Here is a 72,089-nt window from a genome sequence, read left to right as displayed (position 1 = left end):
AAACTGACAAAAAATATTTTTGCGGATTTTTCGGAGTCCGTTTACTTACCGTATCATGTACCTCCTCTTTTTCATGATTCTGGAGTGTTTTGGAAGGACTCTTTTATGTGTTCTTCCGGTGTCAAAGTTTGGATGATATTACTTTCAGCATTAATTGGCGTACCTGAGATGTAATGCTTTATTCGTTTACCATTAACAACCTTTGGGTTAGTGCCTTCGACATTATTTATTTTGATAGCTCCAGACCGATAAAACTCCTCGATAACATTGGGTCCTTCCCATTTTCAGAGGAGTTTTCCTGCAAAGAATCTAAAACGAGAGTTGTACAAAAGAACATATTCTCCAACTTTAAACTCACGCTTTTGAATTCTTTTATCGTGCCATCTTTTAACTTTTTCTTTAAATAACTTAGCATTTTCATAAGCTTGGGTTCTCCATTCATCTAATGAGCTAATATCAAATAACCTCTTTTCACTGGCAAGTTTGAAATCTTAGTTGAGTTCTTTGATTGCCCAATATGCTTTATGTTCTAACTCAAGAGGCAAATGGCATGCTTTTCCATAAACCATTTTATAAGGAGACATACCCATAGGATTTTTATATGCTGTTCTATAAGCCCAAAGTGCATCATCTAATTTCTTAGACCAATTCTTTCGGGACCTATTGATAGTATTTTACAAAATTAATTTTATTTCTCTATTGCTAAGTTCAACTTGACCACTAGACTGAGGATGATAGGGTGATGCAATTCTATGGTTAACATCATACTTAGCAAGCATTTTACGGAAAGCACCATGAATAAAGTGTGAACCACCATCAGTCATTAAATATCTAGGGACTAGAAACCTTGGGAAAATAACTTCCTTAAGCATTTTAATAGAGGTGTTGTCATCAGCACTACTGGTTGGAATAGCTTCTACCCATTTAGTAACATAATCAACATCAACCAAAATATGTGTATACCCATTGGAGGAAGGAAAAGGTCCCATATCAAACCCCCAAACATCAAATGGTTCAACAACAAGTGAATAATTCATAGGGATTTCTTGACGCTTATCGATATTACCTATTCTTTGGAATTCATCACAAAGATAAGACGAACTTACGGGCATCCTTGAAGAGAGTAGGCCAATAGAACCCAGATTGCAATACCTTGTGAGCAGTTCTGTCTCCAGCATGATGCCCTCCATAAGCTTCAGAGTGACATTTCCGTAGGATTTTTCCCTGTTCATGCTCAGGTACACAACGTCTAATAATACCATCTACTCCTTCTTTATAAAGATGTGGGTCATCCCAAAAGTAATGTCTTAAATCATAGAAGAATTTTTTATTTTGTTGGTATGTAAAGCTAGGTGGTAAATATTTAGCAACAATGTAATTAGCATAGTTAGCATGCCAAGGAGTGTTATGAGAAACATTTATTGCAGCTAACTGCTCATCCGGAAAACTATCATCAATAGGTAGTGGGTCATCAAGCACATTTTCAAGCCTTCAGCTACGGGGTTCTCAGCTCCTTTTCTATTAGTGATATGTAAATCAAATTCTTGTAGCAAGAGAACCCATCGAATAAGTCTAGCTTTAGCATCTTTCTTTTCCATAAGATATTTTATAGCAGCATGATCGGTGTGAACAATTAATTTTGAATCAAAAATGTAAGATCTAAATTTATCATAAGCAAACACCACTGCTAGGAATTCTTTTTCAGTAGTTGCATAATTTCATTGAGCATTGTCGAGAGTTTTACTAGCATAATGAATAACATTTAGTTTCTTATCAACTCTTTGTCCTAGAACAGCACCAACAGCATAATCACTAGCATCACACATAATTTCGAAAGGCTTGTTCCAATCAGGTGGTTGAACAATAGGTGCGGAAATTAAGGCTTTCTTGAGTGTTTCGAAGGCTTCTAAACAATCATCATCAAAAACAAAAGGAACATCCTTTTGCAAAAGATTTGTAAGAGGCCTAGAAATTTTAGAAAAGTCTTTGATAAATCTCCTATAGAAACTAGCATGACCTAGGAAACTACCAATACCTTTGATATCTTTAGGACATGGCATTTTCTCAATTGCATCAACCTTAGCTTTGTCCACTTCAATACCTCTTTAGAAATTTTATGGCCCAAAACAATACCTTCATTAACCATAAAGTGACACTTCTCCCATTTCAAGACAAGATTTGTTTGCTCGCATCTCTACAAAACTCGATTAAGATTGCTTAAACAATCATCAAAAGGCTTCCCATAAACAGAGAAGTCATCCATGAAAACCTCAACAATCTTTTCACAAAAGTAAGAGAATATAGCAGTCATACATCTTTGAAAGGTAGCAGGTGCATTGCATAAACCAAAAGGCATACGTCTATGAGCATAAGTTCCAAAGGGACAAGTGAAAGTGATCTTTTCTTGATCAGGTTGAGAAACATGTATTTGTGAAAAACTAGAGTATACATCAAGGAAGCAAAAATGTGTGTGCTTAGATAACCTTTCTAGCATTTGATCAATAAAAGGCAGAGGGTAATGATCTTTTCTAGTTTCTTGTTTAATTTTCTAAAATCAATTACCACTCTATAGCTTGTAACAATTCTTTGTGGAATAAGTTCATTCTTATCATTAGGAACAACAGTAATGCCTTCTTCCTTAGGAGCACAGTGAACAGGACTTACCCATCTACTATCAGCTATAGGATAGATTATACCTGCTTCCAGGAGTTTTAGTATTTCCGTTCTTACCACTTCTTTCATCTTCGGATTTAACCGGCGTTGGTGATCAACAACGGGTTTTGCATCAGGTTCCATATTAATAGACATAGAGTGGGACTAATGCCCTTTAAATCATCAAGAGTATATCCAATAGCAGCTCGGTGCTTCCTTAGAACTTTCAATAATCTTTCTTCTTCATGTTCTGAAAGGTTAGCACTAATAATAATAGGATATATTTTCTTTTCATCAAGATAAGCATATTTCAAAGTGCCTGGCAATTGTTTTAATTCAAACACAGGATCACCTTTAGGTGGAGGAGGACCTCCTAGAGTTCCAATAGGCAAATTGTGTTTAAGCAGAGACGTTGTTGAAAGAAAATCTTATCTATTTCATTTCTTTCATGCATATGTAAATCATTTTCATGGTCTAGAAAATATTGTTCTAAAGGACCAGTAGGAGGTACAAGGATAGAAGCAAGACCAATAATTTCATCCTTACTAGGCAATTCTTTCTCATGAAGATGTCTACTAAACTTGGAAAAATTAAATTCATGAGACTCATCACCAAAACTAACACCGACAGTATTTTTCTCACAATCTATTTTAGCATTAACGGTGTTCAAGAAGGGTCTACCAAAAATAATGGGAAAAATTCATCTTGTGGGGAACCAAGAACAAGAAAATCTATAGGCTATTTTATTTTCCCACATAAGACTTCAACATCTCTAACAATCCCAAGTGGTGTGATGGTGTCTCTATTAGCAAGTTTAATAGTGGCATCTATTTCTTCTATTTCAGTGGGTGCTATGTCATTCATAATTTCTTGATATAAAGTAAAAGGAATGGCACTCATGCTAGCACTTTTGTCACATAAACCATGATAACAGTGATCTCCTATTTTAACTGAGACAACGGGCATGCCAACAACAGGTTTATGATTATCCATTTTATCGGGTTTGGCAATTCTAGTAGCTTCATTACAGAAGTAAATAACATGCCCATCTATGTTTTCTTCCAAGAGATCTTTAATCATAGCAACACTAGGCTCTACTTTAATTTGTTCATCAGGTTTAGGTGATCTAATATAACTTTTGTTGACCACAATTGAAACTTAAGCATGTTCCTTGATCCTAACAGGGAAAGGTGGTTTCTCAATATAAGCAGTAGGAACAACTGGATCAACATTATAAAGAATAGTTTCCTCTTTAGCTAGTTCTGGTTCTTTAATTTCTTCTTTAATATGTGGGTGATATTTAAACCACTTCTCTTTAGGGAGATCAACATGAGTAGCAAATGATTCACAAAAGGAGGCTACTATCTCAGGGTTAAGTCCATATTTAGTGCTAAACTTTTGGAAAGCATCGGTATTCATAAAAGATTTAACACAATCATACTTAAGCTTAAAACCTGACTCTTTATCTTCTCAAGTTCCCATTCTTTAGAGTTGTGTTTAATTCTTTCCAAAATATCCCACCAGAACTCAATAGTCTTCTTATAAAAGAACTAGCACAAGAAGTATCAAGCATGGATCGATCGTTATGAGAAAGCCGAGCATAAAAATTCTGGATAATAATTTCTCTTGAGAGCTCATGACTGGGGCATGAATATAACATTGACTTAAGCCTCCCCCAAGCTAGAGCGATACTTTCTCCTTCACGAGGCAAAAAATTATATATGTAATTCTAATCACGATGAACTAGAAGCATGGGATAATTTTTTTGGTGGAACTCCAATTTCAATTGATTCCAATTCCAAGATCCAATATCATCGCATAGCCTATACCATACCAATGCTTTTCCCTTCAAAGATAAAGGGAAAACCTTCTTCTTAACATCATCTTCGGGTAAACCTGCAAGCTTAAACAATCCACAAATTTGTTCCACATATATTAAGTGCATATCAGGATGTTCGGTTCCATCTCCTGCATAAGGATTAGCTAGTGTTGTTCTATCATACCCGAAGGAATTTCATATTCAATATTTTTAGTAGGTGCGGTAGGTTGAGGGGTAGCTAACTGTGGTTCTGGTCGAGGTGAATATACCCCTAACAAACCCCTCAAAGGATTATTTTCCATCGTAACAAGTGATAGTAAATTTCAGCACGCTATATAAATGTTTCCTTACCAAATTCCAGTTACCAAAGGCGCTTCACTCCCTGGCAACGGCGCCAGAAAATAGCCTTGATGACCCACAAGTATATGGTATCAATTGTAGCTCTTGTCGATAAGTAAGAGTGTCTAACCCAACGAGGAGCAGAAGGAAATGACAAGTGGTTTTCAGCAAGGTAATGTGTGCAAGTGCTGAAATTGTAAGTAACAGAGTAGTTTGATAGCAAGATAATTTGTAACGAGCAAGTAATGATAGTAGTAACAAAAGTGCAGCAAGGTAGCCCAATCCTTTTGAGGCAAAGGACAGGCCAAAACGGTCTCTTATGATAAGCAAAGTGTTCTTGAGGGTACACGGGAATTTCATCTAGTCACTTTCATCATGTTGGTTCAATTCGTGTTCGCTACTTTGATAATTTGATAGGTGGGTGGACTAGTGTTTAGGTGTTGTTCTTACTTGAACAAATCTCCTACTTATGATTAACCCTCTCGCAAGCATCCGCAACTACGAGAAAAATATTAAGAATAAATTCTAACCATAGCATTAAACTTTTGGATCCAATTGGTCCCTTACGGAATAGCGCATAAACTAGGGTTTAAGCTTCTGTCACTCTTGCAACCCATCATCTAATAACTACTGCACAATGCATTCCCTTAGGCCCAAATATGGTGAAGTGTCATGTAGTCAACTCTCACATGACACCACTAACGGAATCACAACATACATACTATCAAAATATCGAACACATGTCAAGTTCACATGAGTACTTGCAACATGATTTCTCCCGTGACCTCAAGAACAAAAGTAACTACTCACAAATGATAATCATGCTCAATATCAGAGGGGTATTAAATAGCATATTGGATCTGAATATATAATCCTCCACCAAATAAACCATGTAGTAATCAACTACAAGATGTAATCAACACTACTAGTCACCCACAAGCACCAATCTATAGTTCTGGTACAAAGATTGAACACAAGAGATGAACTAGGGTTTGAGATGAGATGGTGTTGTTGAAGATGTTGATGGAGATTGCCCTCCCAAGATGGAGAGTTGTTGGTGATGATGATGACGATGATTTCCCTCTCTGGGAGGGAAGTTCCCCCGGCGGAATCGCTCCGCCGGAGGGCAAAAGTGCTCCTACCTAAGTTCCGCTTCGAGACGGTGGCGCTCCATCCCGAAAGTCTTCTCCTTATTTTTTTCTAGGTCAAAATGACTTATATACCAAAAGATGGGCACCAGAGGTGGGCCGAGGGGAGCACAACCCACTGATACGTCTCCAACGTATCTATAATTTTTGATTGCTCCATGCTATATTATCTACTGTTTTGGACTATATTGGACTTTATTTCCAATTTTATATTATTTTTGGGACTAACCTATTAACCGGAGGCCTAGCCCAGAATTGCTGTTTTTTGCCTATTTCAGTGTTTCGAAGAAACGGAATATCAAACGGAGTCCAAACAGAATAAACCTTTCTGGAACGTGATTTTCTTCCCGAATATGACCCAGGAGACTTGGACCCTACGCCAAGGAAGCTTCGAGGTGGGAACGAGGTAGGGGGGCGCGCCCTATACCCCCAGGTGCACCCCCCACCCTCGTGGGCCCACCGAAGCTACACCGACGTACTTCTTCCTCCTATATATACCTACGTACCCCAAATGAATGGGGACGGAGCCAAAAAAACCTAATTCCACCGCCGCAACTTTCCGTATCCACGAGATCCCATCTTGGGGCCTGTTCCGGAGCTCCACCAGAGAGGGCCGTCATCACGGAGGGCTTCTACATCATCATAGCCTCTCCGATGAAGTGTGAGTAGTTTAGCTTAGACCTTCGGGTCCATAGTTATTACCTAGATGGCTTCTTCTCTCTTTTTGGATCTCAATACAAAGTTCTCCCCCTCTCTCATGGAGATCTATTCGATGTAATCTTCTTCTTTTTGCGGTGTGTTTGTTGAGACCGATGAATTGTGGGTTTATGATCAAGTCTATCTATGAATAATATTTAAATCTTCTCTGAATTCTTTTATGTATGATTGGTTATCTTTGCAAGTCTCTTCGAATTATCCGTTTGGATTGGTAGTTCTTGCCATGGGAGAAGTGCTTAGCTTTGGGTTCGATCTTGCGGTGTCCTTTCCCAGTGACAGAAGGGGCAGCAAGGCACGTATTGCATCATTTCCATCGAGGATAACAAGATGGGGTTTATTTCATATTGCATGAATTTATCTCTCTACATCATGTCATCTTGCTTAAAGCGTTACTCTGTTTTTAACTTAATACTCTAGATGCATGCTAGATAGCGGTCGATGAGTGGAGTAATAGTAGTAGATGCAGAATTGTTTCGGTCTACTTGTCATGGACGTGATGCCTATATACATGATCATGCCTAGATATTCTCATACTATGCTCAATTCTGTCAATTGCTCAACAGTAATTTGTTCACCCACCGTAGAATACTTATGCTCTTGAGAGAAGCCACTGGTGAAACCTATGGCCCCCGGGTCTATTCTCATCATATCAATCTCCATCACTTTAATCTTGCTTTGCTTTTTACTTTGCCTTTTACTTTTCACTTTGCATCTCTATACCAAAAATACCAAAAATATTATATCTATCAGATCTCACTCTCGTAAGTGACCGTGAAGGGATTGACAACCCCTAATCGCGTTGGTTGCGAGTAGCTATCGTTTTGTGCAGGTACGATGGACTTGAGTGTGGACTCCTACTAGATTGATACCTTGGTTCTCAAAAACTGAGGGACATACTTACGCTACTCTGCTGCATCATCCTTTCCTCTTCGGGGAAATCCAACGCAAGCTCAAGAGGTAGCAAGAAGAATTTCTGGCGCCGTTGCCGGGGAGTCTACGCAAAAAGTCAACATACCAAGTACGCATCACAATCCCTATCTCTCGCATTACATTAGTTGCCATTTGCCTCTCGTTTTCCTCTCCCCCCCCAATTCACCCTTGTCGTTTTATTCGCCCTCTCTTTCTCCTTCTCCTTCTCCTCCTCCTTTCTCTGTTTGCCTCTTTTTGCCTGTTTGCTTTCTGTTTGCTTGTGTGTTAGTTTGTTTGATTGTCGTCATGGCTTGTCTCATATCTTCTCCATTGTCTCCTGAGAATGAAGTTCTAAATTTTAAACAAAGGGAGGGAGAAAATCTAAAAGATGCCATGTACAGAATTTGCAATGCTCAAAATAGATCTACCAGGAAGCAATCTACTTCAGTTCTTCTCCGCAATTTATATGTAGGTGCTAGTCCTTGGTATAGATATATCCTTGATACCATTACCGGAGGGAATTTCTTGGGTAGCCATACGTTTGATTCTTATAATGCTATGTTAGATTTATTTGGCTCACCACCTCTTTTGGTTAATGGAACTATGTTAACTTTGGAGCATGTTATGCAAAGACTTGAAATTATTGAAAATAAAGTTGCTACTGTTGAATTAATTGAAAATCTAGATAAAAAGATTCACAATCAAATTACCCAATATGGATCTAAGGTAGGAATGACTTTGAAAAATATTAAGGAAAAAGAATCCATAGTTAATGAGAAAATAAATCTAGATTCCACTAGAATCGATAAACTTGAGGGTATCATTACAAACTTGGGAACCGCTTTTTCTTCCGTAAAGAATACTCCAAGTCCTCCTACTAAAATTGCCAAGCTTATGTATGTTCCTAAAAATAAGGGTGAATCATCTAGTATGGAAACTACGGATCTTAAATCTATAAGTGTCCATCCCAATCTTTTTGCTATCATTAAGGAACCAATTGCTACAAATGAATTTTTGGATCTTGTGCCTAAGAGTTTGATAATCACTAGAAATAAAGAAATTCCTAAGGGAGATAGATGCCTCATTGAAGAATTGCCTACCAAAGATGGCAATACCTAGATCTATCCTCGCTTTTATGCCTAGCTAGGGGCGTTAAACGATAGCGCTTGTTGGGAGGCAACCCAATTTTATTTTTATTCATTGCTTTTTGCTCCTTTTTAGTAATAAATAAATTATTTATCCTCTGTTTTTGTTGTGTTTTTTGTGTTTAATTAGTGTATGTGCCAAGTAGAACCGTTGGGAAGACTTGGGGAAAGTCTTGTTGAACTTGCTGTAAAAAAACAGAAACTTTAGCGCTCACGAGAACTGCTGTCATTTTTATTTGGAGAGTGCTATTTAGTTAATTCTTTTTGAATATGATTAATAGATAAATTCCTCACGTCCAGAAATTTATTTTAGAATTTTTGGGGTTCCAGATCTTGCGCTAGCTACAGATTACTACAGACTGTTCTGTTTTTGACAGATTCTGTTTTTCGTGTGTTGTTTGCTTATTTTGATGAATCTATGGCTAGTAAAATAGTTTATAATCCATAGATAAGTTGGAATACAGTAGGTTTAACACCAACATAAGTAAAGAATGAGTTCATTACAGTACCTTGAAGTGTTCTTTTGTTTTCTTTCTCTAAAGGAGCTCACGAGATTTCTATTGAGTTTTGTGTTGTGAAGTTATCAAGTTTTGGGTGAATTCTTTTGATGGATTATGGAACAAGGAGTGGCAAGATCCTAATCTTGGGGATGCCCATGGCACCCCCAAGATAATCCAAGGACACCAAAAGTCAAAGCTTGGGGATGCCCTGGAAGGCATCCCCTCTTTCGTCCACTTCCATTGGTAATTTACTTGGAGCTATATTTTTATTCACCAACATGATATGTGTTTTGCTTGGAGCGTCTTGTATTATTTGTTTCTTTGGTTTTTAGTATGCCACAATCATCCTTGATGTACACACCTTTTGAGAGAGCCATACATGAATTATAATTTAATAGAATACTCTATGTGCTTCACTTATATCTTTTTGAGCTAAGTAGTTTTGCTCTATGTGCTTCACTTATATATTTTGAGTGCTATAATTTTGCTCTATGTGCTTCACTTAGATCTTTTAGAGCACGGTGGTGGATTTGTTTTAAAGAAACTATTGATCTATCATGCTTCACTTAAATTATTTTGAGAGTCTTAATAGCATGGTAATTTGCTTAATAATAACATGCTTGGTATTCAAGATTTGTGAAACTTTCTTTTGAGTGTGTTGAATACTAAGAAAAGGTTGAAGCATGATAATTGTTTTGAGATATGGAGGTGATAATATTAGAGTCAGGCTAGTTGAGTAGTTGTGAATTTAAATAATACTTGTGTTAAAGTTTGTGATTCCCGTAGCATGCACGTATAGTGAACCGTTATGTGATGAAGTCGGAGCATGATTTATTTATTGATTGTCTTCCTTATGAGTGGCGGTCGGGGACGAGCGATGGTCTTTTCCTACCAATCTATCCCCCTAGGAGCATGCGCGTAATACTTTGCTTTGATAACTTCTAGATTTTTGCAATAAGTATATGAGTTCTTTATGACTAATGTTGAGTCCATGGATTATATGCACTTTTTCCTATCCTTCCACCATATACCTTCCTCAAAACACCCACCATACCTACCTATCATGGCATTTCCATAGCCATTCCTAGATATATTGCCATGCAACTTTCCACCGTTCCGTTTATTATGGCACGCTCCATCATTGTCATATTGCTAGCATGATCATGTAGTTGACATCGTATTGTGGCAAAGCCACCGTTCATAATTCTTTCCTACGTGTCACTCTTGATTCATTGCATATCCCGGTACACCGCCGGAGGCATTCATATAGAGTCATATTTTGTTCTAAGTATCGAGTTGTAAGAAAAATAAAAGTGTGATGATCATCATTTTTAGAGCATTGTCCCAAGTGAGGAAAGAATGATGGAGACTATGATGCCCCCACAAGTCGGGATGAGACTCCGGACGAAAAAAAAAAGAAAAAAAGAGGCCATAAAAAAGGCCCAAATTAAAAAAATGAGAGAAAAAGAGAGAAGGGACAATGTTACTATCCTTTTACCACACTTGTGCTTCAAAGTAGCACCATGATCTTCATGATAGAGAGTCTCTCGTTATGTCACTTTCATATACTAGTGGGAATTTTTCATTATAGAACTTGGCTTGTATATTCCAATGATGAGCTTCCTCAAAATGCCCTAGGTCTTCGTGAGCAAGCGAGTTGGATGCACACCCACTTAGATTCTTTTGATGAGCTTTCATATACTTATAGCTCTAGTGCATCCGTTGCATGGAAATCCCTACTCACTCACATTGATATCTATTGATGGGCATCTCCATAGCCCGTTGATACGCCTAGTTGATGTGAGACTATCTTCCCCTCTTTTTGTCTTCTCCACAACCACCATTCTATCCCATATATAGTGTTATATCCATGGCTCACGCTCATGTATTGCGTGAAGATTGAAAAAGTTTTGAAAAAGTTAGAGTATGAAACAATTGCTTGGCTTGTCATCGGGGTTGTGCATGATTTAAATACTTTGTGTGGTGAAGATAGAGCATAGCCAGACTATATGATTCTGTAGGGATAACTTTCTTTGGCCATGTTATTTTGAGAAGACATAATTGCTTTGTTAGTATGCTTGAAGTATTATTATTTTTATGTCAATATGAACTTTTGTCTTGAATCTTTCGAATCTAAATATTCATATCACAATTAAGAAGATTTGCATTGAAATTATGCCAAGTAGCACTCCGCATCAAAAATTCTCTTTTTATCATTTACCTACTCAAGGACGAGCAGGAATTAAGCTTGGGGATGCCTGATACGTCTCCAACGTATCTATAATTTTTGATTGATCCATGCTATATTATCTACTGTTTTGGACTATATTGGGCTTTATTTTCCACTTTTATATTATTTTTGGGACTAACTATTAACCGGAGGCCCAGCCCAGAATTGCTGTTTTTTGCCTATTTCAGTGTTTCGAAGAAACGGAATATCAAACGGAGTCCAAACAGAATAAACCTTTCTGGAACGTGATTTTCTTCCCGAATATGACCCAGGAGACTTGGACCCTACGCCAAGGAAGCTTCGAGGTGGGCACGAGGTAGGGGGCGCGCCCTATACCCCCAGGCGCGCCCCCACCCTCGTGGGCCCACCGAAGCTCCACCGACGTACTTCTTCCTCCTATATATACCTACGTACCCCCAAACGGATAGGGACGGAGCCAAAAAAACCTAATTCCACCACCGCAACTTTCTGTATCCACGAGATCCCATCTTGGGGCCTGTTCCGAAGCTCCGCCGGAGAGGGCCGTCATCACGGAGGGCTTCTACATCATGATAGCCTCTCCGATGAAGTGTGAGTAGTTTACCTCAGACCTTCGGGTCCATAGTTATTAGCTAGATGGCTTCTTCTCTCTTTTTGGATCTCAATACAAAGTTCTCCCCCTCTCTCGTGGAGATCTATTCGATGTAATCTTCTTCTTTTTGCGGTGTGTTTGTTGAGACCGATGAATTGTGGGTTTATGATCAAGTCTATCTATGAATAATATTTGAATCTTCTCTGAATTATTTTATGTATGATTGGTTATCTTTGCAAGTCTCTTCGAATTATCCGTTTGGTTTGGCCAACTAGATTGGTAGTTCTTGCCATGGGAGAAGTGCTTAGCTTTGGGTTCGATCTTGCGGTGTCCTTTCCCAGTGACAGAAGGGGCAGCAAGGCACGTATTGTATCGTTGCCATCGAGGATAACAAGATGGGGTTTATTTCATATTGCATGAATTTATCTCTCTACATCATGTCATCTTGCTTAAAGCGTTACTCTGTTTTTAACTTAATACTCTAGATGCATGCTGGATAGCGTTCGATGAGTGGAGTAATAGTAGTAGATGCAGAATCATTTCGGTCTACTTGTCACGGACGTGATGCCTATATACATGATCATGCCTAGATATTCTCATAACTATGCTCAATTCTGTCAATTGCTCAACAGTAATTTGTTCACCCACCGTAGAATACTTATGCTCTTGAGAGAAGCCACTGGTGAAACCTATGGCCCCCGGGTCTATTCTCATCATATCAATCTCCATCACTTTAATCTTGCTTTGCTTTTTACTTTGCCTTTTACTTTTCACTTTGCATCTCTATACCAAAAATACCAAAAATATTATATCTATCAGATCTCACTCTCGTAAGTGACCGTGAAGGGATTGACAACCCCTAATCGCGTTGGTTGCGAGTAGCTATCGTTTTGTGCAGGTACGAGGGACTTGAGTGTGGCCTCCTACTGGATTGATACCTTGGTTCTCAAAAACTGAGGGAAATACTTACGCAACTCTGCTGCATCATCCTTTCCTCTTCGGGGAAATCCAACGCAAGCTCAAGAGGTAGCACCCACCAGGGCGCGCTTGGGCTCCTTGGCACGCCCAGGTGGGTTGTGCCCACCTGGTGGGGCCCCTCTGGTACTTATTGGCTCCAATATTCCTCATATATTCCATAAGAAATCCCTATAAAATTTCAGCTTGTTTGGAGTTGTGCGGAATAGGTGGCCTGACGTAGCTTTTCCAGGTTCAGATTTCCAGCTGCCGGAATTCTCCCTCTTTGTGTGTACCTTGCATATTATGAGAGAAAAGACATTAGGATGACTCCAAAAAGCATTATTATGCATAAAAACAGCATAAATAATAGTAGGAAAATATGATGCAAAATGGATATATCAATACTCGAAGGGAATATTGTGATAACCTGGGCTCAAACTTTTTTTCATGTTCCTATGGGCTAACCTAGCACAACTAGGTAGAAAAGTACATTGTTCTCATGTCATTTGTTGCTAGTCAAAAGCATTAGCTTTCCGTGTCAAATGGACAGGGTTAGGCCGATCAAGAATCTTCTGAGGGTAAAAATCCCACAAAAACTTGCATTTTGTCCTCACACATGTCTAAGAGTGTGGTCGAGTGTTACACACCCAACACACAGCTCTCGAAGTGTGAGACGCTTCACGGACGACGATAGCACCGAAGTAACGTTCAACACTTTTGTTGTTATATGAATTGTCCTGAATAGTTAGAGCGTGATCAATTTTTGAAATTTTTACACAACGGATACATGGTAGCTATAAATGATGTGGTAATTTTTCATAGTTTTAAGATATGTATAAGTATCTTAATTAATTCCTCTTTAGAGATTGTTCTTTCTCTGATCGTTGTTATAGTTGCATTGGTTGCTCATGTATGTTTGTTTAATTTTTATATCACCGGATAGCAATTGTGTTCAGTACGAAATATTTAATTATTACTCTGATGCTTTGCTGCAATAGAGAAAATCAAAGGGGTAGACCTCCGGGTCAAATGGGCCAGGGTTAGGCCTCTCCGGGGTCTTTGGAGGGTAGTAATGCCACCAAAACTTGCAGTGGGTCCTATACTCATACATGTCTAAAAGTGTGGTGGGAGGTTTAAACACCCAGCACACGGCTCCAGAGTGTGACCACCTTCATGAACGGAACTACCACGTGCACTTAGAGCGGGAAAAAGTCCATTGGTCCAACGTCGGTCGTCGCTGGTCAAAGGGGTCGTTGTCCTAGTCAAATGGGCTAGCATTAGGCCGCTCAGGGGTCTTCAGAGGGTAGCAATCCCACCAAAACTTGCATCCGTTCTCATACATGTCTTAGAGAGTGGTTGGAGTTTAAACACCCAACACACAACTCCTGGATTGTGACCCACTTCACAGACGGCGATAACACCGAAGTAACGTTCAACACTTTTGTTGTTATATGAATTATCCTGAATAGTCAGAGCGTGATCAATTCCTAAAATTTTAAAATAGTAGCTATAAGCTTGTGGTAATTTTTCATAGTTTTAAGATATATAGAAGTATCTTAATTAATTCCTCTTTAGAGATTGTTCTTTATTCCGATCGTTGTTACAATTGCATTGGCTGCTCATGTCTGTTTGTTTAATATTTATATTACTAGATAGCAATTTAAATATGTGTTTAGTATGATGTTTAATTATTAATCTAATGCTTTGCTGCAATAGAGAAAGTCAAAGGGGTAGATCTCTAGGTCAAACATGCCAGGGTTAGGCCTCTCTGAGGTCTTCGGAGGGTAGCAATGCCACCAAACTTGCATTGGGTCATCATACATGGCTGAAAGTCTGGTAGGAGGTTTAAACACCCATCACACAACTCTAGAGTGTGACCAACTTCACGGCTGGCATTTCCGCATGCACTTAGAGCAGAAAACTACCACAAGTAGACAGTAAAAGCCAAAATAGACTAAATATATATAGCCTAAATGATCCTAAAAATCCCTCAAAGGAGATAATAAAGATCGGAATATGGGAAAGTCACCCCGTGTTGGGGGACTAATCCTTTTATGGGGGTCACAAATGGTAGCCTAGAGGGATCTTGCGATAACTTGGGCTCAAACTTTGTTTTTCATGTTCTATGGGCTAACCATAGCACAACTAGATAGAAAAGTTAATTGGTATAACGCCGTTCATTACCGATTAAATGGGGTAGCTTTTCGGGTCAAACGGTCCAGGTATAGGCCGCTCGGGGGTCTTCGGAGGGTAGCAATCCCATCAAAACTTGCATTTTGTCCTTAGACATGTCTGAGAGTGCGGTGGAAGGTTTAAACACCCAACACACACCTCCCGGAGTGTGAATCGCTTCACGGACGGTGATCATAGGACTCCCTCCCGCCTGCTCTTATATATATGTGGGGTTAGTCACACAATATAACCTATGCAAACATAATAGCATAGACATGCAGGGGGACCCGGCGGCGTGTGTCGGCGCCCGGGTGGCCATTTGCGGTATTATGACAGTGTCACGGGGAGGAGCGTCCGTAGTCAGGTCCTAGGGATGTAGCCATATTGGTGAACCTCATTAACAAATCTCGGTGTCGTGCTCGTGTGATTGCATTAGTCCTCGGTAGAGCGACTACGCGTCTCAAATTATTCTAACAACTATCAAATGGGATCGAAAAGGCAATGAAAACTACCCTAAACAGAATGATGAGAAATAGGGGGGAAGAAACAAAATGCAACAAGTAATTATAAGTCCAACTCATCACTCTAATCATTTTTTGCACTACATATAGGTGATGTGACTTGAACAAATCAGACAAATTTTATGTAAACCAAGAAAAGTTCATGGAAAGTTTGACATATTTCATTAAATAAAACTTACATGGCATTTTTTCACATAGCAAAAGGTATCCTAGTGTAAATCTTTGCCGACCATGGAGATGTCTGTCGCTCATACGTCCATTTTGCATTACTGTTATATATATTATTTTTGGTCATTATTCCACTTTATGATACAAATCTAATGCATTTTCTCTCTTAATTTGCAAGATTTACACGAAGAGAGAGAGTATCGGCTGTTGGAATTCTGGACCTGAAAAAGCTGCAACGGAGATACCTATTCTACAGAGCTCCGAATGACCTAAAACTTCATGGAGATTCTTTATTGAATATATATATAAAAAAAATACAGGAGTAAAGAAATACTAGAGGGGGCACATGTTCCCCACAAGGCAACAGGGTGCGGCCACCTCACAGGTGCGCCCTGGTGCCTTGTGGGTCCCATAGCTGGCCTCCAGTGTCCATCTCCTGCTATATGAGGGGTTTTGACCTATAAAAAAATAAGAGAAGACTTTCAGGGTGAAGCGCCACCATCTCGAGAAGGAACCTAGGCAGGAGCACTTTTGCTCTCTGGTGGAGCGATTCCGCTGGTGATACTTCCCACCGGGAGGGGGAAATCGAAGCCATCAACATCACCAACGATCCTCTCATCATGGGCGGACCAATCTTCATCAACATCTTCACTAGAAACATCTCATATCAAACCCTAGTTCATCTATTGTATTCAATATTTGTCCCAAAATCTCAGATTTTGGTAATTGTGGGTTTCTAGTAGTGTTGACTACATCTTGTAGTTGACGCTAGTTGGTTTATTCAGTGGACGATTAAATGTTCAGATCCTTAAGTATATTCAATACACCTATGATCTTGAACATTAATATGATTTGTGAGTAGTTACTTTTGTTCTGGAGGATATGGGAGAAATCTTGTTATAAGCAATCATGTGATGTTGGTATTCGTTTGATATTTTGATGATATGCATGTTGTTTTTTTCTTTAGTGGTGCCATGTGAAAGTCGATTACCTGACACGTCACCATACTTGGACCTAAGGAAAGGCATTATGGAGTAATAAGTAGATGATGGGTTGCTAGAGTGACAGAAGCTTAAACCCTAATTTATGTGTTATTTCGTATAAGGGGCTGATTTGGATCTGTATATTTCATGGTAGGTTAGATTTATCTTAGTTCTTCTTTCGTAGTTGTGGATGCTTGCGAGGGTAATCATAAGTGGGTTGCTTGTTCAAGTAAGAGCAACACCCAAGCACCCGTCCACCCACATATCAAATTATCAAGAAAAATACTTATTTTATTGGACCACCCATTAAGATTGTTACTATACATTTTGAACAATTTTTTCAATTTTTCAAAACACCAACTACCCTTTGTATTCACATTTTCAATGAGAGTGGCACAAATTCGAATTTCATATAATATCTTAACATTTTGTCATGTTTTACTTGTACAAACCAAAGTATTAAGACCTAGCAGTTCTTATCATCAACTTGAAATAAATATTTCTTAGTTGCATGGGGAAAACGGCGTGTGTCATATAGCCCTTGTGACTTTACGTGGCTTAAAATCCCACTGGAAATTATTTTCTAAAATGCAATATCACCTATTGTATTATTTTAGAGAAATAACCCACTGCAAGTGCTTTTTGTAGGTAAACGCACTGTAAGTGCTAAACAAGTTTAATAATGCGGCCCAAGTCAGCCCAGCCAGCCCCAAATCGTGTTGCTTGTACCCAACACGCAGGGCAGATCCCATTTGGTGCTGTAGGCACCGATTATTACTGTTTCTGCAAACCGTCGCCCGCGGCCGCGTTAGCTGGGCTCGGCCCATCTTTTCCAAAAAAAAATCTTGTTGTAAACCAAAAAATCACGCGCGAATTCACTGTGATTCAATCATGTGACAGTCAGGTGATGCACTAACCACTCCACCATCCCGTTTCTTCCTCCTTTTCTTCTTATGCCTTTTCCTTTTTTCTACTTCTTCTTTCGTCTTTTTTCTTATTCTGAATAGTTTTGTTCTGTTTTTTATTCCTTGTTCGCACAGGAAAAGGATGTTCTTCTTCTTTGTTTGATGAACTATTTCGACTCGGTTGACATTTTTCCCAAATAGATTAACCTTTTATCAAATTTGATGAACTCTTTTTTCAAATTTGTGAATAATCTCTTCATATCCGATAAACTTTCTTTCAAGTCCGATGATTTTTTTTCAAATCCAATGAACTTTTCTCAAAATTGATGCTATTTTTCATTAAATTTGTGAACTTTTTTCAAAATCAGTGAACTAATTTTCAAAGTCGATGAACTCTTTTGTCAAAATTGATTAACCTTTTTCAATATTGATGATCTATTTTTTATAATTGATGAACTTTTTGCAAAAAGAATGAACTTATTCTGAAACATTCTGTTAATGCTACTAGATGATATAAAAATCATTGAAGCGCCAAAAAGTTCTGAATTTTTTACACAAGATTGATATACAAATTGCCCATGTTGTCCTAAATTTTCAAAAATTCACACGTGATTATATATTTTGTGAGATCTATCTATCAAAACCTATACAATTTAATCTTGCTCATAACCATTGAGGGATTGACAACCACTCTACGCATTGAGTTGCAAGTATTTCTTGTTTTGTGCAGGTGTTGTTTACATAGTATTGCTTGGTTCTCTTACTGAATTGATAACCTTGGTTTCATAACTAAGGGAAATACTTATCTCTACTGTACTGCATCATCCTCTCATCTTCGAGGAAATCCCAACGCGGCTCACAAGTGGGGGGAAGAATTTCTCGCGCCGTTGCCGGGGATACATCATCAACATCTATCAAGTACCTACGCATAAACTTTCATCTCTTTGCATTTACTTTATTTTCCATTTGCCTCTCATTTTCATCTCCCCCACTTCTAAAAGTTTTTACAAAAATACAAAAATATTTGCATTTTGTCTTTTTGCTTGTTTGCTTGCTTTTTGCCTTCATGACTCAAAAACATAAAGGAAAACAAAAATTAAAAGATAACCATATATGGATCCACTTAAAGTTTTCTACTTGGATCACCTTCGGTCCATTTGTGCTCATGCTGAAAGCCCAACTAGCTTAGTTGATGGAAAATCTTTAGATAGGCATGCTAATTTTGTGCGTCACCGTTTGTCTCAGAGAGGGAGACTTTTATGGAATCAAATAATTTTTTTGCTATGCTATGCTTGGAATCTTTGTGAAGTTTATGATTTTACGTGTTGCTCTAAGAATCCTAAAAAACACATTCCTTACCTATGTGAGTCTAGTGATAATGAAATATTGTGTTCTTATGAAAAGGGTGTTTATAGTTACTATGATATCGAACAAATTGAAGAATTTGTTGCTTTTTAAGGGTGCTTATGAAGTTGCTTTTTTGATTGCAAAGTATGACATTACTATCTACAAATCTGAAAATTTTGACATACTTAAATATTGCTATAAAAACTATGCTCATAATGCCTATGTTAAAGAATTTATTAAGAAAATGTACGCTGCTTTGGAAGAAAATAATGATATGCATGAATCTATAGATAATTATGATTCTGTTGTTTTGGTTGAATTATCCCCTCTTGATGAACGAGATGCTTGCCATTCTTAAGGCCATGATGCCAATATTAATGATGCTTATGGAGATGAATTTGTTATAGTTCCTTATGTTAAACATAAAATTATTGCTATTGCACCCACACTTGATAGCCCCTTGAATGAAAAGCATGATTATAATGATGTTAATACAAATTTTACTAATGACAATTGTGCTAATGATATGCAAAGCTACAAGCTTGGAGATGATAATTTTGTTATGTCTACTACTTATTGCAATGATCATGATTGGGGCGATAATGTTTTTGATGATCTTAAAATTTTATTTAAGCCTCATGATGAATATGTTATTGATACTAATGTTTGCAATAGTATTGAAAGTGGGTTTGGAAGAGCGTCAACTTTAGATAAAAATAATCTCACATATTTGGAGAGTGTTTGATCTTATGATTTTTTTTATGAAAATGAGTTTGGAGATGTCATGACTTTAGTTAATGTTAATCCCACTATCTTGGAAGATTATAAAATATTTATGCATGTGTATCATGAAGAGAAAATTTCATATGATAGCTATATTGCTGAATTTGATAATGATCTTACATGTAATTATTATGAGAGAGCAAAATATGCTTGTAGAAATTTTCATGTCACTAAATTACATCTCTTCATTTTGAGATTGCTATTGTTTCTTTCTTCTTACTTGCATATGCTAAAAATTTCTTATCTTGATAATTTGTTTTCCTATAAAATGTCTATGCATAGGAAGTATGTTAGACTTAAATGTGTTGGTCACATATTTTATGATGCTCTATTTGTGTTTTAGTTCTGATCTTTCGTGTGGGTATCACTGAAATCTTAAGCCTATTTTAATGGCTATAAAGAAAGAGCTTGTTGGGAGATAACCCAATAGTTTCCTGTTTGTTTCTCAATAAATATATAATTATACTATTGTTATGATTGTGTTTTAGTGTTTATACCAAGTAAAGCCTTTTCAATAATTTGGGTGATAGTTGCTTTGATTCTGTGCATTAACAAAAACTTTTACGTCCAGCGGTATTGTTAAAAATCACTGGAGGGACGAAATTTTTTGAATTTTTTACACATGATTGATATACAAATTGCCCACCTTATCCTAATTTTTTGAAATTGATGAACTTAAAAAATGAAGATTTTTTTAAAAGTTTGTGAACTATTCTTCCAAAAAGATGAACTTTTGTCACGAAGTCGATAAACTTTTTCAAATTAACATTTAAAAAAATCTAAGTGATTAATAAATAGCAGGGACACACTTCTTCTTATATAGTTAGCGCTATCACAATTGTTCAGTGGTTCTAGTGGTTAGCCCAGCTTGAAGAATAATGTGGCGATCGGAGTTTGAATCCCGAAGCCGACGTTTTTGCGTTTTTCTGGCGTTATGTTCGCTGCACTTTTCTTTTGCGGACCAGCCCAACAAAGAGGTGCAGTGGGCGCCTGTTACCTGTTCGGGTGCTTAAGGCGCCTAACAAGAGCTCCCAACACGCAGCTCAAACCGTGAGCTTCTTTTTTTAAGCAAAAAACCATGAGCTTCTATATGTCGCTTGTAGCGAGCACGATTACCTATAGGGCTTGGCACACCAAGAATGCAAAATACTGGTCTAATCTTTCCGATGTTTCTTGTTTGCCGCTTTATGCATCAAATAATTGACCAGAGGCATATCTAAGGAATTGATGAGTAAAAATGGGCTGGTCCATTTAGCTACTGTTGTGCTTAGGTTTTTAATATTTTTGCTATTTATTTGAAAATTTCGGTAATTGTAAAAAATTGAAATATAAAAATGCTCATCATTATTTTTTGTTTCCAAAAAATGTTTGCAAATGTGAAAAATATTTACAATTGAAAAAATAGTCAAATTTTTAATAAATAATTTGTTAAAAATCACCTTCTTTCAAATGGTCGCCAATTTGAAAAAATATAGATTTTGAGAAATTGTTAAGTTGCTATGGTATCAATGAAATTGCTACAGATATTGAGTGGCGACAATGCGTTCATAGTACCGGGTCGAGTTGATATTGGCCCGGCCCAATTGTTTCCGAATAGTGCGACACAACGACTGTTTCACTCAGACTACATCCCATAGGTGTCTGTCTCCCCTATAAAAAAAAGGTGCTTCTGTCTCGCCAGCTCAGTATCGCTCACTAGTATCGCTATACCCTCTTTTCGGCTTCACGTATATAGTTCTATTGAGTTTATTTTTGTTTTATTTTATTTATTTTTAAATTTTTGCTGAAATGTATACTTTTCGGGAAATATTTATTGTTCTTAAAACATGTTCATCGTATATGTAAAATGTTCTTCATGTATTAAACTAATGTTCTCCAACTCATAAAAACCATTAGACGGGTACCTTCAATATATTCAACATATTTTTAAAAATGTGTGCCATGTTTGATAAAAATTATGATATGTTTAAGGAATGATCATCGTGTATTGAAAAATGTTGGCCATATTTTCATTATAATCAAAAAATGTTCAACGTATTCAAAAAATTGTCACCGACAATCTAACGACTTCTTCAACATGTATTTTAGAAAACTTAAATGTGTCCTTCAAAAAAGTTGCATCATGTATTTAAAAACTATTCGCTGCATATATATATAAAAATGTTCAATATGTATTCAAGATGTTCAACATGTATTAAAAAAATATTCAACATGTATTAAAAATATTCAACATGTATTTAAAAATATTGTCAACATGTATTTGCAAAATGTTCATAGTTTATTTATGAATTGTTCAATATGTATCTAAAATATGTTCAACCTATATAAAAATATGTTCAATGTACATTCAGTAAAATTCAACAAGTATTTAATTTTTTTTAAGAAATAAAAATGGAAACAAACAAAGAACAAAGAAAAGGAAACAGCTGGAAGAAACACTACTAGAATTAGAGAATTTGCCATCAGCTTGTTCTTTGTCGTTTGCTAGTGGATGGCAAAGAAGTTCTTTGCAAGAAACTTTGTAACGGCCCAACCCCTTCTTTTTGCCGTCAACTAGTGGACGGCAAAAAAGCAACTACCTAACGGCCCTAACGTCCCGCCCCTTCCTTTCTCTCTTCTCTCTCTGTCTCTCTCCCACCCCCTCATCTCTCTCTTCTCTCTCTCCTGCCGACCGCACCCCCTCCCCCCGCCACCCCGACCCCATGCCGCCCCGGCCCGCTGCCTGCCGCTCCGACCCCCTGGCCCCACGCCGCTCCCCCCTCCCCCCGATGCCCCGCCGCTCCTGCACGCTGCCTAGAGCCCCACGGCCCCCTCCAATGCCGCCACCCCCTGCCTCCTCTAGCCAACCGCCGCCGCCGGCCTCCTCCACCTCCACCAACACCGCCGCCCTCCATCTACCCCACTCCGCTATTAGTTAAATTAGGGTTTAGTTGTAGTTAGTAAGATTTTAGGGATTATGGTTATTTACCATAAAATTCGAAAATTTTAAACAAACATAGATTTTTCTCATTGCATTTTAATTCAACATAGAGATATTTTACATAGTCCAACATAATTTAAACGAAATTTAAACTTATAACGACATTTTATAAATAAAAACACTAACCCTCATCGCTAGCGAGCAGGTCGATCACGACAACAACTTCGCCGTCACCGTCGTCGTCGCTGCTGCTGTCTGTGGCGACGTCATCCCAGTCGACGGGGTCGTCGTCCTCCTCCTGCTACATCATCGTTGGCGCCGTCGCGTCCTCCTCTGCCGCCATCGCCGCGGCGGCGTCGACTGCGGCCGCTACCTCGGCGGCCTCCCTCGCAGCCGCAGCCGCCGCCTCCGAAGCCCGTAGAGCGACGTGACACCCCGGAGTGTTGTCCGGATCGCCGGCCGTCCTCAGGGAGGACCACTTGTTCCAGTGGCAGATCCACAGTGGGGGGAACGGCGGGCGCGGGCGCCGGGGCGGCTGGCTGGCGGTGGGCAGCTCCACGATGGCGTTCCCACGGGGCCGGGCCATGCGCCGGTGCCGGTGCGCGAGGGCGGCCGTTGGTTCCAGTAAGGTCGGGGGTGACGCTGGTCGCCGCCAGCCGGAAGGCGGCGATAACGTCGTCGTACACCTTGTCGTCCCAAAGTCGTGCCGACCTTGGATGTTGTGGCGGCCGCCGGTGTGGGTCTGGACCTCCTCCGGCGTCGCGCTGGGGCTGAGCGTCGGATAGCCGTCGACACTGATCTTCCACTGCCGGGGAAGACGGTAGCCCAGCGACACGATGAGGCCGTACCGGTGCAGCTCTGTCGTCTCCGGATTGCCGAGGCTGAACGGCCAGGCACTCGGGCCGTTGTCACCGCCGGCAGCGCTGCTGCTCCCATGGTGGTAGGCCATCGCCAGCGCTAGGGCTAGATTTCTCATCGGCGGTAGGAGGTCGGGTGTGGGGGGTCTCCGTCGGCGTGGATTCTTATAGCCATCCGGGCGATGGGAGGTGGGCGGGCGGGCCGGCAGCCGGCATTACTGCTCATTAATGCCGGCGCCTCGGGACGGGACAGCGGGGGGGGGGGGGGGTGGAAGGCGAGGCGGCCTTCGACGGGACGTGGCGTCGGGGTGGCAGACGACGCACTTTCCCCAGACGATGCACTCGCGCCGGGCGACGCGCGGCAGTTTAACCGGGCGACGCGGTTGGACGCCGCACGTCACGCCGGGTGCGTGGGTGACATGGCAGATGGCAATGCCTCCCGTTAGCCACCTAACGTGGCTAACGTCTGTTCTTTGTTGTCCACCTTCTTTGTCGTTCGCTGCGTGAAAACTGGCGGCAAAGAAGCTCATTATCGTAGCTTACAGTGCCGGACATGTTTGCCGTCTGCGGCTGATGGCAAAGACCTTTGCCGTCAACTTTTTGGTCCTTTGCCATCTGCCATGGCGGACGACAAATCAGCTGATCCCTGTAGTGAAACTTGATAGAGAAAAACAAAGGGAAAAAGGAAAACAAACAGCATGCAACCTTCCCAATAGCTTTTGGAAGGTTTTCCTAGCAGCTCCTTACAAGCTTCTCAAAACAAATCGCTGCCACCACGTTGGACCGGCCCACTTGAAAGGTCGCTTGTGGCCTTCTATATCGCAATAAGTGAGACATAGCATTTGCGGCTCAAATGATTTGTATTTGTCTAAATTCAGATGCTTCACTTTGGGCTATACATTTTTATGGCATTAAGCGTCAAAGTATGCCCTTTCGGAAATGAACCATCATGCGAGCAAAGAAAGTGGGCCAAGCTTAGGTAACAGTTCTGAATTTAGAAACCAAGGTTCTTGTCTAGTTTTTTTTGGTATTTGGGAACCTTCTAGAAGGATATTATTTTGGTTTTTCCTTATTTGTTCCAGTGAATTTTAAGGGATTTTCCTTTGAAAGTTTTAAAAAGATGCTACAAAAATATAAAAATCTTCACTTTAAAAAAAGATTCATGTTTTCCAAAATTTGTGTCTTTAAGAAACTTTTAAATTTTCGAAAGACATTTGGAATTTTAAAATTTCTTTGGTTTTAAGAATGTAGATTTTTAATAATAAGTCACTTTCAAAAAAAGAGTAAATTTATTATTTCTGTGGAAAAACTAAAATAGCAATGGAAAAAGGAGAATATACAAAAAATACTTGGCGGAGTGCTGCCTACTATTGGTCGGCCTAGTCGTTGCCACACTGCGTGAATGGGCCACATTCTGTCACAGAATGCCAAGCAGGGGCTCCCTTTGCTTCGTGGGCAGACCCTAAACCCAGTTGCCGGCCCATTAGGAGGGTCCCAGAACTGGGTGCGCCCCGAATATTCGCTTTACCAAATGAGTTTCGACTTGGGCCCGCCCATTAGGCGTAATAAAGCGGTCAAATGGGATTCACGAATCTTTTCACCCAGTTCTGGGAAGCTTCCAGGCCAGGGTTTTCCAATATTATCCTCTCGTTTCCTGCGTGTTTTCTATATTTTTATATTTTCCTTTTTGTCTCTCTTTTGTTCATTTTGTGATGTTTTAATTTTATTTCTTCTTCTTCATAAATTCATCAATAAATATTAAATTTGCAAATAATTTTTCAAATTCGTGAAAAAATCTTATATTCGTGTGTGTTTTGAAATTCATGAAAGTTGTTACAATTTAAAATTTTATATCAATTTCTAAATTTTAATAATATTTTCCAAGTTCGTCCATATTTTTAATCCATGAATATTTTTTCCACACTAGGAGTCATTTTTTGAATTCACTTTTCTTACAAATTCATGAGTTTTTCCTAAATTTGGAAAGATTTTCTAAAAATCATTAATAAATTTGAAATTTACCAACAATTTTATCGCATTCGTAAATATTTTTAATTAAAATGAAGTTGGTCGGACTAAAAACAAAATGAAACAAAAATGCTTGCTAGACCAGGCCCGTGTAGGGAACGTGTGAGCGACCCGAGCTTACTGCTCTCTATGGGCGACACACAACATTGCAAGTGTTGACCGTTGATCCTCGCGGCAAGTGTTGCCTGGAAGCTACCCCTACCACATATATTATTTTTTGCCTCACAGCATATATAACTTAAACTAAAATATGTTTTTTTCAGGGAGAAAAGGAGTTTATTCCATTATGATATAGTTACAATCAAGAGGTAAGAGTTCTTCGATACATGGGGCCCTCTGTCTAACCACACAACTGTCGTACGTTCAGAATGGCTATATCTTAGGAAACAATCTGCTACTCTATTTTGATTGTAGTTTTTGTGGAACAAACCCCCCTTTGATCTCCAAAGCCAAATAACCGTATGCAGAACGGTTGAGGTAATCACCAGCAAGAATTGAAAGCCATCGACGTGTCAGACTGAACAATAACTGGGAGATTCGTACGTTGTATTGCAAAAGCCATGTCTTGCATCAGTGCATGAATTTGTATGTCGCACAAATAACACTCATGTCGTACCTCCTTAAGATCGTAGCGCAGCCGACGTGCCGTCCGTAGCCGAGAAAGACCCATCAACCGATAAGGCCGTTTTGTCCTGCGGTGGTGGCATCGAACACAAGACCGGTTTTTGGCTTGACGGGGTGGGTACATTGGCAACACTAACTAGTGGCAACTTTCCCTTTAGTATCTCCTCACACGAGTACTTTTAAGCATTATCAAGGGACATCCAATAACTTGCAAAAAATCACATGAATGTCCTTACCACAGACAACTTAATTGCCAAATTCTCCAAACTAGGAGAATGATCATGTTTCTAGTATTTGTCGAACAACCATCCTGGACTAAAAGAAGCCAATCCTTACATGTATGTTGGACGAGTTCCGATGGTGGATGTGGCCACACCTCCCGCATACGCTCCCACAACGCACGCGTGTGATAACAGGTTATCAATGCATGAAAACTCTTGATTCGTCCTAAACTATGCAAATAGGGCATGTGGCCCGTACACCAATATGATGTTCAACCTTACCCAACATAGTAGCTGGTGCGCCGATAGAAGCCTTCCACGCTATGATTTTATTTTTTGTAATACACTAGCACGCCATATGAGCTTCCACAATGAGCACTTGCCGTACGGGATGGCACTGGAAACCCCTCCAGCGAGCGCCTCATCATGAGCAGAGGTGGCGAGCCTTATGCCCTATGAACCGAGAACTGGCCGTTTTGCTCCAGCTGCCAAGATATGAAGTCCTGCGCTGGCGCGATGATGTTCTTATTTTCAGAATTTCATCCACATCCATCCTCTAAAAATGTTCATGTAGGAGCTGTGTATTCTATGCTCCCTGTTCGTCCAGAAAGTCAACCACAAAATTAAGCTTGCAGCTTCGTTTAGGAGCAACCGGCTTAAACACAGGACCTTTGGGGATCCAAGGATCTCTCCATCTTCTTATATTTACACCATTTTCAACTCGCCAAATAACACATTTCTTCAACAATCTAAACCATATTCGATGTTGCGAGGCAGTCCCCAGCCGAACACCCACGCTGCCTCGAGGCATGATGCTGGAAGGTAGGATGGACCGGCATCCCGACCCATCGAAAATCGAAAGGAAAAGGCTGCCCCTATGGGTCTCTAGTGAGAATTGGGCTCCTCAAGTGCCTTGTAACGACAACCTGTATATATAGTGCTAGTAGCTCTCTCTTGTTGGCTGGCTAAGAATGAAAGGCTTAGGCATAATCTTGAATTCATTGTGAGGGTGGATGGGAGGAATAACGCACAGCTACACGATTTTCATCCTCCAATCCGTTCTAGAACCCAAGCGCTTGGGTGAAGGTAAGGGCATCTCCAAGTCGACCACCAAACCGGTCACCGCATCTACCCGTGGACCGGGGGCCTAGTCCGCAGACACTTATGCGGGAGCCGGCCATCAAAAGCTATTTACATATGTCTAGTTACATTTTGAACGAAAATTTAACAAAATTGAAGAAATTTAATGCATATTTTAACAAACCATACAATATCTATTCATACTTGGATAAATTTTACATAAAACCAGATGCTATTCATCTAAACCGGAGCAAACTGATTACATTTTGACATACTTGGACTTAACCGTACTCTAAACCTATTCTAAATGACTGTTGGCGACTGTTTCCCATCTCCGGCAGGCCATGAGCCCCGAGAACTGAAGCTCTGGCTCCGCAGCCTGCAAGCGGCTAATTGGCCAACTATTCGAGCCCGCCAAGCTTTGCTTTAGCGGGAGCAAAAGAGCGGTGGCCTTCTTAGGACCCGAGCGCCAGCAACCTGCCATCTCTACACTTTCTTTTTGTCAGCAGTGCCGGTGGAAGTGTCGGCTTTGTGGTCGCGGCGGCGGGGCACATGAGTGCCGGAGCTGGCGACGTCATCCTCGTCCTCGCTCTTATTATAGACTTCATCCGCCGCCTCATCGATCTCCTTGAAGGTGGCTTCTAACTCCGCCTGATGGAGGCGGCACAACTAGCAGGCGTGGTGGATGTCGCAGGCAGAGCGATAGGAGGTCGAGCAGCATCTCCTTCTCAGCCACGTCCTTATCTGGAGCGATGGTTGTGCCAGCGACGAGTTGCTCCTTCACGCCGATGTTCGTCGAGGAGTCAGAGGTTTTACTCCTGGTCGGCCTGCGCCTACCGGAACGTGGCCTTCACTCAGCTAACACCATCTCGGTGTAGTGAGCACTAGCCTCTCCATGGTGATGTCGACATGGACCGGCGAGGAGGGTGGCGCCAGCTCGTTGTCGGCCGCCTCCTCCATTGGGGAATCTGCAACGCTACCTCCGCCTGCCTGCCGTCCTACTAGCCGGCTGTAATGGCGGCGATCTCCTTTTTCTGCTCAAAGGAGATGTTGTCCCAAATGGCTTTGGAGCTGAAGGAGGCCATGGCGGGCATGATGCAAAGAGGATAAAGGGAGTGGGGTGGATGGATGCGGCTATGGCCGGGGCTGGAGTTCAAATAACGGGCGGATGGCAGGACAACCGGCAAGGTGGTTAATGGTGGGCAGCAGACGGACGGGCGGGTGTCACCGGAGCAGGTTTCACGGCATCCACACATGTTTATTGTAGGTAGGTGGATGGACGGGCTGTCGTTTGAACGTGGAGATTTCGCATGCATCGGGAAGTGGCACGAGCAGTGCTCTTGGCCCTTGCACCACTTCAATGCCGGAGCAACGTGAGAGGTCGCATCCACTCTAGGCCGGCATGAATGTGGCACCGGAGCAGCGTTGACCACTTCGGGCTAAAGTGGGTGGAGGGGGGTGGGTTGGTTTGGGTGGGTCAGGGCAGTCAGAAGCGGGAGTGGCAGCGGTCCGGACGCCCGCATAGCCCCCGGTTTGCGGGGAAAAGGACGTCCGGACTGCCAAGCGTTCCAATTTTTTTTTCTAATGTGGTTACACATTTTTTGGTGTAATTTTATTCATGCTTGTCCATAGCTGAAATTATAACTCCTTCATGTATCTCTCGTAAGATATGTTGTTCATAGGTTAATTATAACTCCCTTTCAATCAGAGCTTACCTAAAACAACTTCAAACAAAGGTTGAATAGGTGAACCTTGTCCCCACGGTTCTATCATGCCATATCTTAACTTTTTTTTAAAGATGGGCACTTCCATAAGTTTCATTTCTAAATCCATATGGAGCATGCATGTCTAATAATCTATTCTATCCAACTTCTTTAAGATCAATGTTTAAATTTTTCATACCCGAACAGGGTTGGTCCCAATTGAGTCTTAGATACGTACAGTAGGATGGGTTCGCCGGGAGGGTTTTCCCCTAGCAAACATTTTCATTCGCTCGAACAGAACGTTTTCAGGGAACAGTTCGTTTAGGAACCTCCTCGGGAGAACATTCCCGAGATATTAGGATCCTTTCTTTCTTTAATGGAGTACTATACACAAGATATTTGTTGACCTAATAGAGTAATAGAAAAGATTCATAAAAAATAATAAAGGAGTATATCTTTTGTTTATATTTCTGACAAAAGTAGGCGAAATAGAATCGGAAAGGATCCAACACCGACACTTACAAACACTACCTTTCTTTCCATTTGAGCCATGCATGAACCTTGCAAGATACTGCACCAAAAAACCGAGCAGATCCATCCACCTACACAAACTTGCACCCACCCCATTTGTAGAACAACACATGTAGCGAAAGCTACTTCCAATGATTTGCACCCACCAACACCAAACCAAACCATACCAAACCCCACACAAATACGTCCAATAAAATCATTTCACACCACACCCAGTAAAGTGCATGATTGCCTCCGTTGCTCTTCAATTATCAGCAAATTTTTTGCGAGAATCTTCAATTATCACTATGTCATTTTTGGAGATTACACTTCACCTTTTGACGATACCTTTTCCCTGCATTTTTCTATTGACAATCCTTTTTTCCTGTATTTTGTCGACGTTTTCGGACAAAAGCTTTTCCTTATTTCAGCTAATATAAATTAGAAAAGGGTTGTGCATCTGTTTATATTTTGTCACAAAACAGAGTAGATTTGAAAAGGAAAAGAATAAATGAATGTGTCCATAACATCTGCAATTTTTTGGTCACTCCTACTTAATATGGTTTGCAACTTGGCATATAATCTCAGTGGTGGATTATGCTGCCAGAGTATATCACCGAAAGATTATGGGGGAGACTTCCAAGAGAAGGCAATCAGAATAAGAGAAGACTTCGTTTTCCGATAGATTTACTTTGTGGAAAAGGAATCACATAGAACTTCTTATAAAGAAATCACCAAAAAAAATTGGCAGAAAGAATGAATAACATAAGAGGTTTCTCAACTAGTTAAAAATACACACCTTTTATGTCAACATGAATGATGCTACTATTTTCTTTTTTATTATCAATAGTAATGGAATCAACTTGATGGTCGCTTGAAATAGTTAGTGCAATTGCTTCACAGACGATATATTCCGCACGACCGGCAGACGACAGTGCGAAGCACGCCCAAATCTCTTGCTTACACGCTCGCTGTGAAGTTGCCACGTAGGATCGTTCACACATCAGGCGCTAGTATATCGTGTGTATAGCAATGCTCAAAAGTTAGTGGTTAGATGCTTCAGAAGTCAACATCGCAATAGGTACCGGCTACTCATGAGTAAAACCCGTATTAGAGTAAGAGTTTGGGAAAAAAAATCAACCTATGAGTTCATAAATGAGAAAAAAATCGTACCCATTGGGTAAGCCGAGTACGGGATGCGGGAAGGCAATAGCCATACCATGTACCCGCATACCGTATACTAATTCATTCTAACTAGTAGGTATCATGTGCCATTCACTTAAGAAGGAATAGTCCCTAGCCGCTTACCCTAGTCTAATCCAGTTGCGAACCTCAACCCAAAACTCCCTCCCCTTACCCATCGGGCGCTGTCACACCACACAAACCCCACCCCCGTCTTGCTCTCACTGCAACCCTAGGTGGGAGGCGCCATAGGCTACCCCCGCAGGCCGCCACAGTTGCCTGCCTGCCTGCCTGCCTGTAGGCTACAATGATACAATGGGTTGTCTTCCTCATCTCCTCGTCTCCTTATTCCACATGTTTTCCTTCGCGCAACCATGACATCTCCTCTTGCAGCTCTCTACTCATCGCCCCATCTCCTCCATGCGCCTACAGCTAGATGGTTGGAGCACCTCCTTCCAGCCGTTCCACGCTCTATGCCTGTAGTCGACAAGCACATGGAGAACAGATAAGAGGATGTTGAGGAGGCTTCCTCCAGTACGGATGACCTCCTCCGCGCAACTCTGGTAGATAGGGAGGAATTTCAATAAGATGTCGCATATGGGAGTGGTTCTATGGCGCCGACGCCTTCGCCTATCCACATGCCCTACGCCTCCAGCCACCTTCAAGGAGGCAGATACCCGGGGGGCCCGCGGGTGAATTGGTCGAGGTGGGCAAGATGCGTATTTATAAGCGCGGGTATTACCCGCACCCAACCAGTAATGGGTATAGGAATAATATGAAACGAAGGGCGCGGGTAAGGGTACATATTTGAGCGAAAAATATTGAATCATGTGCGGGTTTGGAATGGCATTACCTGCATCCGAACCCGATGGGTGCCATGTTGATTCAGAAGATGATGTTAGGGCACCAAATCTTTCCTCAAATATACGTAGACACTTTTATGACTCCAACACTAGTGTTTGTATGTGTATATTTGAGCATCTGCAATTATACTATGTTCAATAAATGTTCATGGATAGGTCTGAACATTCAAAAATCCCCGTCTAAAAATTGGAGGACTCTGGAAGAGCCCGGACAATCCTTTTGGTCCACTGTCAGCTAGACCATATCTCTCATAGTCGATATCCTTTTCTCCTCTAGGCTTGCCTGGCCATCTGGCAGTCATAGCCCATGGTGCAAATTTGAGGAACACAATCGGATAATTGGGCTATCTGCAGACTATGTCTATAGACATTTGATGATATATGTTTGGTGATCCGCGTTGGCGATGCCTTTATTAGCTTTGCAACTCTTGTCATCAACACTCGTTTTGTTTTAATGAAAACATCAGTAAATATTCTTTTTAACTTAGTAAAATCATCGATGCCCACATACACGCACATATACTCATTCTTTTTGGGCACTGAACCGACACAACATCTTGAAATTGACGAAGTCACCTCATGCACCTCGCGGTCGACGGGATTGTCTTCCCCCACTGAACGAACATTGACAGAAAGCCTGAAATAAATGCAGTAAATGCGAGCACCATTGCCTAAGACTTAAATCCCGGTGGACTGATTTAATCACAAGAAAATTAATCATCTAAGCTACACTCACTCCAGTTCGCGTCATCAGTATTGTTTTCATATAGATATGGTCAAACTTTAAAGTACTGGAGAGAGTATTGGTGTGCGCTCTTATATTGTAGTGGGTGTCTAAAAGGAAATGCATACTCTTCCTTTAATAGGCACACGAATTTGTGTTTATCAAAAATTTAGTAATACATGGTTGGATGTTTAAGAGAATAATCCCAGATTTAACATTCTGATGTCCAATACAGACAAAAAGTTTTTTTTGTGGGATGTGACTTTTTTATAGGTGCCCGTGATGACTTGGTCACTTTCATGACCGGCCGACTTGATATTTTTGAAGGTACTCATAAAGATAATGTGTGTACCTTCATAAGATGAGTGTATTTACGTGTTTGTGAGAAAAAGGAATTTATAATATATTTTTCTAATGTAAGCATTGGAATTTGTTTGCTCGTTACCTGATGGGTTGGTCCCAACGACCAGCTTGAGTGAAATCACGGGATATTTCCCTCTCTTTTCTTTTCAAACAAAAAGAAAAAAAAATAAAATTAGAGAGGAGAGGAGAGAGAAAGGCTTGATAAAAAGGCGTAAGGAGTCTGCGCCTCTCTTTCCCCATTCCCACTCCGCAGTGTCCCCGGCGCGGCGCCCACCCACCCACTTCGCCGGCGGCGGGAGGAGCTTTGGCCGGAGCCTCCCCCGCCGCCGCCGCCGCCGTCCTCACCGCCGCATCGCCGCAGGAGGAGGAGGAGGGACGCGGCCATGGGGCACGGGGTGAGCTGCGCGCGCACCGGCGACGAGCACGACTTCTTCCGCGCGGCGCAGCTCGGGGACCTCGACGCCCTGGGCGCGCTCCTCGCCGCCGACGCCTCTCTCGCCCGCCGCGCCACGCTCTACGACCGCCTCTCCCCGCTCCACATCGCCGCCGCCAATGGCCGCCTCGAGGTCCGTCGAGCATCCGACGGCAGCTCCTCCCCACCACCACAGCCACGGATCATTGGATCCCCTTCACTTTCCACTGGCCTCTGAGCTTTCTTCCTCCTCGCAGGCGCTCTCCATGTTCTTGGATCGCGGGGCGCAGCTGGACGCCGTGGATCGGCACAAGCAGGTGCGAGATCCCATTCGAAATCTCACCTCTTTCTTTTCTTCTTCTTCTCCAACAAGCTCCTTCAAAATCTCACCCTGTCTTGTCCTGCAGACTCCCCTGATGCTCGCCGCGATGCACGGAAAGATCGGCTGCGTGGTGAAGCTCCTCCAGGCCGGCGCAAACGTGAGCAAAAAAGAGATCTGCGACCTCATTACCCCGCAGGATCCACTCACTAAATGAGCTTAATTATGTGCGCGTTTGTTATCAGATCTTGATGTTCGACTCGGTGCACGCGCGGACCTGCCTCCACCACGCGGCCTACTACGGCCACGTCGACTGCCTGGACGCCATCCTCTCCACGGCGCGGACCACGCCGGTGGCCGGCTCATGGTGAGACCCCGCTCCACTCCTCGGCTGCGTAGATCTCGCTTGAACGGATCTGTTGTTGGTTGGCAAGACTGCTCACCTGCTGCCGTCGAAGCTTCGCAGGGGGTTCGCCCGGTTCGTCAACGTCCGGGACGACCACGGCGCGACGCCGCTGCACCTCGCGGCCAGGCAGGGCCGGCCGGGCTGCGTGCAGGTGCTGCTGGAGAACGGCGCCATCGTGTCGGCATTGACCGGATCATATGGGTAACGTTGCCGATCTCTGCCAGCCCTGACAGTTTCTTGGAGATCAGCTCAATTTGGTTACTTGGTTGTGCAAAATGCTGATCTTCATGTGTTGTTGCTGCTGTAGCTTCCCTGGTAGCACGTCGTTGCATCTGGCCGCTCGCAGCGGGGACTTGGATTGCATCCGGAAGCTGCTCGCGTGGGGAGCTGATCGGCTCCAAAGGGACTCTGCTGGGTGAGAACTAGATCCCTGCATTGCACATTGATGGTGTGTATAGCAGCACAGTTTTAGTTGCTCTGTTGGTAATCAGTTGGACTCAAGTAGCCAATTAACAAGTGAACTCACTATGCATTTGCTGAATCCACATTTGGAAACTTCACTATGCCACTAACAACAAACTTTGATATGTTCTTTTGATGAATTTCCCATAGTCGTCCTGCTGAAATCTTATGCCAAATGTTGTTGTCCTACCAGGAGAATTCCCTATGTGGTGGCGCAGAAGCGCAACCATGGAGCATGCGCAGCACTGCTGAACCCTTCTTCGGCGGAGCCCATGGTCTGGCCGTCCCCGCTGAAGTTCATCAGCGAGCTCGACCCGGAAGCCAAGGCTCTGCTGGAAGCGGCCCTGACGGAAGCCAACAGGGAGAGGGAGAAGAAGATCTTGAAGGACGCAAAGTGCTCGCCGCAGTCCCCTTTGCAATACGACGATGATCACATCGACGACGACATGTTCTCGGAGGTACCATCCGGTTCTTGATTCCAGTTACACATTACTTAGATGATCTGTTTTCACTTCATTGTCTAGTGAGTGAGACTGACGATGCATCTTCATTTGGGCGCAGGTGAGCGACACGGAGCTGTGCTGCATCTGCTTCGACCAGGCGTGCACCATCGAGGTGCAGGACTGCGGGCACCAGATGTGCGCGCCGTGCACGCTCGCGCTGTGCTGCCACAACAAGCCCAACCCGGCGACGCTCACCCTGCCCTCGCCGGCCTGCCCGTTCTGCCGCGGCAGCATCTCGCGGCTGGTGGTGGCCCAGACCCGGACAGCAGACGGCGGCGACCCCGACAGGCCAGCCTCCCCGCAGCTCGCGCACCGGCGGTCCCGGCGCTCTCACAACCTCAGTGAGGGCAGCAGCAGCTTCAAGGGGCTGTCCTCGGCCATCTCCAAGATCGCCCGCGGCTCGAGCCGGATGGCCGAGAGCGGCGACAGCGCTGCGATGGACAAGCCCGAGCACGATCCATGACCGAGGCAGAACACACACACACAAGACGGACATTGCCAGTGAGCTCACATTTTGGACCTCCACAGCCTCCCCAGATGATGAGAAGAGAAGAGGAAAAATTCCATGGAAGTTCTAGGTAGGAACCAAATAAGCGTCCTCCATTTCCACCCATCCTTTTGTTTGTCTGCCCTGTATTTTTGGAGTCGCCGGCCAATCTCGGAAATGCATATAGTCCAGTGGAGCTGTTCATCATGGAGTCTGGTGTTGGTGGATGATGCAGAGATCTGATCGGACTGTGAGAGCTGCCATTGCTGCTGCTTCACAGTCCAATGATATCTGAGTCCGGCCTGCCGCGGCCATGCCATGGCATGTGAGCGCTGTCCCCACGCTGTCCTGTGCGTTGGATCACGGCCATTTTTGGCCCTTAATGCCTGTCGTTTAATGGCAGCGCGGCGGCAGGGTGGTCCGGTCCGGTCCTTGGATCGCCATGACTGACTTTGGCTGCTGCTGCGGTGCTGCCTGCCTAGATGAGTTTTATGACATTGTAGATGGCACTACTACTGCCACTTGATCTGTCACTGTCCGGCTACTTCTTGCTGTAACATATTGCAACTGCATGCAATGATCTTGAACTCTACTGCTCCAAATCACCATCTAAATTATCACCGGAAAATGCAACTCCTCAAGTGGAAAAAAATCTATGAACAAGAAAGAGAGCAAATGTGTTGACCGTAGCGTAGTGAAATTTCCTCTGTGTACACGAGGACACAAGCCGTGACAGTAGCTTTCATTTGACCGGGCCGTCACACGGCACGTCAGGCGATCTGACCTCCTAGTGCTTCGTGTGACGAAACACAAAGAGGCAAAAATATCCTTGGAACTTGCTTATTATCCTGTAGTAATTTTATAGTGCTGAGCCAGCACTGTCACTAACCACTTGGAGAAAAATATGTCTGGAACTTGCTTATCATACTTTCGTAGTGGTGTATTAGTCCTAACCACCTGGAGAAAAATATGTGGGGTGACCCGACAAAAGATGAAGTCTTCCCATCTTTCTGAGGTGGGTTAATGAATTTTTTTGTTTGCGAGTCTGAGGTGGGGTGGGTTAGTTTGCTGCTAATTCCAACGCGCTAGTGACGGTCGCTCACTAGACATTGCGACGAACTCTGCGTCGTTTTTCATCTATGCTCCACTGGCGCCATCATACCTTTTGGTGTCCATTTACCCGTGAGTAACATCACCTTTTTTTTGTTCAAGAAAATTTTCAACTAATGCCTTGGCATGGCAACTCCTCGATTGTCTACTACAATAAAGTTTGCCCGGCTACAGTGAGGGAGAGGCGACCACAACGGCGCGCTTTCGACTCGTCCCAGTGCTTGTAGTCATCCTCAGGTGGTTCATGGGCCAGGTTGTAATTTTTGTTACTTCTGTTGTTCTTTGTACTACATGACATGACAGATTATGAATAGATTGATTTTTTCTTAAAAAATATTGGAAGAAAAAATATTGGAAACACTCGAGGAAGAACGAGCACTGTTGGGTTCGGTTCTCACCTCACTGTGCCACCAACCAGGAATGCTTCCCCCCTAGCTATACAGTCCACACCGGCCACTTTCATCAGAGTTCGCAGCAGCAACTTCTTTTCTCCATCAGGCTGCATGGGTACCCAGCCCATTCCTGCAAGTGTAATAGTTGGAGATGATCAGCTCTTCACTGCTCTTTGAGATAGAATAGGGTTCGCAGCATACATCTATGGCGCAGCATGCTTCTCCGTAAATTGCAACTTGCTAGCCTTGTTTGAGAACTCCTAATATGGTTACCTCGGTCTATTTCTATCTTTTCATGTCGGGTTACTGTGTGTGATGTTCAAGCTATCAAGGTTTCACGAATTTTCGAGGAGCGCTCCAACGACTTTCAAACTTGACTGCTTATTCCATAAGGAATCCATGCCAAGCTGATTAAAGCATGGATAATAGTATAGCAAGCTGTTGGCTATATAGAGATGTTATATCAACAAGAGTTAATTATTAATTACTCATACAATAGGGCTGGCCGTAAGGTTGGCTATAAGTTCACAACTTTTTTCAACTTTCTCTCTATCTCTTTTCTCTTATTAAATATTTTTTTTACTCATGCGTAGAGACTGACTCTTGCATTAGAGCATGTACAATAATGGGCTTATAGTCCGCTTACATGATACTTTTGCTTTACGGAGGAGAGACATGAAAAAATAGTGGGAGTGGGCTCTCATACAAGAGTCTAACTATATGCGTACTCTTATGCAAATGTAATAAATACGAAGAAAGAGATAAAGAGAAAGTAAAAAATAAATAGCTAACATTGTTGTATGAGTGACTATTAACTAATGACTATATATGATATGCCAACCTCATATAGCAAACAGTTGACTACATTATTATCCATGCTCTTAGAGTCCATCCCTTTATTTTTTTTCTTGTCTCTCTTCTTCACATAGGCGAAAATGCAATGTAAGTGGGCTTATAGCCCACTATTGTACTTGCTATTAGAGCATCTACAACCGGGCACCCAAACCCACCTCTAATGTCCGGGCGGACGGCTCGGTCACAAAAATTCGACTCAGGCAGATGCCTCCACAGGCCTCAAACGCCCGGTTGACCGACACCTCTCATATCCAACCCAAATATGAGGCGGATATGGGGGTCCCCGGGTTGACCGGTACCTCTCATATCTAGCGCAAATATGGGATATGGGGGCGCCCGTGCACATCCGCCCTGGCCCACGCTGGCCCACCCGACCCCACATGTCTTCTTCCCCATCCGCTTGCTGGACCAAACCCTAGCCACTTCACTCCACTCCCCTCCGCCACCCAATCTTCCGTCCATCGATCTCCGCCCATCTCCGACATGGCGAGTAGCGGATCCGAGTCCTTCACCTCCAGATCCGTCGATCCCGAGCTCATTCCACGTGACCCCGAGGAGGAGATGGTCATCCGGCTTGCGCACCGCTGCTCCCGGGAGGAGGTGAAAGTGCGTTATATCGACTAGAGGGGGGGGGGGTGAATAGGCGATTTTTGTGAAAGTCTTCAATACGTGGAAGTTATGAAGACAAACAATAGAAATAAACCTATTACCCTGCAGCGGAAGGTAGACTACACTAGGTAAGCCATAGTCAAGTATTCAATAGAGTGAAAGCACAATGACTTAATAGCAGCAATGTAGTAAGGATCAGGTAGGAAGATATTATGAAGACATACAGAATATGCAGTCACTCAGTGAAGACAAAAGATAGTGCAAACATACAATGACTTCACAAGGAGCAACAGTAAGTAAAGGGAAGGGAAGATGAAACCAGTGACACGCTGAAGACAATGATTTGTTGGACCAGTTCCAGTTGCTGTGACAACTGTACGTCTGGTTAGGGCGGCTAGGTATTTAAACCTTAGGACACACAGTCCCGGACACCCAGTCCTGAACACGCAGCTCAGGACACCCAGTCCTCACCGTATTCCCCTTGAGCTAAGGTCACACAGACCTCGCCCAATCACTCTGGTAAGTCTTCAAGGTAGACTCCCAAACCTTCACAGACTTCGTTCACCGGCAATCCACAATGTCTCTTGGATGCTCAGAATGCGACGCCTAACCGGCTGGAGGATGCACAGTCCTCAAGTGTAATAAGTCTTCAGATCACACAGACAAGAAGACTTAAGTGATGCCTAATTCTCTTTGGCTCTGGATGGTTAGGGCTTTATCCTCGCAAGGAATTCTCTCTCAAAGGCTTCGAGGTGGGTTGCTCTCAAACGACAAAAGCCGTACTCTGAATCTGAGCAGCCAACCATTTATGGTTGTACACTACAGGAATCCAGTACTTTGCCGTCTGCCATGGCGGACGGCAAAGGCAGGGACGGCTGACAGCAAAGCACTTTGCCGTCCGCCGCGGACGGCAAACAGTGACAACAAAGATAGAGTCGGCAAACAGGTCCTTTGCCATCGGCTTTTTATGGCGGACGGCAAAGAGCCCTTTGCCTACAGCGGCTGACGGCAAAGAGGGAGGACGGCAAAATGTTGCACGTCCGCCAGCGTCACTCCGTTAGGCGGCTAACGGCGGCCTTTGCCGTCCGCCAGCGGACGGCAAATTTGAGCGCCTCTTTGCCGTCCGCCAGACGACGTCAGCTATACGTCAGCGCCCGATCTTTTTTGCCGTCCGCCCACCGGACGGCAAAGGCAAAGTCTTTGCCATCAGCTTGGCTTTGCCGTCCTCCACGGTAAGCAAATTGGCCAAATGGTCCATCCCCAGGAAGCACAGGTGGGCGCCACGTGCCCCCTTTGCCGTCTGCCACTGACGACAAAGGGGTCTTTGCCGTCTGCCGCGGACGGCAAAGAGCCTGCACTGCCTCTTTTTTGTTCTATTTTTCTTATATCCAACAATTATCACAACAAATATTTCACAGCACATATATATCCATCACATAAATATCCAGCACATATATATCCAACATAATAAATATCCAGCACATATATATATCCATCCATATATACATAGTAGGTTGCACATAGTTCCATCGATCCATACATATTACAATATGCAAAGTTTCATCATAGCAAGCGAGCAGAATACAAGAAGTGCATCAAAGGAAAAAACAGGAAAAAGCAAGCAATCCATCATAGGAAGCTGGCTTCCGTGAAGTGAATGAAACCTGCAAAATGATAAATAAGAAAGTTAGAAAAAGAAGACTAGAAGAAGAATTAGACTAGAAGAAAAAGAATATAAGAAGAAGACTAGAAGAAGAAGTATATGCCATATATTAGCTAACTTAGGTGAAATGGGTAGTTTATGAGCTAACCTAGGTGAAATGGGTAGTTTATGAGCTAACCTAGGTGAAATAGGTTGTTTATGAGCTAACCTAGGTGAAATGGGTCATTTATGAGCTAACCTAGGTCAAATGGGTCGTTTATGAGCTAACCTAGGTGAAATTGATCATTTTGGAGCTAACTTAGTTGAAATGGGTCTTTTATGAGCTAACTAAGGTGAAATGCCACGTTTTTAAGCTAAGTAAGGTAAAATAGATCGTTTTTGAGCTAACTTAGGTGAAATGGGTCGTTTATGAGCTAACCTAGGTGAAATTGATCATTTTGGAGCTAACTTAGTTGAAATGGGTCTTTTATGAGCTAACTAAGATGAAATGCCACGTTTTTCAGCTAACTAAGGTAAAATGGATCGTTTTTGAGCTAACTTAGGTGAAATGGGTCGTTTATGAGCTAACCTAGGTGAAATTGATCATTTTGGAGCTAACTTAGTTGAAATGGGTCTTTTATGAGCTAACTAAGGTGAAATGCCACGTTTTTGAGCTAACTAAGGTAAAATGGATCGTTTTTGAGCTAACTGTGACGCCCCCAATTTGACCATACACTAATCATGCACGCAAACGTGTACGATCAAGATCAGGGACTCACGGGAAGATATCACAACACAACTCTACAAATAAAAAAAAATCATACAAGCATCATATTACAAGCCAGGGGCCTCGAGGGCTCGAATACAAGAGCTCGATCATAGACGAGTCAGCGGAAGCAACAATATCTGAGTACAGACATAAGTTAAGCAAGTTTGCCTTAAGAAGGCTAGCACAAACTGGGATACAGATCGAAAGAGGCGCAGGCCTCCTGCCTGGGATCCTCCTAGCTACTCCTGGTCGTCGTCAGCGGGCATCACGTAGTAGTAGGCACCTCCGGTGTAGTAGGAGTCGTCGTCGACGGTGGCGTCTGGCTCCTGGGCTCCAACATCTGGTTGCGACAACCAGGTAAAAGGGATAGGGGAAAAGAGGGAGAAAGCAACCGTGAGTACTCATCCAAAGTACTCGCAAGCAAGGAGCTATACTACATATGTATGCAATGGTATCAACTGGAATAAGGGTATCATATGTGGACTGAACTGCAGAAAGCCGGAATAAGAGGGGGATAGCTAGTCCTTTCGAAGACTACGTTTCTGGCAGCCTCCGTCTTGCAGCATGTAGAAGAGAGTAGACTGAAGTCCTCCAAGTAACATCGCATAGCATAACCCTAACCGCTGATCCTCCCCTCGTCGCCCTGTGAGAGAGCGATCACCGGTTGTATCTGGCACTTGGAAGGGTGTGTTTTATTAAGTATCCGGTTCTAGTTGTCATAAGGTCAAGGTACAACTCCAAATCGTCCTGTTACCGAAGATCACGACTATTCGAATAGATTAACTTCCCTGCAGGGGTGCACCACATACCCCAACACGCTCGATCCCATTTGGCCGGACACACTTTCCTGGGTCATGCCCGGCCTCGGAAGATCAACACGTCGCAGCCCCACCTAGGCACAACAGAGAGGTCAGCACGCCGGTCTAAACCTAAGCGCACAGGGGTCTGGGCCCATCGCCCTTAGCACACCTGCACGTTGCGAACGCGGCCGAAAGCAGACCTAGCCTAGTGGCCTTCCAGTCCAATCCGGCGCGCGCCACTCAGTCGCTGACGTCACGAAGGCTTCGGCTGATACCACGACGCCGGGATACCCATAACTACTCCCGCGTAGATGGTTAGTGCGTATAGACCAAATGGCCAGACTCAGATCAAATACCCAGATCTCGTTAAGCGTGTTAAGTATCCGCGAACGCCAACCAGGGCCAGGCCCACCTCTCTCCTAGGTGGTCAGAACCTGCCCTGCCGCTCCGCCTCAAAACTCCACTCGCGGGTGCTCCTCAAGCCGACCCGTCTTTAGTCACCACATGTATCATGTATAAAGTATATAGTATATACCCGTGATCAACTCCCGAGTGATCACGGCCCGATAGTATAGCAAGGCAGACGGACAAGAATGTAGGGCCACAGATGGAAATACTAGCATCCTATACTAAGCATTAGGATTGCAGGTAAAGGTAACAACAGTAGTAGCAAGGACAAGCTATGCATCAGTATAGGATTAACGGGAAGCAGTAACATGCTACACTACTCTAATGCAAGCAGTATAGAGAAGAGTAGGCGATATCTGGTGATCAAAGGGGGGGCTTTCCTGGTTGCTCTGGCAAGAGAGAGGGATCGTCAACTCCGTAGTCGTACTGGGTAGCAGCGGCGTCGGTCCCGGTGTCTAGCGAAAGAAGAGGGGGGAGAAACAATAAATATTTAAGCAAACAGATGCATAGCGATGCATGACATGACAAGTATCGGTGCTAGGGATGCCCTATCGCGGTATGAGGTGGTACCGGTGAAGGGGGGGAAAACATCCGGGAAAGTATCCCCGGTGTTTCGCGTTTTCGGACAGATGAAACAGAGGGGGAAAGTTGCGTGTTCGCTATGCTAGGGATGCGTGGCGGATAAACGGGCCGCGTATTCAAATTCGTCTCGTCGTTCTGAGCAACTTTCATGTATAAAACTTTTTCATCCGAGTTACGGGTTAAAAGATATGATTTTTTAAAGATTTTATTAATTTCTGGAATTTAATTAATTATTTAATTTAATTCAAAATTTGGATTTATGACATCAGCATGATGTCATGCTGACGTCACCAGTCAACAGGGGTTGACTGGGTCAACCTGACATGTGGGTCCAGGGGGGACCCACCTGTCATCCTCTAATTAGGTTAATTAGGGTTTAGGTTAATCTAATTATAGTTTAATTAAACTTAACTAGTTAATTAAATTAATTAAACCGGATTAATTAACTTAATTAATTCCTTAATTAATTAATTATATTATTATTATCTATTTATTTATTTTTATTTATTTTACATATTATTTTTAATTCCTGCATTTTTTTTAACAAAACGTTCTGGGCTGGGGCCCCCATGTCAGTGGGCCAAAGGCCTTATCGGTTCGGTCTAACGGGCGTCGTGTGCAGGGGGGTGCGGGCGCAACCCGTAGCCCGATTGGGCGCCTGCACAGGCCAGTGGAGGCGCCAGGCGCGGGTGGCCATGGCCACGGCGAGGCCACGGGCGGAGCGGTGCCGTGGTGAAGCGGCGGCCACCGGAGGAGGGCGCCGGGGCCGTGGAGAGGTGCGGCCAGACCGAACGGCGACCGGCCTTGGTCAGCCACCACGGGAAGGGAAGAGGGGAGGCGGGCGTTAGCCGCGGTGACCGGGGGGGGGATGACTGGGGCGGTACAGGGGGCCGCGGTGAGGGCGCGCACGCGAGTGCGCGCGGCCAAGCAGGGGAGTGAGGGCGGCGGTTGCGGTGAGCGCACGGAGAGCGCGGGGTTGCGGGCGTTCGGGCGCGACGAGTGGGATGGCGAGGCGTGCACGGGGCGCACGCGCGCGGTGGCCGCGGCGACGAGCGCCGGGCGCGCGCGGTGGCGCGTCGAGCAGGGGAGGCCGGTGCGGGTGGCGACGGGGAGACGTGCAGAGCGGGAGCAAAGAGGAAGATGAGGCCGTGGCCTCACCGGCGTTGCAGAGACGAGGGTCGGCGAGGCTCGGTGGAGCCTTTGGGGAGGAGGACGGAGACGACGGCAACGTAGAGGGGGAGGTCCGGCGCGGAGGAGGCCGGGGTGGATCCCCTCGATCCCGATCAAGAGGAGGTAGAGGGGGACCGGCGAGGAGGGCGGCGAGGTTGTTCCGACGAGGGGGGGGGGGCTCCTGGCGTGGAATCCGGGCGGCGGCGGCGAACGCCCCCGATCCGATTGGATCGGGGAGGGGGCAGGGGGGAGTGGAGCGAGTGGGGGGGGGAGTGGGGCGACTGGGGGCGACGGGGTGGGGTTAGGGTTTCGGGGGTGTGGGGTTATGGGGGAGTGGGGGCCGGTCTGGGCCAGTGGGCTGGTCCAGTTGGGCCACGGCCCAGGGAGAGGGTTCTTTCACTTCTTTTTTTTGTTAGCTTTAGGTTTTAGCTTTTCTGTTTTGTATTTTCTCTTTTGTATTTACTTTTCTGTTTTTAAATCATTTTAAATTATCTAGACATTTTACAAAAATGAGTTTGCTTTATTATAATTACCCTTGTAATATTCGGCACCCACCGAACATTTTTGTTCAACTTTCAAAAACTTTTATTGTTGACATTAATTTAGATTTGAATTCGACGCGGTTTGATCTAACGAAAGCCTAGCAACAGTAACCGAGGTGACGTGGCACGATTAGCGTGGAATTACTGTAGCAAGATTATCCGGGCGTTACAAATCTCCTCCACTACAAGAAATCTCGTCCCGAGATTTAGGAGGTAGAAGGAAACAGTGCAGGGTATTCATCGCGAAGACGATCCTCGCGTTCCCAGGTGGCTTCGTCTTCAGAGTGACTCGACCACTGGACCTTGAGGAACTTGATTGCCTTCTGACGGGTGCGGCGTTCAGTTTGGTCGAGAATGCGGACCGGATGCTCTTTATAGGAGAGGTCCTGTTGCAATTCGAGCACTTCATGATCCACCGCTCGGATTGGATCCTTGAAGCAACGGCGGAGTTGTGACACATGGAACACATCGTGAACCTGAGAAAGGTTCGGCGGAAGCTCCAGTTGATATGCCACTTTTCCACGCCTTTCGAGAATAGTGAAGGGACCGATATAGCGAGGAGCTAGCTTGCCCTTGATCCTGAAGCGGTGAGCACCCTTCATTGGTGTAACTCGAAGATAAGCCTTTTCGCCAGGTTGATAGACCATGTCTTGGTGATGACGGTCATACTGACTTTTCTGACGTGACTGAGCAGTCTTGAGATTCTCGCGAATAATGCGAACTTGTTCTTCGGCCTGTTGGATAATATCAGGACCGAAGAGTGGACGTTCCCCAGTTTCTGACCAGTTCAGGGGGGTTCGACACTTTCGTCCATATAGCACTTCGAAGGGGGACATCTTCAGACTAGCTTGATAGCTATTATTATAAGAGAACTCGGCATATGGAAGAGATTCCTCCCATTTCTTGCCGAATGAGATTACACAAGCTCGAAGCATGTCTTCGAGAACTTGGTTGACACGTTCAACCTGTCCTTGCGACTGAGGATGAAACGCAGTACTGAACGACAGATGAGTTCCCATAGCTTCTTGGAAACTCGCCCAAAACCTTGAAGTGAATAAGCTGCCACGGTCTGAACTGATAACCAGTGGAATACCGTGAAGTGAAACAATTCTGGCCATGTAGAGAGTAGCAAGCTGACTAGCAGTGATTGTCTCTTTGACCGCCAGAAAATGGGCAACTTTGGAAAGCCGGTCAATGACGACAAGAATAGCATCATTACCTTTCTGCGATTTGGGAAATCCAGTGACGAAGTCCATTTCAACATGGTCCCATTTCCATTCAGGAATAGAGATAGGTTGCAGAGTTCCGGCAGGCCTTTGATGCTCTGCTTTGATTCGGCAACAAACGTCACACTCAGCAACATAACGAGCAATGTCCTGCTTCATATTAGACCACCAGAATCTTTGACGAATATCCTGGTACATCTTTGTACTACCAGGATGGATGGACAGAGGCGTATCATGGGCTTCTTGCATAACCCTTTTAGTCTTATCCAGGTTTTTCTTCGAACATGGTACCACTAGGCGGCCTTTGAAATACAAGGCGCCATCGTCGGCGATAGAGAAGAATGAGGGCTTTCCTTCTGCTAGATGGCGTTTAATCTTATGGACTTCAGAGTCGTAACCTTGTATAGTCTTTATACCAGCTACGAGATCTGGTACGACAGCCAGGGTATTTAGAGAAACCTTAGTAACAACAAGAAGATTCATCTTGCGGAACTCCGGGGGAGGGGGAGCGAGTGCTCCAGGAGGAACAATATGGAGGTTCAGCTTTCTAAATTCTTCGACAAGCGAGGGCTGAACTTTATGAACCTGGACGTGGTTGCAGTAGGACTTGCGGCTCAAGGCATCGGCCATTACATTAGCCTTGCCGGGGGTATAAGATATACCCACGTCAAAGTCTGCAACAATCTCCATCCATCTTTGCTGGCGTAGGTTCAAATCTGGCTGAGTAAATAGATACTTCAGACTTTGATGGTCGGTGAAGATCTCGCAACGATTACCAAGAAGGTAATGTCGCCACTGCTTCAGTGCATGAATGACAGCAGCAAGCTCGAGGTCGTGAACCGGGTAGTTTTCTTCGTGAGGGCGCAATTGACGAGAGGCATAAGCAATCACTCTGCGCTCTTGCATTAGGACACAGCCTAATCCTTGGCGGGAAGCGTCGCAGTAAATGACGAAGTCCTTCTTAGTATCAGGTGGTGCAAGCACGGGGGCAGAAGTCAACTTGTCTTTGAGCGCCTGGAAACTTTCCTGACACTTGTCTGTCCAGTCGAACTTGACACCCTTATGCAACAGATTAGTCAGGGGCCTGGCAATCTTGGAGAAGTTCTCGACGAATCGACGGCAATAGCTGGCGAGACCAAGAAAACTTCGGACTTGCTTGACGTTCTTCGGAGGAGTCCAATCGAGAATAGCCTGAACTCGTTCAGGGTTGACGGCAATACCATCCTTGGAGATGACATGCCCAAGATAGGTTACTTCGGGGAGCCAGAATTCACACTTGGAATACTTAGCATACAGTTGATGTTCTCGAAGCTTCTCTAGCACAAGACGCAGATGTCCAGCATGTTCTTCCTCGTTCTTGGAAAATACAAGGATATCGTCCAGATAAACCACGACGAACTTGTCGAGGTAATCCATGAATATATAATTCATCAGACGAGAGAAGGTGGCGGGAGCATTCGTTAAGCCGAATGACATGACGGTGTACTCATATGACCCATACCGAGTCACGAAGGCGGTTTTTGGGATGTCCTCTTCACGAACACGGATCTGGTGGTAACCCAACCTCAAGTCGAGTTTGGAGAACACTGATGAGCCAGCCAGTTGATCATAAAGATCATTGATTCGAGGAAGAGGATATTTATTCTGAATGGTAGCTTGGTTTATAGGACGGTAGTCTTGGACTAATCGGTTTGTCCCATCCTTCTTCTTAACAAAGAGAGAAGGTGCTCCCCAAGGAGAGCAACTTGGGCGAATGAAACCTTTGACAAGAGATTTGTCGATTTCCTCCTTAAGCTCAATGAGTTCATGCGGCGGCATCTTGTAGGGTCGTTTAGCTATAGGGGTAGTGCCGGGTTTCAAGTCGATGATGAATTCGACAGCTCTAGCAGGAGGAATCCCTGGAAGTTCTTCTGGGAAGACGTCCTGGAATTCCCGAACGACGGGAATGTTTTCAATGCCCTCGAGTGGTGCAGCGTTCAACGCGTTCAAGGCATAAAGTCGTGCCTCGGCGTTCTGAACTAGATGAGCTTGGTAAGCTATTATTTCGTCAGAAGGGTGTAGCAGATGGACGACCTTAGTGGCGCAAACTATAGAAGCAGTATGCACTTTCAACCAATCCATTCCCAGAATGAGGTCGATGCTACAAGACTTTAGTACGATGGGGGAGGCAAGGAATTCCAGTCCTTCAATTTCAACGGGAACGTTGTGACTAACCATAGAGGTTTGACACTGGCCCGCAGGGGTGTGTACCACAATCGCAGTGTTTATCTCTTCGTATTTGATGCCATGCATGAATGCAAACTCAGCTGATATGAAAGAATGTGATGCTCCTATATCAAATAAAACAGATGCTGGTACTGAATTTACGAGGAGTGTACCCATCACGGTAGCAGGCTGGTCTAGAACTTCATTGAGATCAACATGGTTGGCATGAACACGACCATAAGACTTGGCACTGTTGTTGCGAGGCTGGTTGCTTCCACGGCCAGTTGCTGGAAGGGCCAGTTGATTCTGTTTCTGGTTGCATTCCCTAGCACGGTGCCCTGGTTGTCCACACCTGAAGCACAAACCATTCTCGGGAGTAGGAACAGGAGCTTGGGGTGGTGGAGCTGGAAGCCTTGGCTGCCTAGTTGGAGCCGTAGGCAGACGAGGTGCAGCATAGGACTGCCTTGGGGCAGGTGCACTTGGCTGGTACATGCTGTTGGGAATCCATATCTTGCGCTTCTGCGAGGACGGGCCCGAAGATGAGCCCGTGTCACGGCTGCGCTTGTGAGAGCTCTGGTATTCCTGCAGACCAGTTTCGACATTGATGGCTTTGTTCACCAGAGTGGCGAAATCAGCAAAGTCATGCACTAGAAGTGCGAGCTTGATGTCAGCTTGAAGGCCATCCCGGAACTTCTCCTGTCTGCGTGCATCAGTTGCAATGTCCTCTTCAGCATAGCGGGACAAGTCCAGAAACTCCCGCTGATAAGCTTCCACAGTTCTGTTGCCTTGGGTGAGGTTGCGGAACTCACGCTTCTTCTGGTCCATAACTCCCTGAGGAATGAAGCGAGCACGGAAGGCAGCTTGGAAGTCTGGCCAGGTGATGATTGTTCCAGCTGGCAGAGTACGCCTGTGGCTGTCCCACCATTGAGCTGCGGGTCCCTTTAGGAAGAAGGAAGCAAAAGTGACATAGCTGGCAGGGGCTACATCAGAAGACTCCATCTCATAGGTGATGTCACGGAGCCAGTCATCAGCATCCAGAGGCTGAGTTGAGCTGCGGTACACAGTTGGGTTCAGGCGCATGAAATCCTGCAGAGTCACTGGGGTTGGCTGCTGGTTCATATTGGGGCGAGGAAACTGAGCCATCATATTCTCCATGAACTGGCGATTCATCTCAAGCTGTTGGATCATACCAGCCATGTACTCAGGCGGTGGTGGGGCGTTGCCACCACGACCACGACCACCTGGTCTAACCATCCTGCTAATATTTAACAGGGGTAGTTCAGCATTGAGGAATTGCAAAAACAAGAATCATTCATGATGAAACATGCACAATGAACGTAGCACGATAGATACTACATAGTAGTCGGCATATCTTACAAAAGAGATCAGCATAGAGTTCGTTACACAGAGTTTGGTACATAGGCTAAGACATCATAGGCGGCACACAGGCTCGCGGCGAATGCATCTAACACTAATAAGCAAGTCTACGTCAGTCCCATGCGGTACTGCGGAGGTAGGAGTAGCCCGACAGCTGGTAGTGACGCGAAGGGAAGACCTCCACGCGAGTAGCCTGGGGTCCGCGGATACTCTGGTGCGGAACCCGATGCGCAGGTGGCAGGAGAGGGCCCAATGCAGGAGAGTAGCCTCCCACATCTGGCCAGCCGACGCCCTGGGGCATCACGGTCCGGGCAGGGTAGATCGCAGAACGCGACAGATCACCAGAGTGGACAGAGGGGTGTAACAGCGTCAGAGCACGATACAGGTGCTGACGGGTGGTGTACAACTCGTGGCGAAGAGCTCGGTTAGCTCTATCCATCCCATCAGCATGCAGAACCAGGTTCTGATGGTAGAAGGGCTCTCGGGTGACAGTGGAGTAGGCAGCAGTGTAGTATCCCTCCGCGCCAACATCGGACACGATAGCAATGTGCCTGAAGGGGGAGGTGTCCAACTCCTGATACTCTCCTCGAAGACGTGTCAGGGCAGCATAAGCAGCATCATGGACCGCCATGTCGATGGTCACTCCAACACCATGAGCAGTGTGCAGCACGGTAGTGGAGTCATACTCCCGAGAGTAGAGGTGGACGATGGCACGGTACTGCTCCTGGTTGAAGTCCTGATACTCCTCATAGACGATGTACTCAGGGTGCCAGCGATAACCCAGATAGGTCATCATCTCAACCAACACAGCAGGTGATCCTGAGGCACCAATGGCCGTCGTGTGGCGCACGACCTGCCTCGTGGGTTCCATCTGAAAACACAGATGTTTTCACAGGAGTCAAATGACAATGTGGATAATGTTCAAATACAATTCTAAAGAATAACTAGGGCTTATCCAACTTTGGGGTGAATGTCGTAACGGGATCCTAGTGTCAGAGTTAGTAAATTCGTTTAACCCGAGTAGAAGAGAGTTCAGAGTCCCAGAGTAAAGGTCGAGGAGTAAAAGATCCTAGTACCACCCGATGGCGATGTGGGCCCGTAAGGCACACAGCCAAGTTATTAAAAGTTTTTGCAATGTCTAGACTCGACTTCGGCCAAGGAGTGTGGAAGGGGGGTTCCTACAGGCAGTCGGGCTCTAATACCAACTTGTGACGCCCCCGATTTGACCGTACACTAATCATGCACGCAAACGTGTACGATCAAGATCAGGGACTCACGGGAAGATATCACCACACAACTCTACAAATAAAAAAAAATCATACAAGCATCATATTACAAGCCAGGGGCCTCGAGGGCTCGAATACAAGAGCTCGATCATAGACGAGTCAGCGGAAGCAACAATATCTGAGTACAGACATAAGTTAAGCAAGTTTGCCTTAAGAAGGCTAGCACAAACTGGGATACAGATCGAAAGAGGCGCAGGCCTCCTACCTGGGATCCTCCTAGCTACTCCTGGTCGTCGTCAGCGGGCATCACGTAGTAGTAGGCACCTCCGGTGTAGTAGGAGTCGTCATCGACGGTGGCGTCTGGCTCCTGGGCTCCAACATCTGGTTGCGACAACCAGGTAAAAGGGATAGGGGAAAAGAGGGAGAAAGCAACCGTGAGTACTCATCCAAAGTACTCGCAAGCAAGGAGCTATACTACATATGTATGCAATGGTATCAAATGGAATAAGGGTATCATATGTGGACTGAACTGCAGAAAGCCAGAATAAGAGGGGGATAGCTAGTCCTTTCGAAGACTACGTTTCTGGCAGCCTCCGTCTTGCAGCATGTAGAAGAGAGTAGACTGAAGTCCTCCAAGTAACATCGCATAGCATAACCCTAACCGCTGATCCTACCCTCGTCGCCCTGTGAGAGAGCGATCACCGGTTGTATCTGGCACTTGGAAGGGTGTGTTTTATTAAGTATCCGGTTCTAGTTGTCATAAGGTCAAGGTACAACTCCAAATCGTCCTGTTACCGAAGATCACGACTATTCGAATAGATTAACTTCCCTGCAGGGGTGCACCACATACCCCAACACGCTCGATCCCATTTGGCCGGACACACTTTCCTGGGTCATGCCCGGCCTCGGAAGATCAACACGTCGCAGCCCCACCTAGGCACAACAGAGAGGTCAGCACGCCGGTCTAAACCTAAGCGCACAGGGGTCTGGGCCCATCGCCCTTAGCACACCTGCACGTTGCGAACGCGGCCGAAAGCAGACCTAGCCTAGTGGCCTTCCAGTCCAATCCGGCGCGCGCCACTCAGTCGCTGACGTCACGAAGGCTTCGGCTGATACCACGACGCCGGGATACCCATAACTACTCCCGCGTAGATGGTTAGTGCGTATAGACCAAATGGCCAGACTCAGATCAAATACCCAGATCTCGTTAAGCGTGTTAAGTATCCGCGAACGCCGACCAGGGCCAGGCCCACCTCTCTCCTAGGTGGTCGGAACCTGCCCTGCCGCTCCACCTCAAAACTCCACTCGCGGGTGCTCCTCAAGCCGACCCGTCTTTAGTCACCACATGTATCATGTATAAAGTATATAGTATATACCCGTGATCAACTCCCGAGTGATCACGGCCCGATAGTATAGCAAGGCAGACGGACAAGAATGTAGGGCCACAGATGGAAATACTAGCATCCTATACTAAGCATTAGGATTGCAGGTAAAGGTAACAACAGTAGTAGCAAGGACAAGCTATGCATCAGTATAGGATTAACGGGAAGCAGTAACATGCTACACTACTCTAATGCAAGCAGTATAGAGAAGAGTAGGCGATATCTGGTGATCAAAGGGGGGGCTTGCCTGGTTGCTCTGGCAAGAGAGAGGGATCGTCAAGTCCGTAGTCGTACTGGGTAGCAGCGGCGTCGGTCCCGGTGTCTAGCGAGAGAAGAGGGGGGAGAAACAATAAATATTTAAGCAAACAGATGCATAGCGATGCATGACATGACAAGTATCGGTGCTAGGGGTGCCCTATCACGGTATGAGGTGGTACCGGTGAAGGGGGGGAAAACATCCGGGAAAGTATCCCCGGTGTTTCGCGTTTTCGGACAGATGAAACAGAGGGGGAAAGTTGCGTGTTCGCTATGCTAGGGATGCGTGGCGAATAAACGGGCTGCGTATTCAAATTCGTCTCGTCGTTCTGAGCAACTTTCATGTATAAAACTTTTTCATCCGAGTTACGGGTTAAAAGATATGATTTTCTAAAGATTTTATTAATTTCTGGAATTTAATTAATTATTTAATTTAATTCAAAATTTGGATTTATGACATCAGCATGATGTCATGCTGACGTCACCAGTCAACAGGGGTTGACTGGGTCAACCTGACATGTGGGTCCAGGGGGGACCCACCTGTCATTCTCTAATTAGGTTAATTAGGGTTTAGGTTAATCTAATTATAGTTTAATTAAACTTAACTAGTTAATTAAATTAATTAAACCGGATTAATTAACTTAATTAATTCCTTAATTAATTAATTAATTATATTATTATTATCTATTTATTTATTTTTATTTATTTTACATATTATTTTTAATTCCTGTATTTTTTTTAACAAAACGTTCTGGGCTGGGGCCCCCATGTCAGTGGGCCAAAGGCCTTATTGGTTTGGTCTAACGGGCGTCGTGTGCAGGGGGGTGCGGGCGCAACCCGTAGCCCGATTGGGCGCCTGCACAGGACAGTGGAGGCGCGAGGCGCGGGTGGCCATGGCCACGGCGAGGCCACGGGCGGAGCGGTGCCGTGGTGAAGCGGCGGCCACCGGAGGAGGGCGCCGGGGCCGTGGAGAGGTGCGGCCGGACCGAACGGCAACCGGCCTTGGTCAGCCACCACGGGAAGGGAAGAGGGGAGGCGGGCGTTAGCCGCGGTGACCGGGGGGGGGATGACTGGGGCGGTACAGGGGGCCGCGGCGAGGGCGCGCGCGCGAGTGCGCGCGGCCAAGCAGGGGTGTGAGGGCGGCGGTTGCGGTGAGCGCACGGAGAGCGTGGGGTTGCGGGCGTTCGGGCGCGACGAGTGGGATGGCGAGGCGTGCACGGGGCGCACGCGCGCGGTGGCCGCGGCGACGAGCGCCGGGCGCGCGCGGTGGCGCGTCGAGCAGGGGAGGCCGGTGCGGGTGGCGACGGGGAGACGTGCAGAGCGAGCGCAAAGAGGAAGAGGAGGCCGTGGCCTCACCGGCGTTGCAGAGACAAGGGTCGGCGAGGCTCGATGGAGCCTTTGGGGAGGAGGACGGAGACGACGACAACGTAGAGGGGGAGGTCCGGCGCGGAGGAGGCCGGGGTGGATCCCCTCGATCCCGATCAAGAGGAGGTAGAGGGGGACCGGCGAGGAGGGCGGCGAGGTTGTTCCGACGAGGGGCGGGGCTCTTGGCGTGGAATCCGGGCGGCGGCGGCGAATGCCCCCGATCCGATCTGGATCGGGGAAGGGGCAGGGGGGAGTGGAGCGAGTGGGGGGGGAGTGGGGCGACTGGGGGCGACGGGGTGGGGTTAGGGTTTCGGGGGTGTGGGGTTATGGGGGAGTGGGGGCCGGTCTGGGCCAGTGGGCTGGTCCAGTTGGGCCACGGCCCAGGGAGAGGGTTCTTTCACTTCTTTTTTTTGTTAGCTTTAGGTTTTAGCTTTTCTGTTTTGTATTTTCTCTTTTGTATTTACTTTTCTGTTTTTAAATCATTTTAAATTATCTAGACATTTTATAAAAATGAGTTTGCTTTATTATAATTACCCTTGTAATATTCGGCACCCACCGAACATTTTTGTTTCAACTTTCAAAAACTTTTATTGTTGACATTAATTTAGATTTGAATTCGACGCGGTTTGATCTAACGAAAGCCTAGCAACAGTAACCGAGGTGACGTGGCACGATTAGCATGGAATTACTGTAGCAAGATTATCCGGGCGTTACACTAACTTAGGTGAAATGGGTCGTTTATGAGCTAACCTAGGTGAAATTGATCATTTTGGAGCTAACTTAGTTGAAATGGGTCTTTTATGAGCTAACTAAGGTGAAATGCCACGTTTTTGAGCTAACTAAGGTAAAATGGATCGTTTTTTTAGCTAACTTAGGTGAAATGGGTCATTTTGGAGCTAACCTAGGTGAAATGGGTCATTTTGGAGCTAACCTAGGTGAAATGGGTCCTTTTAAAGCTAACGTAGGTAAAATGGATCATTTAGGAGCTAATCTGCGTAAAATGGGTCATTTTAGAGCTAACTTGGATAAATTGGATCACTTGTAAGCTAACTAAGGTAAAATAAGTCATTTTAGAGCTAACTTAGGTAGAATGGATGGTTTATGAGGTTAGTAAGCTTATTAAGTCATTTTGGAGGAAAAGAAGCTAACTCTAGGTCATTATGGTAAGCATATTGAAGGAAATAAAGCTAAGTCTAGGTCTTTATGCATTTGTTAAGCAAAACACTAGAGAAACTTACCGTGATCACGGAGATGTAGGAGCGGGCTGGCTCGCGCCGGTAGCTGGAGAAGGAGCGGGTTGGCTCGCACCGGTAGCTGGAGAAGGATCGTGCGATGCGTTTCTGGAGTTAAGCTGCACCAAAGATCATTTCCAATGTCTCGTTAGCATTATGACACTCAAATGTTAAGACTAGCAAGTAATGTCCATTCAAATTAAACTCACCGTGCTCCCAGGAGCAATCACTGGCATCGGCGGAGCGGTCTGACCAGACTTCTCGCACACAGACTACACATTTGGTTTTCACAACAGAGTCATACTAGTTAGTAATGAGACTCAAATGTTAAGACTAGCAAGTAATCTGCAGAATAAACTTACCACAAGGAGCTCGTACATGGCCCTTGCCTGCATGTCATTCCGTGCCCTCTCCTCCTCCAACATCTTTGTCGTCCTCTCCTCCAACTCCCGATGCCTCTCCGCCGCCTCCGCCAGAAGTTTCTCCGTTCTATCTCTCTCACTCTGTATAGCAGCCTGCAACACCACTCACATGACCATTTGTAATCATTGATGGAAGCGCACACAATGTAATGGAGAAAGATAGCTGAGTATGTATAACTAACCTTGAAGGCGAGTTCGACTGGCCGTTGACGAGGCCTTATCTCAGGAGCGGAGCTCGACTGGCGCGCCTTGATCTCCGGGAGAGTGCTAGGACAACGGATAAGTCCATCTCCCATGGTTATGGAGCCATGGGACCTCCCGCCACCAGATATCATCAGCAGCTCTGTATCAATGGGACCCTGGCTCGGGTTAAAGTCCCCCCTTTCCTCGCCTTCCCCTGATCTCTATATTGCACGAGCTTGTCGTGGGCGGAGATGTTGGTGAAGTTCTTTGGATCATCGAGGTCAGACGCAGAGAATGCCTTGACTTTCTTGTAAGGGCCAGTGTGGGCCATGGCATACAGGCCGTACACCTCTGGCACCTTATCCGCCTTATTGTAGCGTGCCTGAAAGAGAGAAACAAAGTAAATTAGTAATTAAAGGGCTAAAGCTAGCATGATGAATGAATTGCATGAATCATGAAGCAAACCACATACCCAGTTCCGCCCGTACTGAAATAAGTTGGAGCTGCCTTGGTGGTGTGGCACACCTTCCATTTGGGCACGTTTGTCCTTGGCCTCTTTGTGGGTGGCCAGCCATTCTTTTGAGCACCACTCATTGACCAACACCTCCCAACAATCCATCCGATCCGCACACCATCTCGGAGGGGCCTAAGTTAGCAAATAGAAACTTGAGCGCTACGGCTATGAATTACTAAATGAAGGAAGTAAGTACAAGGCCTTAAGAATTACCTTCATGTACTTCTCCTTACTCAAGAACTTATCGCGACACTCCTGCTTGGGCTTCTTGATACCACGCCCGGCGTAGTAGTCTCAAATAGCCTGCACCCGAACCTCATGCCGTAAGTTCTGAAGTAGGCACTTGCACTCCTTGTGGATAACATGATCCGCCTCCTCCTCGTATCCCTCCTCACACCTGTAGAATGTCTGCAATCAAATGAGACAATATTGATTAGTACAATTAATAACTAGCTAGTTGAAGATTTTTAATTGTGTAAAGGAGCAATTACCCAGAACTTTCTGATCACGACGTCTGCCCTCGTCTTGCACAAGACACCGTCGATAATCTCACCCGGCGGGGCCGGGGCAGCCAAGTAGTGCTCCCAAGTCAATCCAACCTCTGGAAGCCGACCCTCACCAGGCAACGTGACAAACCCCGGGAAGTTTTGCCGAATCAGAACTCCAAGGACGGAGTTGGGCCGGCGGACACTTTCATGGTGGTCCCAACCCCTGCAGCATGACAAGGCCAACACATCAGTTATTTGAAGAAACGTGAATGCAGAAGGTACAAAAAGATTAAATGCACTTACCTCTCCCCATCAGGGAAAATCAACCACCTCTGCTCGCGGGTCGCCGGCACGGACGGGAGCCGTGTAGCACCACGCTGGTAGACGTTGCCCCCCTCCTCCCCCTCCTCATCAGTCGGCTCCCCGCCATCATCAGCATGGCCACTCGGCTCCCCGCCATCATCAGCGTGGCCACTCGGCTCCTCAGGCCAGGTACCCCATCCAGACGTGTGCTCCTCCGGGGTCTCGTGGGTCGAAGGCCCATCGACCCAAGGCTCGTGGGCCGAAGACCCGTGGACCGGAGGCTCATGGACCGGAGTCCGTGCAGCCTCCTCCTCAGACGAGTCCACCCTAGCAGTCACGTGCTCGGGTGAAACAGCTGGGGGCGGCGGTGAGGAAGGCGCCATAAGAGTCACCCTACCTCCTCTCCCGCGACCACGTGCTCCACCTCCTCTCTTCTTTTTACCTCGTCCCCTGCTGGGCACCGTGGTCGACGAAGAAGGGCCCGGCGGTGTCACCATACTGTCCAGCAACGCTCAGCGGAGAGGTGCGTGTGGAATGGAAGACCTCGCACCACGCGCCGACGAAGAAGGGGCCTCGGCGCACTCCCGACCAGCCCCCACCATCTTTCAACACCTGCCATGACAAAGAATAAACGAAATTAGTACAACATAAAAAAAGTACCGACATGAGTAATAATATGTATATCACTTAAGTGTATCATCATCAAGTACAACATAAAAAAATTGAATACCTAACACTACTAATAATATCGATCAGTATCATCAATAAATGCATAATCATCATCATCACTATAATCAATGATGGGCTCATAGGGTTCATTGGCATCAACATGTGCAAGGCCACCTTGACGTAATCGGTCAAGCATTGACAGGTCATCCGCAACAGTAACCTCTTCTTGTTCCGGCTCTTCTTGTTCCTCCTCTGGGGTGATGTCGGATTCATTGTCACTGTCTACTTCAATGTTTTGGGGTGAAGTATAGCGGTTCTTGAAACGCTTTTTGGAAAGACGTGTCTCTTGGAAGAATTCTCCTTCATATGTGTCTGGGTTAATGTGAGGTTCATAATCCTCTTCCTTTGGGGGAGAAAGTCTAGCACGTGGCGGCACTTCATAAACGACATCCCAACCTTTCAGATTTGGATTAGTTTGGCAGGCCCACGGTAGATAGAGTACTTGGGTCGCCTGTTGAGCCGTAATATAGACATCAGGAACATCTAAATGGGTGCTTTGGTTGATTTCAACTAGCCCTATATGTTCATGAGTCCTTCTAGCCTCCTTCGGCTGAAACCAATAACATTTGAAGACTACGACATTCGGTGGGTTTTCACCATAGAACAGAAGTTCATAAATTGCTTCAACTCTCCCATAATACTCAGTACCTCCTTCGCCGATAGAAGATACACAACAATTTGTAGACTTTCGGTCGGCCATAGATAGCTCTTTGCCATAGGTACGAAAGCGATACCCGTTGATGTCGTACTTGTCAAATGAACGGACCTTATAGTCAAAACCATTAGCGACTTGTCTCAATTCGGCGTCCATAGACTCTGAATTAGCCTACAAGTTTAATATGAAAGGATTGTTGCATTATGCACAAATTAGCGAATGAAATGAAATTGTCTAATAGAAATTACCGTTTGTTTGAACCAAGAGATGAAACCGGGATAGCCGCCTCCTTGCTTTGCGAGAAGCTCATACTCTTCGACGGAATCCTTTTGGATCTCCGCTCCATACGAGAATATGGCGACGTATCGACTGTATGACATATCTAGGAATAAGAGCAGTTCAAAGGAAATAGAAGTTGCGAAACAATGTACCGAGAACTTACTCGATGTACGGCCGCACTTCTATCAGGTTGTTGAAGATATACAACGAAATGGTCCGCCATTCTTCGTTATCCAAAGATACTGGATGTGAAACACTAGCTGGTGCGAGATTCCCTTTGAATAGGCTGATGTTGGATCCACCCTTTTTAGGCTTGTCAGCATTGTACCAAGGCTTCGGATTATGCAAATGACGATTTTTGGCTTCGTAGTGCGCTGTTACGAAGTTTGCCGCCTCCTCTGTGATGAATGCCTCAGCCATCGATGCTTCAATTCTACGTTTATTTTTACATTTTTCTCGAAGCGTCTTCTGCATCCTCTCAGTTGGGTAGCACCAACGATTTTGCACGCCCCCCCCCAATCTTGCCTCGGTCGAGAGATGCAAAATCAAATGCTGCATTGGAATAAAGAAGCCCGGTGGAAAGATCTTCTCTAACTTGCAGATCAACTCTGGCGCCAACTCTTCCATTTCTTCTAGCACGCCAGGCGATAGTTCTTTCGCACAAAGAACACGGAAGAAATAGCTGAGTTCTGCCAGTACTAGCCATTCATCCTCAGGGATGAAGCCACACAACATCACCGACATTACCCGCTCAATCCATATGTGCCAATCATGACTCTTGAGACCAAATATCTTCAGTTTATCAAGATTCGCTCCCCTCTTTAGATTCGCTGCATACCCATCGGGGAACATCAACTGCTGTTGCACCCACAAGAGAATTTCCCTCATAGCTGGCCTTCCAAGATTGAACCATGCCTTTGGCTTCGTCCAGTTCTGCTTTCCTTTCGGTTCTTTCATGTTTTGTAACGGCCTATCACATAGCGCCTCCAGATCGACTCTAGCCTTAGTATTATCCTTTGACTTCCCATCTATGCAGAACAATGTACCAAAAAGTGCCTCGGCGATATTCTTCTCAGTGTGCATCACGTCAATGTTGTGTGGGCAAAGGAGGTCTTTGAAGTAAGGCAGATCCCATGAGCATGTTTTGTGAGTCCACGCGTGCTTAGTATTATACCCCTTGAAGTACCCTGGACGTTGTGGATCTGGCTCGAGAGCGTTTAACTGATCCAGGGTCTGTTGGCCTATCAATGCAGGTGGTGCAGAGTTTTTGACAACTCTACCCCTGATGAAGTTCTTCTTGTCTTTCCTGAACTTATGGCGAGGATCCAGGAACTGTCTATGCATGTCGAAGCAAGAAAACTTGCGACCGGCCTGAAGCCAACGAAACTCAAGAGCTCCCTTGCATGTGGGGCACGGGAACCTTCCATGCACACACCAGCCAACGAATAGCGCATACGCCGGCAAGTCATGCGTCGAGTACATGTACCAGACACGCATTATGAAGTTCCGTTTGCTAAAGGCGTCGTATGTCTTGAACCCATTATCCCAGGCTTCTTGCAATTCGTCCTTAAGCGGCTGCATGTACACATTCATATTTTCCCCCGGATAGTTCGGTCCTGGAATTATCAACGTTAGAAAAATGTTCTTTCTTTGCATAATCTGTCCGGGGGGGGGGGGGAGATTGAGTGGAAAGACAAATACGGGCCAACAACTGTATTGGGCTGCCATCATACCAAACACACTGAACCCATCCGTGCTGATGACGACTCGAGGATGCCTCGGATCTGCTGCTTTGTCAGCATGTAATTCATCAAACTTTTTCCATGCAACACCATCCGATGTGTGTACCATCATCAGATTCCCATCTGCATCTAGTTCGGTTCTTTTGCCTGTTTTGTGCCATGTCATCTGTCTGGCCGTCTCTTCCACCATGAAAAGACGTTGAAGTCTTGGTACGATTGGCATATACTGAAGAACACTAACGGGATTTTGGTCTGTGTCTTCTCACCCATACCGTTGTCTACCACAATATACCTGGAAGACTTGCAAATGGGACAATAGTTCAAGTCCGCATAGTCAAGCCTAAATAAGGCACATCCTTTCTCACAGGCATGTATCTTCTCATAGGGCATCTTCAGTGCACGGAGGATTTTGTCCGACTGGTACAGGTTTGCAGGCATTACATGGCCTTTGGGTAGAAAGCGTCCAAATACTGTCATAATTGCGTCATAGCATTCTTTGCCCAAGTTGAACTGAGCCTTCAGAGCCATTACTTGTGAGATGGCATCCAACTGACAAAGCTCAGTGTGCTCGTGGAGCGGACGTTTTGAAGACACCAACATTTCATTGAAGGCCTTTGCAGATTCCTCCATCTCCTCGTCCGAATCCCGAGCATCATCATAGTCTTGCACCATGTTTTCCATCCCGGTACCATGCTCGTCGGTGCGACGACGATCCACCTCAGCTCGGTCACGTTGGGCAGACTCACCATGAAATGTCCACACCGTATAATCGGGCGTAAAACCACTCTTCTGCAGGTGTTTGCCCATTTCAGCCTCTGTCTTCTTTTCCCAATTGCCGCACCGGAAACAGGGGCACCAGGTTTTCTTTTGGCCATTTGCAAACGCGGCTTGCACAAACCCCTTGGTTTTTGTGAACCATTTAGCGCTCCATTTGTTCTGACCAGTGTGACCGGTATACATCCACTCACGGTCACTCATCTTGACTTTTAGAGCTACTGGACACACAACAATTATATATGTAATTCACCATGTATATATTCATCAGTTGATCTACTTTGTCAATTTTATTACGTCCATGCAACCTACACTCTAATAGGTAATGATAGGTCCTAATCCCACCCGTGTATGTGTAGATTGGGTTCATTTTCCCATGCTATGCCCGGATCTGACGCAAAATTTTGGCAGCACCTCCCCGCTGTTCTCCTGATACACGTCTCTGCAATAAACAGAGAGGATGTGTACCCGGAGAACAACAGGGGAGGCACTGACGAAATTTATGCGTCGGATCCGGAGCAAAGCATATGGGAAAATGAACCCAATCTACACATACTCGGGCTGTCCATGGATAGCGTTGGACAATTCGAAAGAATCAAGGTTATAAATATGCAAATGCATGCATATTTATAACTATGACGCTTTCGAACGGGAGACACATATTGGTTACGCATACTGATGATTCAAGACACATATATAGCTAGCTATCAAGTTTCATCGGAATAGATCAAATAATTAATGGGGGAGGAGGACTTGTCATTTGTGCTCACCCACGAACGAAGGGGCAGAGCTCGTCAAACGCACGGCGAGGTCGTCGAACACCAAACCTCGCAGCGATGAAACAACTGCACATTTAAAACTACACGATCAACACAATTATATATGCTGTTTTTCATAACAAAATCAAAAAATATATGACCTAACTAATAATTCACAAATATATGACCCCGTCGGCCTCTGGAAGGCCAAAGAACACCTTTTCGGGAGGTGTCGGGGGTCGGGGTGTCCTGTCGGTGTCGGGGTGCCGTGTCGGGGTCGGGGTGCTGTTTCGGGGTCGGGGGGTCGGGGTGTCGTGTCGATGTCGGCGTAGTGCCGTGTCGGTGTCGGGGTGTTGTTTCGGGGTCGGGTGTGGTGTCGGGGTCAGGGTGTCGGGTCAGGCTCGGGGTCGGGGTGTCGAGGTCGGGGTCGGGGTGTCGGGTCAGGCTCGGGGTCGGGGTGTCAGGGTCGGGGTCGGGGTGTCGGGGTCGGGATCTCGGGGTCTCGGGGTCGGGGTGTCAGGGTCGGGGTGTCGGGGTCGGGGTGTCGTGCCGGTGTGCCGGGTCAGGGTCTGGGTACCGTGTCGGGTCGGGGTGTCGTGTCGATGTCGGGGTAGTGCCGTGTCGGTGTCGGGGTGTTGTTTCGGGGTCGGGGTGTGGTGTCGGGGTCAGGGTGTCGGGTCAGGCTCGGGGTCGGGGTGTCGGGTCAGGCTCGGGGGTCGGTGTGTCGGGGTCGGGGTGTCGGGGTCGGGGTGTCGGGTCAGGCTAGGGGTCGGGGTGTCAGGGTCGGGGTGTCGGGTCAGGCTCGGGGTGTCGGGTCAGGCTCGGGGTCGGGGTGTCGGGGTCAGGGTCGGGGTCGGGGTCGGGGTCGGGGTGTCGGGGTCGGGGTCTCGGGGTCTCGGGGTCGGGGTCGGGGTCGGGGTGTCGGGGTCGGGGTCTCGGGGTCTCGGGGTCGGGGTGTCGGGGTCGGGGTCTCGGGGTTGGGGTGTCGTGTCGGGGTGCCGGGTCGGGGTCTGGGTACCGTGTCGGGTCGGGTTTTTTTCCTTTTCTTCTTCTTCCTCTTCTTCCTTTTCTTCCTTTTTTTCCTTCTTCTTCTTCTTCTTCTTCCTCCTCCTTTCCTTTTTTCCCTTCTTCTTCTCCTCCTCTCCTCTTTTTTCTTCTTCTTCTTCCTCTTCTTCTTTTTTCTTCTCCTCCTCCTCCTCTTCTTCTTGTCCTCTCCTCTTTTTCTCTTCTTCTTCTTTCCTAAAACTAAACTAAACCTAAACCTAAAACTAAAAAAATAGAAAAAAGGAAAAAACTAAATCTAAACCTAAAACTAAACTAAAACTAAACCTATAAACCTAAAACTAATCCTAAAACTAAAACTAAATCTAAACTAAACATAAACCTAAAACTAAAAAAACACAAAAAAGGAAAAAAAGGAGGCAGGAGAGCTCACCTGGGTGGAGGAGGGGGGCGGGGTGGCCTGGGGCGGCGGAGGAGGGGGGCGGGGCGGCCTGGGGCGGCGGCAATGGCGACGGGGCCGGGGCGCCGGGGCGTGGCGGCGCCCAGATGGCAGGGTGGCGGGGGCGACGGGGGCGACGGGGCGGGAGGGGGGGGGGCGCCGGGGCGGCGGCGGGGTGGTGGGGCGACGGAGCGGGGGGGGGGGGGACGCTGGGGCGGCGGCGGGGTGGTGGGGCGACGGGGCGGCGGCGAGGGGAGAGAAAGAGAGAGAGAGGGGCGGGGTGGGGCGGCCGTTAACGTTAGTGGGGCCCTCCCTCTTTGCCGTCCGCCCCCCATTGCCGTCCGCCTTTTTGCTCTTTGCCGTCCGCTAGCGGACGGCAAAGAGGGGGGGGGCCGTTAGGTTTTTTTTTTGCAGCTCGTCAGTGGGTGAAGGAAATATGCCCTAGAGGCAATAATAAAGTTATTATTTATTTCCTTATAATCATGATAAAAGGTTTATTATTCATGCTAGAATTGTATTAACCGGAAACATAATACATGTGTGAATACATAGACAAACAAAGTGTCACTAGTATGCCTCTACTTGACTAGCTCGTTAATCAAAGATGGTTATGTTTCCTAACCATGAACAATGAGTTTTTATTTGATTAACGGGATCACATCATTAAGAGAATGATCTGATTGACATGACCCATTCCATTAGCTTAGCACCCGATCGTTTAGTATGTTGCTATTGCTTTCTTCATGACTTATACATGTTCCTGTAACTATGAGATTATGCAACTCCCGTTTACCGGAGGAACACTTTGGGTACTACCAAACGTCACAACGTAACTGGGTGATTATAAAGGAGTACTACAGGTGTCTCCAAAGGTACATGTTGGGTTGGCGTATTTCGAGAATAGGTTTTGTCACTCCGAATGTCGGAGAGGTATCTCTGGGCCCTCTCGGTAATGCACATCACATAAGCCTTGCAAGCATTGCAACTAATGAGTTAGTTGCGAGATGATGTATTACGGAACGAGTAAAGAGACTTGCCGTCAACGAGATTGAACTAGGTATGGGATACCGACGATCGAATCTTGGGCAAGTAACATACCGATGACAAAGGGAACAACGTATGTTGTTATGCGGTCTGAGCGATAAAGATCTTCGTAGAATATGTAGGAGCCAATATGGGCATCCAGGTCCCGCTATTGGTTATTGACCGGAGACATGTCTCGGTCATGTCTACATTGTTCTCGAACCCGTAGGGTCCGCATGCTTAAGGTTACGATGATAGTTATATTATGAGTTTACGCATTTTGATGTACCGAAGGTTGTTCGGAGTCTCGGATGTGATCACGGACATGACGAGGAGTCTCTAAATGGTCGAGACGTGAAGATTGATATATTGGAAGCCTATGTTTGGATATCGGAAGTGTTCCGGGTGAAATCGGGATTTTACCGGAGTACCGGGAAGGTTACCGGAACCCCCCGGGAGCTAAATGGGCCATGATGGGCCTTGGTGGAAAAGAGAAGAGGCAGCCCTACATGGGCTGCGCGCCTCCCCCTTCCCCCTAGTCCTATTAGGACTAGGAGAGGTGGCCGGCCCCCTCTCTCTCTTTTCCCCCTCCGCGAATCCTATTCCAACTAGGATTGGGGGGGGAATCCTACTCCCAGAGGGAGTAGGACTCTCCTGGCGCGCCACACCTTGGCCGGCCAGCCTCCCCCCTCTGGTCCTTTATATACTGAGGCAGAGGCACCCTAGAACACACAAGTTGATCCACGTGATCTATTCCTTAGCCGTGTGCGGTGCCCCCAGCCACCATATTCCTCGATAATACTGTAGCGGAGTTTAGGCGAAGCCCTGCTGCTGTAGTGCATCAAGATCGTCACCACGCCGTCGTGCTGACGGAACTCTTCCCCGACACTTTGCTAGATCGGAGTCCGGGGATCGTCATCGAGCTGAACGTGTGCTCGAACTCGGAGGTGCCGTAGTTTCGGTGCTAGATCGGTTGGATCGCGAAGACGTACGACTACTTCCTCTACGTTATGTCAATGCTTCCGCAGTCGGTCTGCGATGGTACGTAGACAACACTCTCCCCCCTCGTTGCTTTGCATCACCATGATCTTGCGTGTGCGTAGGAAATTTTTTGAAATTACTACGAAACCCAACAGTGGCATCCGAGCCTAGGTTTTATGGTTTGATGTTATTTGCACGAGTAGAACATAAGTGAGTTGTGGGCGATATAAGTCATACTGCCTACCAGCATGTCATACTTGGTTCGGCGGCATTGTTGGACGAGACGACCCAGACCAACATTACGCGTACGCTTACGCGAGACCGGTTCCCCCGACGTGCTTTGCATACAGGTGGCTTGCGGGCGACTGTCTCTCCAACTTTAGTTGAACCAAGTGTGGCTACGGCCGGTCCTTGCGAAGGTTAAAACGGAGTCTATTTGACAAACTATCGTTGTGGTTTTGATGCGTAGGTGAGATTGGTTCTTGCTTAAGCCCGTAGCAGCCACGTAAAACTTGCAACAACAAAGTAGAGGACGTCTAACTTGTTTTTGCAGGGCATGTTGTGATGTGATATGGTCAAGGCATGATGCTGAATTTTATTGTATGAGATGATCATGTTTTGTAACCGAGTTATCGGCAAGTGGCAGGAGCCATATGGTTGTCGCTTTATTGTATGCAATGCAATCGCGATGTAATGCTTTACTTTATTACTAAACAGTAGTGATAGTCGTAGAAGCATAAGATTGACGAGACGACAACGATGCTACGATGGAGATCAAGGTGTCGCGCCGGTGACGATGGTGATCATAACGGTGCTTCGGAGATGGAGATCACAAGCACAAGATGATGATGGCCATATCATATCACTTATATTGATTGCATGAGATGTTTATCCTTTTATGCATCTTATCTTGCTTTGATTGACGGTAGCATTATAAGATTTTCTCTCACTAAATTATCAAGAAGTGTTCTCCCTGAGTATGCACCGTTGCCAAAGTTCGTCGTGCCCAGACACCACGTGATGATCGGGTGTGATAAGCTCTACGTCCATCTACAACGGGTGCAAGCCAGTTTTGCACACGCAGAATACTCAGGTTAAACTTGACGAGCCTAGCATATGCAGATATGGCCTCGGAACACGGAGACCGAAAGGTCGAGCGTGAATCATATCGTAGATATGATCAACATAACGATGTTCACCACTGAAAACTACTCCATCTCACATGATGATCAGTTATGGTTTAGTTGATTTGGATCACGTAATCACTTAGAAGATTAGAGGGATGTCTATCTAAGTGGGAGTTCTTAAGTAATTTGATTAATTGAACTTAAACTTATCATGAACTTAGTGCCTGATAGTATCTTGCTTGTTTATGTTGATTGTAGATAGATGGCTCGTGCTGTTGTTCCGTTGAATTTTAATGCGTTCCTTGAGAAAGCAAAGTTGAAAGATGATGGTAGCAATTATACGGACTGGGTCCGTAACTTGAGGATTATCCTCATTGCTGCTTAGAAGAATTATGTCCTGGAAGCACCGCTGGGTGCCAGGCCTGCTGCTGGAGCAACACCAGATGTTATGAACGTCTGGCAGAGCAAAGCTGATGACTACTCGATAGTTCAGTGTGCCATGCTTTACGGCTTAGAATCGGGACTTCAACGACGTTTTGAATGCCATGGAGCATATGAGATGTTCCAGGAGTTGAAGTTAATATTTCAAGAAAATGCCCGGATTGAGAGATATGAAGTCTCCAATAAGTTCTATAGCTGCAAGATGGAGGAGAACAGTTCTGTCAGTGAGCATATACTCAAAATGTCTGGGTATAATAATCACTTGATTCAATTGGGAGTTAATCTTCCGGATGATTGCGTCATTGACAGAATTCTCCAATCACTGCCACCAAGCTACAAGAGCTTCGTGATGAACTATAATATGCAAGGGATGAACAAGACTATTCCCGAGCTCTTCGCAATGCTGAAAGCTGCGGAGGTAGAAATCAAGAAGGAGCATCAAGTGTTGATGGTTAACAAGACCACTAGTTTCAAGAAAAAGGGCAAAGGGAAGAAGAAGGGGAACTTCAAGAAGAACAGCAAGCAAGTTGCTGCTCAGGAGAAGAAACCCAAGTCTGGACCTAAGCCTGAAACTGAGTGCTTCTACTACAAGCAGACTGGTCACTGGAAGCGGAACTGCCCCAAGTATTTGGCGGATAAGAAGGATGGCAAGGTGAACAAAGGTATATGTGATATACATGTTATTGATGTGTACCTTACTAGAGCTCGCAGTAGCACCTGGGTATTTGATACTGGTTCTGTTGCTAATATTTGCAACTCGAAACAGGGACTACGGAATAAGCGGGCACTGGCAAAGGACGAGGTGACGATGCGCGTGGGAAACGGTTCCAAAGTCGATGTGATCATGGTCGGCACGCTACCTCTACATCTACCTTCGGGATTAATATTAGACATAAATAATTGTTATTTGGTGCCAGCGTTGAGCATGAACATTATATCCGGATCTTGTTTGATGCGAGACGGTTATTCATTTAAATCAGAGAATAATGGTTGTTCTATTTATATGAGTAATATCTTTTATGGTCATGCACCTTTGAAGAGTGGTCTATTTTTGATGAATCTCGATAGTAGTGATACACATATTCATAATGTTGAAGCCAAAAGATGCAGAGTTGATAATGAAAGTGCAACTTATTTGTGGCACTGTCGTTTAGGTCATATCGGTGTAAAGCGCATGAAGAAACTCCATACTGATGGACTTTTGGAACCACTTGATTATGAATCACTTGGTACTTGCGAACCGTGCCTCATGGGCAAGATGACTAAAACACCGTTCTCCGGTACTATGGAGAGAGCAACAGATTTGTTGGAAATCATACATACCGATGTATGTGGTCCGATGAATATTGAGGCTCGTGGCGGATATCGTTATTTTCTCACCTTCACAGATGACTTAAGCAGATATGGGTATATCTACTTAATGAAACATAAGTCTGAAACATTTGAAAAGTTCAAAGAATTTCAGAGTGAAGTTGAAAATCATCGTAACAAGAAAATAAAGTTTCTACGGTCTGATCGTGGAGGAGAATATTTGAGTTACGAGTTTGGTGTACATTTGAAAAATTGTGGAATAGTTTCACAACTCACGCCACCCGGAACACCACAGCGTAATGGTGTGTCCGAACGTCGTAATCGTACTTTACTAGATATGGTGCGTTCTATGATGTCTCTTACTGATTTACCGCTATCGTTTTGGGGTTATGCTTTAGAGACGGCCGCATTCACGTTAAATAGGGCACCATCAAAATCCGTTGAGACGACGCCTCATGAACTGTGGTTTGGCAAGAAACCAAAGTTGTCGTTTCTTAAAGTTTGGGGCTGCGATGCTTATGTGAAAAAGCTTCAACCTGATAAGCTCGAACCCAAATCGGAGAAATGTGTCTTCATAGGATACCCAAAGGAGACTGTTGGGTACACCTTCTATCACAGATCCGAAGGCAATACATTCGTTGCTAAGAATGGATCCTCTCTAGAGAAGGAGTTTCTCTCGAAAGAAGTGAGTGGGAGGAAAGTAGAACTTGACGAGGTAACAGTACCTGCTCCTTTATTGGAAAGTAGTACATCACAGAAAACTGTTTCTGCGACACCTACACCAATAAGTGAGGAAGCTAATGATGATGGTCATGAAACTTCAGATCAAGATACTACTGAACATCGTAGATCAACCAGAGTAAGATCCGCGCCAGAGTGGTACGGTAATCCTGTTCTGGAAATCATGCTACTAGATCATGATGAACCTACGAACTATGAAGAAGCGATGGTGAGCCCAGATTCCGCAAAGTGGCTTGAAGCCATGAAATCTGAGATGGGATCCATGTATGAGAACAAAGTATGGACTTTGGTTGACTTGCCCGATGATCGGCAAGCAATTGAGAATAAATGGATCTTCAAGAAGAAGACTGACGCTGATGGTAATGTTACTGTCTACAAAGCTCGACTTGTCGCGAAAGGTTTTCGGCAAGTTCAAGGGATTGACTACGATGAGACCTTCTCACCCGTAGCGATGCTTAAGTCCGTCCGAATCATGTTAGCAATTGCCGCATTTTATGATTATGAAATTTGGCAAATGGATGTCAAAACTGCATTCCTGACTGGATTTCTGGAAGAAGAGTTGTATATGATGCAACCAGAAGGTTTTGTCGATCCAAAAGGAGCTAACAAAGTGTGTAAGCTCCAACGATCCATTTATGGACTGGTGCAAGCCTCTCGGAGTTGGAATAAACGCTTTGATAGTGTGATCAAAGCATTTGGTTTTATACAGACTTTCGGAGAAGCCTGTATTTACAAGAAAGTGAGTGGGAGCTCTGTAGCATTTCTGATATTATATGTGGATGACATATTACTAATTGGAAATGATATAGAATTTCTGGATAGCATAAAGGGATACTTGAATAAGAGTTTTTCAATGAAAAACCTCGGTGAAGCTGCTTACATATTAGGCATAAAGATCTATAGAGATAGATCAAAAAGCTTAATTGGACTTTCACAAACAACATACCTTGACAAATTTTGAAGAAGTTCAAAATGGATCAAGCAAAGAAAGGATTCTTGCCTGTGTTACAAGGTGTGAAATTGAGTAAGACTCAATGCCCGACCACTGCAGAAGATAGAGAGAATATGAAAGATGTTCCCTATGCATCAGCGATAGGATCTATCATGTATGCAATGCTGTGTACCAGACCTGATGTGTGCCTTGCTATAAGTCTAGCAGGGAGGTACCAAAGTAATCAAGGAGTGGATCACTGGACAGCGGTCAAGAACATCCTGAAATACCTGAAAAGGACTAAGGATATGTTTCTCGTATATGGAGGTGACAAAGAGCTCGTCGTAAATGGTTACGTTGATGCAAGCTTTGACACTGATCCGGACGATTCTAAATCGCAAACCGGATACGTGTTTACATTAAACGGTGGAGCTGTCAGTTGGTGCAGTTCTAAACAAAGCGTCGTAGCAGGATCTACATGTGAAGCGGAGTACATAGCTGCTTCGGAAGCAGCGAACGAAGGAGTCTGGATGAAGGAGTTCATATCCGATCTAGGTGTCATACCTAGTGCATTGGGTCCAATGAAAATCTTTTGTGACAATACTGGTGCAATTGCCTTGGCAAAGGAATCCAGATTTCACAAGAGAACCAAGCACATCAAGAGACGCTTCAATTCCATCCGGGATCTAGTCCAGGTGGGAGACATAGAGATTTGCAAGATACATACGGATCTGAATGTTGCAGACCCGTTGACTAAGCCTCTACCACGAGCAAAACATGATCAACACCAAGGCTCCATGGGTGTTAGAATCATTACGGTGTAATCTAGATTATTGACTCTAGTGCAAGTGGGAGACTGAAGGAAATATGCCCTAGAGGCAATAATAAAGTTATTATTTATTTCCTTATAATCATGATAAAAGGTTTATTATTCATGCTAGAATTGTATTAACCGGAAACATAATACATGTGTGAATACATAGACAAACAAAGTGTCACTAGTATGCCTCTACTTGACTAGCTCGTTAATCAAAGATGGTTATGTTTCCTAACCATGAACAATGAGCTGTTATTTGATTAACGGGATCACATCATTAATAGAATGATCTGATTGACATGACCCATTCCATTAGCTTAGCACCCGATCGTTTAGTATGTTGCTATTGCTTTCTTCATGACTTATACATGTTCCTGTAACTATGAGATTATGCAACTCCCGTTTACCGGAGGAACACTTTGGGTACTACCAAACGTCACAACGTAACTGGGTGATTATAAAGGAGTACTACAGGTGTCTCCAAAGGTACATGTTGGGTTGGCGTATTTCGAGAATAGGTTTTGTCACTCCGATTGTCGGAGAGGTATCTCTGGGCCCTCTCGGTAATGCACATCACATAAGCCTTGAAAGCATTGCAACTAATGAGTTCGTTGCGAGATGATGTATTACGGAACGAGTAAAGAGACTTGCCGGCAACGAGATTGAACTAGGTATGGGATACCGACGATCGAATCTCGGGCAAGTAACATACCGATGACAAAGGGAACAACGTATGTTGTTATGCGGTCTGACCGATAAAGATCTTCGTAGAATATGTAGGAGCCAATATGGGCATCCAGGTCCCGCTATTGGTTATGGACCGGAGACATGTCTCGGTCATGTCTACATTGTTCTCGAACCCGTAGGGTCCGCACGCTTAAGGTTACGATGACAGTTATATTATGAGTTTAGGCATTTTGATGTACCGAAGGTTGTTCGGAGTCCCGGATGTGATCACGGACATGACGAGGAGTCTCGAAATGGTCGAGACGTGAAGATTGATATATTGGAAGCCTATGTTTAGATATCGGAAGTGTTCCGGGTGGAATCGGGATTTTACCGGAGTACCGGAAAGGTTACCGGAACCCCCCGGGAGCTAAATGGGCCATGATGGGCCTTGGTGGAAAAGAGAAGAGGCAGCCCTACATGGGCTGCCCGCCTCCCCCTTCCCCTAGTCCTATTAGGACTAGGAGAGGTGGCCGGCCCCCTCTCTCTCTTTTCCCCCTCCGCGAATCCTATTCGAACTAGGATTGGGGGGGGGGATCCTACTCCCAGAGGGAGTAGGACTCTCCTGGCGCGCCACACCTTGGCCGGCCAGCCTCCCCCCTCTAGTCCTTTATATACTGAGGCAGAGGCACCCTAGAACACACAAGTTGATCCACGTGATCTATTCCTTAGCCGTGTGCGGTGCCCCCAGCAACCATATTCCTTGATAATACTGTAGCGGAGTTTAGGCGAAGCCCTGCTGCTGTAGTGCACCAAGATCGTCACCACGCCGTCGTGCTGACGGAACTCTTCCCCGACACTTTGCTGGATCGGAGTCCCGGGATCGTCATCGAGCTGAACGTGTGCTCGAACTCGGAGGTGCCGTAGTTTGGGTGCTAGATCGGTTGGATCGCGAAGACGTACGACTACTTCCTCTACGTTGTGTCAACGCTTCCGCAGTCGATCTGCGAGGGTACGTAGACAACACTCTCCCCCCTCGTTGCTTTGCATCACCATGATCTTGCGTGTGCGTAGGAAATTTTTTGA

The 72,089-nt window shown here is 45.3% G+C and overlaps 1 protein-coding gene across 2 annotated transcripts; it reads left to right on the top strand.

Moving 5' to 3' along the window:
* Positions 1–33,163: 33,163 nt before the first annotated feature.
* LOC125543821 (E3 ubiquitin-protein ligase XB3) lies at positions 33,164–35,737 on the top strand. 2 transcript variants are annotated; one of them, XM_048707306.2, is made up of 8 exons: positions 33,165–33,507; positions 33,611–33,670; positions 33,761–33,832; positions 33,918–34,039; positions 34,139–34,279; positions 34,386–34,493; positions 34,734–34,998; positions 35,102–35,737. In XM_048707306.2, the coding sequence occupies exons 1-8, from the start codon at positions 33,325–33,327 to the stop codon at positions 35,504–35,506; spliced, it is 1,356 nt and encodes a 451-aa protein (XP_048563263.1). In that variant the 5' UTR covers positions 33,165–33,324; the 3' UTR covers positions 35,507–35,737. The 2 variants fall into 2 exon arrangements, with proteins under 2 accessions (XP_087401176.1, XP_048563263.1); XM_087545050.1 differs by having other exon boundaries at positions 33,164–33,507; positions 33,611–33,832.
* Positions 35,738–72,089: the final 36,352 nt, after the last annotated feature.

Source organism: Triticum urartu, chromosome 1A (genome assembly GCF_056163025.1).
Source record: "Triticum urartu cultivar PI428250 chromosome 1A, HENAU_Tu73, whole genome shotgun sequence".
Classification (NCBI taxonomy): Eukaryota; Viridiplantae; Streptophyta; class Magnoliopsida; order Poales; family Poaceae; genus Triticum; species Triticum urartu.
Note: the sequence above shows the minus strand (reverse complement) of the source record. Positions and strands in the feature narration are given on the sequence as shown.

What these genes read in the sequence shown, in the direction of transcription:
- LOC125543821 (XM_087545050.1), top strand. Translation starts at nt 33,325, where the DNA reads ATGGGGCACGGGGTGAGCTGCGCGCGCACCGGCGACGAGCACGACTTC. An exon ending in TCCTCCAGGCCGGCGCAAAC is followed by an intron (nt 33,833 to 33,917) that starts GTGAGCAAAAAA and finishes GTTTGTTATCAG; the next exon opens with ATCTTGATGTTCGACTCGGT. An exon ending in ACGACGACATGTTCTCGGAG is followed by an intron (nt 34,999 to 35,101) that starts GTACCATCCGGT and finishes ATTTGGGCGCAG; the next exon opens with GTGAGCGACACGGAGCTGTG.